We start from the raw sequence: 72,089 nt of genomic DNA, 5'->3' as shown, positions 1-72,089 counted from the left end.
CAACTCTTATAACTGCCATCTGGTTTCTGTATAAATTGTAAATAGCCTTTCACTCCCTGTATTTTACCCCTGCCACCTTCAGAATTTGAAAGAGAGTATTCCAGTCAACATTGTCAAAAGCTTTCTCTAAGTCTACAAATGCTAGAAACGTAGGTTTGCCTTTCCTTAACCTTTCTTCGAAGATAAGTCGTAGGGTCAGTATTGCCTCACGTGTTCCAACATTTCTACGGAATCCAAACTGATCTTCCCCAAGGTCGGCTTCTACCAGTTTTTCCATTTGTCTGTAAAGAATTCGCCTTAGTATTTTGTAGCTGTGACTTATTAAACTGATAGTTCGGTAAGTTTCACATCTGTCAACATTTGCTTTCTTTGGGATTGGAATTATTATATTCTTCTTGAAGTCTCAGGGAATTTCGCCTGTCTCATACATCGTGCTCGCCAGATGGTAGAGTTTTGTCAGGACTGGCTCTCCCAAGGCTGTCAGTAGTTCTAATGGAATGTTGTCTACTCCCAGGGCCTTGTTTCAACTTAGGTCTTTCAGTGCTCTGTCAAACTCTTCACACAGTATCATGTCTCCCATTTCATCTTCATCTCCATCCTCTTCCATTTCCATGATATTGTCCTCAAGAACATCGCCCCTGTATAGACCCTCTATATACTTCTTCCACCTTTCTGCTTTCCCTTCTTTGCTTAGAACTGGGTTTCCATCTGAGCTCTTGATATTCATACAAGTGGTTCTCTTCTCTCCAAAGGTCTCTTTAATTTTCCTGTAGGCAGTATCTATCTTACCCCTCGTGAGATAAGCCTCTACATCCTTACATTTGTCCTCTAGCCATGCCTGCTTAGCCATTTTGCACTTGCTGTCAATCTCATTTTTGAGACGTTTGTATTCCTCTTTGCTTGCTTCACTTACTGCTATTTTGTATTTTCTCCTTTCATCAGTTAAATTCAGTATCTCTTCTGTTACCCAAGGATTTCTACTAGCCCTTGTCTTTTTACCTACTTGATCCTCAGCTGCCTTCACTATTTCATTCCTCAAAGCTACCCATTCTTCTTCTACTGTATTTCTTTCCCCATTCCTGTCAATTGTTCCCTTATGCTCTCCCTGAAACTCTGTACAACCTCTGATTCTTTCAGTTTATCCAGGTCCCATCTCCTTAAATTCCCACCTTTTTGCAGTTTCTTCAGTTTTAGTCTACAGTTCATAACCAATAGATTGTGGTCAGAGTCCACATCTGCTCCTGGATAAGTCTTACAATTTAAAACCTGCTTCCTAAATCTCTGTCTTACCATTATATAATCTATCTGAAACCTTTTAGTATCTCCAGGGTTCTTCCATGTATACAACCTTCTTTCATGATTCTTGAACCAAGTGTTAGCTATGATTGAGTTATGCTCTGTGCAAAATTCTACCAGGAGGCTTCCTCTTTCATTTCTTAGCCCCAATCCATATTCACCTACTATGTTTCCTTCTCTCCCGTGTCCTACTCTCAAATTACAGTCACCCATGACTGTTAAATTTTCGTCTCCCTTCACTACCTGAATAATCTCTTTTATCTCATCATACATTTCATCAATTTCTTCATCATCTGCAGAGCTAGTTGGCATATAAACTTGTACTACTGTAGTAGGCGTGGGCTTCGTGTCTATCTTGGCCACAATTATGCGTTCACTATGCTGTTTGTAGTAGCTTATCCGCACTCCTACTTTTTTATTCATTATTAAACCTACTCCTGCATTACCCCTATTTGATTTTGTATTTATAACCCTGTATTCACCTGACCAAAAGTCTTGTTCCTCCTGCCACCGAACTTCGCTAATTTCCACTATATCTAACTTTAACCTATCCATTTCCCTTTTTAAATTTTCTAACCTACCTGTCCTATTAAAGGATCTGACATTCCATGCTCCGATCCGTAGAACGCCATTTTTCTTTCTCCTGATAACAACGTCCTCCTGAGTAGTCCCCGCCTGGAGATCCGAATGGGGGACTATTTTACCTCCAGAATATTTCACCCGAGAGGATGCCATCATCATTTAACCATACAGTAAAGCTGCATGCCCTCAGGAAAAATTATGGCTGTAGTTTCCCCTTGCTTTCAGCCGTTCACAGTACCAGCACAGGAAGGCCGTTTTGGTTAGTGTTACAAGGCCAGATCAGTCAGTCATCCAGACTGTTGCCCCTGCAACTACTGAAAAGGCTGCTGCCCCTCTTCAGGAACCACACGTTTGTCTGGCCTCTCAACAGATACCCCTCCATTGTGGTTGCACCTACGGTACGGCTATCTGTGTCATTGAGGCACGCAAGCCTCCCCACCAACGGCAGGGTCCATGTTTCTTGGGGGGGGGGGGGGGGTCTCAGGATCTATGCACCCAAATTGCGTGAAAATGTAATCACATGTCAGTTCTAGTATAATATATTTGTCTAATAAATACCCATTTATCATCTGCATTTCTTCTTGGGGTTGGCCAGTAGTGTATAAACAATGGCAATAGTAGAACTGGACTGAAAAGTGTTAACAGCATTATGTGACACCGTAATGTATACAGCAGAGAGATCAATATCAATTATGACAATTTTTAGCATCTACTGTAATAGGTAGGTCTGTTAAAACTAAAGTAATATATTTCATTTTAAACTTAATAACCATTTGCCAAGTAAGTTTTATTTTGGCCACACTTTAGTGTACTTTTTCTACATTCTTCACTTAATGTTCCAACTGAAGTGTATTAAAGGTTAATGGCTATGGCTATGTTCTACAAGTCACTATGAATTGAAAACAGGTGGGGTGAATATACACTGCCTGGCAAAACAGTGAAATGCTGGGAAGGAAAGGAGGAAACAAAAAGTTGGGGGGGGAGGGGGGGTATGTGATGTATTTCAGTTACTATAAAATCTAGTTAGCTTTATAAAGAACTTGGTAGTACAACCCCACTTACAAATACAACAAACCCTCCCCCCCCCCCCACCCTCCCACCCCCTCTGGCTTGGATGCATGCACTGTTTTCGTTGGGAAGGATGTCATAAAACAGTTATATTCTTCCCTGAGGCAAGGTAAGCCACAGCTGGTGCAGATGGTTCTCGATATCCTGGATACTGGATTGGAGTTGACGTCTGAGATTATCTTGTACTTGTTCTATCAGGGACATATCTGGGAATCTTGCAGGCCACAGGAATACGTGCACATCATACACAGGTGCCATGTGTGGACAAGCATTGTCTTGTTGGAAAAATGGCACCACGATAGTGTCGCACAAGAGACAACTCATGAGGATGCAGGATATCCATGACGACCACTGTGACATTGGAGTTCCCTCAATCACTACCAGTCGTGACCCAGTCATACCACATGGCTGCCAACATGCTGGTTTTTTATTTTTTATTTATTTATTTATTGTTCCGTGGGACCAAATTAAGGAGAAGTCTCCATGGTCATGGAACAAGTCAATACATGAAATTATAACACGATATTAGAAACAGATAAAATGAGATATAAAAAAAACATATTCAGGTGACAAGTCGTAAGTTTAAATAAAGAAAATCAACAATGTAACACTGGAATTTGCTTAATTTTTTAGCTCTTCCAGGAGCTCCTCGACAGAATAGAAGGAGTGAGCCATGAGGAAACTCTTCGGTTTAGACTTAAAAGAGTTTGGGCCACTGCTAAGATTTTTGAGTTCTTGTGGTAGCTTATTGAAAATGGATGCAGCAGAATACTGCACTCCTTTCTGCACAAGAGTCAAGGAAGCGCATTCCACATGCAGATTGGATTTCTGCCTAGTATTAACTGAGTGAAAGCTGCTAACTCTTGGGAATAGGCTAATATTGCTAACAACAAACGACATAAAAGAAAATATATACTGTGAGGGCAATGTCAGAATTCCCAGATTATTGAATAGGGGTCGACATGAGGTTCTTGAACTTACACCACATATAGCTCGAACAGCCCGTTTTTGAGCCAAAAATATCCTTTTTGAATCAGAAGAATTACCCCAAAAAATAATACCATACGACATAAGCGCATGAAAATATGCGAAGTAGACTACTTTTCATGTTGAAGTGTCACTTATTTCAGATACTGTTCTAATGGTAAATAAAGCAGCATTTAGTTTCTGAACAAGATCCTGGACATGGGCTTTCCACAACAGCTTACTATCTATCCGAATGCCTAGGAACTTGAACTGTTCTGTCTCGCTTATAATATGCCCATTCTGTCTGATCAAAATATCGGTTCTTGTTGAATTGTGAGTTAGAAACTGTAAAAACTGAGTCTTACTGTGATTTAGCATCAAATTATTTTCCACAAGCCACGAACTTATTTCATGAAGTACATTATTTGATACTGTTTCAATATTACACACAAGATCCTTCACTATCAAGCTGGTGTCATCAGCAAACAGAAATATTTTTGAATCACCTGTAATACTAGAAGGCATATCATTTATATAGATAAGAAACAGCAGTGGCCCCAGCACCGACCCTTGGGGAACGCCCCACTTAACAGTGCCCCATTGGGACTGAATGTCACTACCACTCTCAATATTGCGGAGAATTACCTTCTGCTTTCTGTTCTTAAAGTAAGAGGCGAACCAATTGTAAGCTACTCCCCTTACTCCATAATGGTCCAACTTCTGCAGTAATATTTTGTGGTCAACACAGTCAAAAGCCTTCGTTAAATCAAAGAAAACACCTAGCGTTCGCAACCTTTTATTTAATCCATCCAAAACCTCACAGAGAATATAGCATTTTCAGTTGTTAAACCATTTCTAAAACCAAACTGAACATTTGACAGCAAATTATGTGAATTTAAATGCTCCAGTAACCTTGTATATACAACCTTCTCGATAACTTTAGCAAACAGGGCTATCACTGGTGGGGCTCTCCAGAACATAGGAAGAATGGGACATCTCACCAGGGCACTGCAGTACTCACTGAAGATATCATCCATGGTAGTGCAGAACTGCAATTCATTGTTGAATGCAGTACAACACTTTTCGTCAGCAGTCCATGCTTTCCAGTCATAACACCACGCCAAGCAGCTGTTTTGGGTTGCGGTGTTAATGGCCGCATAGTCATGGGACAGTAATTCCCTAGTCCAGGTGTTGCTAGTCTCCAGCCAGTGTTGTAGAGTTTCCATTACTTGTTACCAAATGGCAGGTGCAGATACGAAAGGCTTATGATGTACTTGATTAACAGTAAGGCAATCCTCCTTTGTGATGGTTAGATACGGTCAACTGGAACCTTGGTGGCACGTATGCCTGCCCTCACATTCAAATGCCCACAAATCTAGATCTGGCACAATTTGTCCAGCCGGCCAAATGGAGACCCACAATGAGACCCCTTTCAAACTCTGTCAGGTACTGATTACGCTGTCTGATGTGAGTACGTGGCATCTCCTGTTCCTTCACAATCCAACATCTGATGCTGTTCATGTCCCTGATACAGGTTGTAACAAACAGTTATGGCCAAACTTTCAGGAAACATTCCTCACACATACAGGAAGGGAATATTTTATCTGGACATGGGTCCAGAAAAGCTTTATTTCCATGTTAGAGCTTGTTTCCTCCTTTTCTTAATAATCACTTAATTGTGGGAAACACACAGGAAAACAATGTTGCCGTACAGTATGAAGCACTTCCCTAAATGAAATGTTCAAGATGCACCCCGTAAGCAAGGACATATGCATCAGCATATGGTCGCATTGAATTCCCAATGCACTAATGTATCCCTGGAGAACTGCGTATTGTTTCACTGTCTTCCACAATACGGATGTGAAGACTCTGTGTACCTTGTACCAGAATTCTGTCCCCAAGAGCTTTCAAATGGCCCCACTTGTAAAAACCATAAATCTGGTGAGGACTAAACAGTCAATGCTAGGTGCTTGATGCTAGTAAAGCAGGCACACAACACATGCAGTGAAGTGAGTTACATGTCAACATTACTTTCATTCCATTGGAATACCAAAGACCGGTGGTGATTCTAAGAATTACAACTAACTGTACATCCTACCCAAATGTAACCAAGAGAGTAATTTCATATAAGAAAACATTTCATATAATGACAGTATGTTCTATTTCTTTGTGTTCCCCATGATCAATGTGATTATGAAAAGAGTGGAAAATGAGCTTTTACATGGAAATAAGGTATTTCCACACCCTTATCCAAAACACACTTTATTCCTCTATGTGTAAAGAAACCCTACCAGACTTGGTAACAGTACTAAACCACTCCAATGGCCTTTCTACGAGTCATATAAAATTGCAACTCTTAACTGTCAGAGACAGCAAAGGACCTAGAAAAGCACTTGAATGGAATGGACAGTGTCTTGAAAGGAGGATATAAGGTGAACATCAACAAAAGCAAAACAAGGATAATGGAATGTAGTGTAATTAAATCATGTGATGCTGAGGGAATAAGATTAGGAAATGAGACACTTAAAGCAGTAGTTGAGTTTTACTATTTAGGGAGCAAAATAACTGATGATGGTCGAAGTAGAGAGGATATAAAATGTAGACTGGCTATGGCAAGAAAAGTGTTTCTGAAGTACAGAAATTTGTTAACACTGAGTATTGATTTAATTGTATTTTCTGAAAGTATTTGTATGGAGTGTAGCCATGTATGGATGTGAAGCATGGAAGATAAATAGTTTAGACAAGACGAGAATAGAAGCTTTCGAAATGTGGTGCTACAGAAGAATGCTGAAGATTAGTGTAACTAATGAGGAGGTACTGAATAGAATTGGGGATAAGAGGAATTTGTGGCACTACTTGACTAGAAGAAATGATCGGTTGGTAGGACATGTTCTGAGGCTTCAAGGGATCTCCAAGTTAGTACTGGCGGGTAAAAATCACAGAGGAAGACCAAGAGATGTGTACACTAAACAGATCCAGAAGGATGTAGGTTGCAGTAGTTACTCGGAGATTAAGCTTGCACAGTATAGAGTAGCATGGAGAGCTGCATCAAACAAGTCTCTGGACTGAAGACCACAACAACAACAACAACAACAACAACAACAACAACAACAATTATTTGCATACTTACTGATGGTGTGCATGTGAACGAAGTCACATTGACATTTGAACATGTCTGACCAGACCAGGGTTTACTGACTCACTCTAATTTTGTTCATTCTTTTTTTTGTTCTACGAAATTATAGTGCATTGGCCGCGCGGGATTAGGCAAGCAGACTAAGGCGCTGCAGTCATGGACTGTGTAGCTGGTCCCGGCGGAGGTTCGAGTCCTCCCTCGGGCATGGGGATGTGTGTTTGTCCTTAGGATAATTTAGGTTAAGTAGTGTGTAAGCTTAGCAGTTAAGTCTCATAAGATTTCACACACATATAGTGCATTGGCTTTGTGTGAGGCCACTTCTTCAGGTAGTGTAGACTAGAGGTTGCATAGCAGCAGAACTTACACTGCACCCATCAACTTTTCTGGTTAATGTTGTATTACCTGGGATATAGACAAATTGGTTAACAATAGACTGGGCTGCGTCTGTTCTGTACTGATGCAGGGGAAACTGGCCACTATCCATAAACTCCTGGAAGCTGTATTGGTCATGCTTTACAGGCTTCAGGCTGCTGCCCTGGGACGTGGACAACCTGAGATAAATGCTTTAATGTCTCTGGAGCCTACAGTGCCACCTGGGATTCCTAAAGATGCAGCATCTTCTGATTTCCACATTCAGTTGACAGTTGCCTGATGGTGGTTGGCAAACAGTGGCGGGGTCACAAAAGTGGGGACTGGGTGCACGGCTGTCCCCTTACATCTCAAAAACAGGTTTGAGGCACTGACTACTGCTGAAGGTACATCTGAGCAAGCAAGCGATGCCTTACCTGTTGACGATCTTCCTGAGAGGTTCGGACAAGTGCAGATGGTGGGATTGCTTGTCAAGCTCCAATGTTAGGCTGGCAATGGAGCCCCTCAGGAAAATACTGGACAGGTTGAGAAAGAAGGCCAGTGTCCAGTCTCTTTCTTTGCCGGGGGGGGGGGGGGGGGCAGAGCTATTCTCTTTGTAGCATATTGTTCGATTGTTCGCAGAACCAATCGCGGTCCTCTGATTGAGAGCTGGATGGAAGACTTAAACCAGAAGATCAAATAATTCTTTAGTGGCCTTGGATGTGGATTTCTCGATCTCCGCTGTGGGAGGAGAAATGTAGTACCCTCCCCTTAAGATGTCAGAAGTGCAATGCACACAGGGAGTGACCACCATGGTAACAGAATACATTTGTCATGCACATGTGAAATCTCTTCATAGGCCCAAAAAGATGCATTCTGGATAACATTTGTCATAGCAGATCGAGGAAAGAAAGTGTTAATATATCATTAGTTAACTGCAGGAGTGTCCATGGAAAGGCCCCAGAACTGTAGTCTGATTAAAATTGCTTGATAGTCAACAATTCGTTTGTTAGGGGTGTCTTCCTCCAATCAGAGTGCTGAACATCGTGCCCAGATTGTTTGTTACTGCCAAAAATGAACGGTCAGTTCACTTCCAATTCCCTGTTAAATTTTTTTTGTTGTTTTTGGATCCCGATCTTGACTCTGGCCCTTAGTTTGATGTTGTGAGTTCAAATCCCATCAGATGAAATTATATTCTTCAATCTTCATCAAAAAGACTCTTATTATTATTTTCAGTTAATTGATTTCAATGTAATTTTTTATTTTTAATCTTTTCTCATATCACTTTCATCATCATACTGACTTTCTTTATTTGCTATTATTTTCCTTCCTATTGTCACAGAAGAAGCTGAGGAGCACCATGGTGTACTGGTTATAACACTAAACTGTTGCATGGAGGGTCGTGAGTTCCAAACTCACCTGGACTGTACAATTTTAATTTCTATATTCGGTTCGAGTACATTCTAGAAGTATCCACAAATGTCAAGAATCATTGTATTGGAATGTTCTGTACCTGTATATATACTATGTATGTTCTGGCCGGAGGCAGTTCACTCCACGCTCTTGTATGTGCAAGTACTGAATAAGCCTTCATTATGTGAAGTTAGTGTTCGTCATTCATCTAATTACACCTGCTTCTACGTGACAGACATTATTCTGGTGGAGACTCTGAGTAGGAGCTTGTGATAGCGCACATTATCGACGACACAGTGGCTCCCATCAGGCCACAACAGAGCCGCCGTTCATGTGGCGAGAAACCCGAGTTCAAGCCATATTCAACAGATTACAATCTATCCGAGACAGAAGAAGAAGAGAACATTACGATGGCAGAACTGTGTGCCACCACATGAGACATCCTTCTGGGTTCTCTGGTGACAAAGGCCAAGATCCAAACAAGTGGCTGAAGGTATATGAACATATAGCCAAATTTAACAAATGGGATGACACTGAGTGTTTTGGCTAACATATTTTTCTACTTGGAGGGCACTGCCAAGCAAAGGTAAGAGAACAACGAGAAGTTCACAAGCTGGGAAGTATTCCAGGTGCAACTGTGCAAGTATTTTGGCGACACACAACAACAGAAGTGCAAGGCTGAAGTTAAATTAAAGTGCAGGGCACAGCGTTCAGGAGAAACTACAGCATCCTACATTCAAGACGTCTAGGAGCTGTGTAAAATAGTGGATCCTAGAATGAAGGTGGAAGATAAGGTTTCACATCTCATGAAGGCTGTTGCTGAGGACATGTATCAAGCCCTACTCCTGAAGGTAGTTCCGACAGCAGACGACTTCATAAAATGGTGCCAGTATATCGAGACAATTCATCAAAACAGAATTACACGCAAGAAGTTTGAGCAGCTTCCAAATGTCGTATTGATGTCTGCGATGGAAGAAGGAACTGATTTCACAAGTGTTCTTCGTCACATAGTGAGAGAGGAAGTTCAGAAGGCACTTGGATTGCACGGCGAGCAGAAAACCGAGATGCTTCAAGAGGCCATAAGGGAGGAAGTGGAACAGACATTGAACCCAAACTCTTGTCCAACATTTCCCTTTAAAACAGTAAAAAAGTTGAGACCCAGGTGGAGTTATGTTCCTACAATGCTGTATGAGGAACCTGTTTGGGCACCAAGGAAAACTGATGTCTGGAGGACCCAGGATAACCAACCAGTACGTTTCCACTGTGGACGACTGGGACATGTGGTGCGCTGTTGTTGAGAAAGGTGGTGGATATTTGATGATGCCCGCACCAGAAGACAGCAGACCGATCTTAGCTGACGCCAACTCCGGGATGACGAAGATGAATAAGAAGATGTGGGTGCAGGACGACGTAGGTCACCATCGCCACAAGCTAGCCACTGGAGAGGATGCTCCCCAGTACGCCGATCAAGGTCTCCATCACTGTTTAGAAGCTCCAGCCGATTACCTAGCCACTACAACCTGGAAAACTACAGGGTGCGACCTTCCTTGGAGGTGAGGTTACCAAAGAGAAAAGTCCTCCACTGTTGATCACCACAAAAATGATAGGAAACTACATCAATATCCCCAGGGATAGCCGACCAGCCCAAGCTCTTGTGGACTGTGGAGCATCACACTCAGTCATTTCAGAGAAGTATTGTCGCCAGTTGCATAAATATGTAAAACCTACAGGAAGATGTGTCATTCATGTGGGTATAAGTGGCCATACACAGCCCTTAGAATTCATCATCTTACAAGAGTATAGTCATGACATCATTGTTGGATGGGATTTTTTGAAAGCTTCTCAGGCAATTATAGATTGTGGTCTTGTGGTCGCTCGAAGATTATGCTAGACAAGATGAGATACTGTGGACAGGAAGATGTGCATCAGAGTGTGTGGAGACTGTGTGCTGGATGAAGTGATCATTCCTGCAGTCAGCACTAGAAAGGTAACTGTCATGTGTCATGCAATGTATCAACCCATGGATCTTGTCGTGAAATGTAAGAGAAGCATACAACTGAAGAATGACTTGGTCATCCCAGCCTCTGTCGTGTCGTTTAAGAACGGACTTGGTGAATTGTGGATAGTTAGCTGTCCCTGAGAACCACAGATCCTTCCAAGATGCATGTGCATAGCAAAAGCTGAGCCATTAATTACAGAACAGCTGGCCATCATAAAAACCTCCAATGCCGAGTCTATGTGTGAAATTCACTACGAGACAAGATCTTCTAGCTCGACTATCACCAGATCTCACTAACGAACAACAGAAGAAGCTTTTTTTGCCATTCTTCAGGGTTCTCTGAATTCTTCAATCCACAGGTGAAGATCAAATTAGACAAATTGACAGTGAAGCACCTGATTAGCACTGGAGACCATCAACCAATAAGCTAGAGAGCATATCGTGTCAGCAATGGAATGTCAAATAATTTGTGATTAGGTAGAGAAAATGATGAAGAATGCCATCATTCAGCCTTCGCAGGGCCCATGGTCATCAGCAGTGGTTCTCATCAGGAAGAAGGATGGCAGTTCGTGCTTTTGTGTTGAGTACGGGAAGCTTAATAAGATAACTGAAAAGGACGTTTACCCTGTTCCACGAATTGACAATACACTAGATTGTCTGAAGGGGGCTAAGTTTTTCTCAACCATGGACATGTACTTGGGATACTGTCAAATTGAAGTAGATGTGGCTGATCATGACAAAACTACATTCATAACCCCTGAGGGCCAGTATGAGTTTAAGGTAATGCCGTTTGGTTTGTGTAATGCACCAGCAACTTTTGAACAGATGATGGATAATCTTCTAAGTCACCTGAAGTGGATGATGTGTCTTTGTTATTTATATGACATTATAGTGTTCTCAGAGATATTTGATGAATACACAAAAAGAGTGAGGGCCGTTGTTAAGTGTCTCCAACAAGGCGGACTGAAACTTAATCCCAGAAAGTGTCCCTTTGGAGCAAAAGAAATCAAAATACTTGGACACCTTGTGTCAAACGAAGGTGTGTGGCCAGACCCAGAAAAGGTGAGATCTGTAACGGAATTTCCTATACCTAAAAGTATTAGAGATGTGAGAAGCTCCCTCAGATTATGTTCTTATTACCATCGTCATATCAAAGCCAGGCCACTCCAAGAGTTGTTAAAAGCCGATGCTAAATTTATCTGGGATTCTTCCGTTGTGCTGCAAAAAGCTCTGACAACTGACCCTGCACTTGGTCTGCATGATGAGAGAGCACCTACAGAACTACACACAGATGCCAGTGGGTATGGGATCAGTGCTGCTCTGGTGCAAATTTCGGATGGAAAAGAGAAGGTTATAGCCTATGCTTCTAGTACACTTACAGAAGCTGAGAGAAACTATTCAGCCACAGAAAGAGAATGTATTGCTGTGATCTGGGCCATGTGCAAATTCTCTATGGAAGGCCATTCACAGTTGTTACAGACCATCATTCACTTTGTTGGTTGACAGGTCTTAAGGATCCAACAGGATGACTCACCAGGAGGGCACTATGTCTTCACAAGTATGACATTACCATAGTGTACAAAAGTGGAAGAAAACACCAAGATGCTGACTGTCTCTCAAGAGACCCTGTGCAAGACCGTTAAGACTTTGGTAAATATAGTGATTGTCTCGCTGCACTCCAGGATCTCTCTGCTGAGCAGAAGAAGGACGTCAAGATATCTCAAATTATGCTTGCCTTAAATTGGTCAGAGAATGTCAAAGGACAATTTAAAGAAGTTAATGGATTACTTTGTAAGAAAATCTTTGATCTGTTTGGAAAGAGATGGCTACCAGTGACTCCTAAACACATGCGCTTAGATGTTCTACAGAAATTCCAAAACACGCCTGAGGCCATACATTTAGGATTTATTAAGACATACAATAGGATCCACAAGAGATTTTTCTGGCCAGGTTTATTTAGGAGTGTCCATCACTATGTGTCACGATAGTTCCTCAGAAACCATCTGGCCGACTCATTCCAATTCCACCAGACGAAACGCCTTTCCAACATGTTGGGATTGAGCTCCTCAGATGATTTCCAATGTCTGCTAGTGTCAATAGATGGATTATTGTTTGCACTGATTATCCGACACGCTATCCCATTATGAAAGCTGTGATAACAGCTGAAGCATCCGAGGTAGCAAAATCCATCGTTGAAGACATTGTATTAAAACATGGTGCCCCAAGGTGATTAATTACGGATTGAAGGAAAGTTTTTCAACGAATCTTGTGACAGAGATAAACCATCGGTGCAGCATTACTCATCACATGATGACTGCCTACCATCCACAAACTAACGGGCTTACTGGACGCCTTAATAAGACCTTGGCCAACAAGCTATCAAAGTTCGTCAATTTTGAGCAGAGCAACTGGGATGAGGTGCTACCTTTCGTGACGTCTTGTACAACACCGCCAAACAAGACACCACAGGATTTACGCCATTTCTCCTGGTGCATGGGCATGAGGGACTACGATGATGGACACTGTGTTTCTGTTACATCCTGATGACGTGGACGGTGACTGCATCGGCCTGGAGTTAACCAGAGCTGAGGAAGCTCGTCAGTTAGCTCGACTCCGCACGCTGCAGGCTCAAGAAAATGATCGCTGAAGGTATTACGCGAGCCACTGCCCTGTTGTCTACCAGCCTGGTGACCTCATCTGGATCTTCACTCCTGTTCAGAAGGTTGGTCTCTCTCTGAGAAGCTCCTCAGGCGCTACTTTGGACCTTATAGGGTTGTAAGACAGTTGTCTGACGTTACTTATGAAGTTGAAGATTTCGACCCCGACACAAGATGACAAAAGATCAGAGATACGGTCCACGTCCTTCAAATGAAGCCCTATAAGGATCCTGCAACCCAGGGTAAATTTTAAGCTCCAGTGACAGGCAAGAAGCGGAAAGGTGATGAAGAGTGTAGCAGCAAAGGAAGTTCTAACAAGATCACAGCCTGGGAGAACATCAGTCATTGGGAGTTGGAGTATGCAGGACCAATGACTCGTTCCTGGACTAGAAGGATGAAATATCAAGACGCTGTTCTCTTAAGGAGGGAGCAATGTCACAGAAGAAGCTGAGAAGCACCGTGGTGTAGTGGTTATAATACTAAACTGTTGCATGGAGGGTTGTGGGTTCCAAACTCACCTGGACTGTACAATTTTAATTTCTATATTTCGATATTCGGTTCGAGTACATTCTAGAAGTACCCACAAATGTCAAGAATCATTGTACTGGAATGTTCTGTAGCTGTATACATTCTGTATGTGTTCTGGCCAGAGGCAGTTAGCTCCGCACTCTTGTGCAAGTGCTGAATAAACCTTGGTTAAGTGAAGTTAGTGTTCGTTATTCATCAAGTATACCTTCTTCTATCATTCTTATTTCGTCTGGAATGTGCCTGTGTCTCTTATACTGTAACCTGTAAATGAGTTCCAACCACGACTGTTCCTCAATGTCACGTTAGCTCGCGTAGCAAAAGCAGGATGTTACAGTTCACTTTCCACACTGAAACTAAATTTTTTATGTCATGTTTGCTCATACAGGTCAGCTTTAGTCACCAATAGCAAAGCAAGCATCAGTAGTAGTTCTGCTACAGGTTGCTGACTGCCATTTCTTGTATACATTGCACATCAAGAGGTTGCGGTTAGGTTAGTACACAAGTGTAAATTCAGGGCTACAAAACACATTATCTGCAGCTCAGTCATTGGACATTTAGAATCTGCTGTGGACAGAGCATCTCACATTCCCACCAAACCTAACAGCAGCAGCTTCCAACATCACTCCGCATTACATGAACAGCATTTCAACACTAGTGAAATGACCCACCGTGTTTGCATGTTGCTTTTAATGGAGTAGTAGCCGATGTGGTAACACTGCAGTGCCAAATGACACACATAAACTATCAAGTAATTTTAAATGGACTATAGTCTCACTTTACAGGTAACAATGCCTTCATAGTACTAGGGACGGAAAGCTGTCTAAAACCAGATGTCAATAGCAATGAAATTCTATAGTCTTACTGGAATGTATATCACACAGACAGGTGAACACTGATGGTGGAAGTGTGTTTATAGCATAAAGAATACAGTGTTATCATGTGAGAATAGTACGGATTGAGAATGCGAAATAATTTGAGTGAAGATAAATATTTAGCACATTTATCAAACATGGCCTTCAGATGCTTTTATAGAACCCCTGCCTCAGCAGCAATAGTTGCATAACGCCTGAGGGAAAACTTGGAGAATATTTTGCGTAAATTCCCTGGTTGTGTGACAATTTTAGGTGGAGATTTTAACTTAGCAGCTATAGACTGGAAGATTCAAGTAATCGGTATGGGTAGTAGGGATAGAGAGTTGAATGAAATTGTTTTAAGAGCTTTACCTGAAAATTACCTTGAGCAGTTTATCAAAGAACTGGCTCATGAAGGTAACACCTCAGACCTGCTGATGACAAACAGACCCGAACTTTTTGAGTCAACTTAGAACAGGGAATCAGTGCTCATAAGGCTATTACAGCTTCACTGAATATGACTGTAAATATAAATAGGAATACAAAGAAAGGTAGGAATATCTTTCTGTGTAGCGAGAGTAAAAGAAACAGTTTTCGGATTACACGACAATTCAACATGAAAATTTCATCTCCAGCACTGACAATATTGAGCATCAGTGGACGAAGTTCAAGAGCATTGTATGATATGCTTTGAGCAGGTGTGTGCTAAGAAAACAGTGAGGGATGAAAGACATCATAGTCAGACAATTGTGTTAGAAAGCTGCTATGAAAGCAGAGTGTGCTTCACTGCAAATTTAAACATAGCCAAAATTAGCATTAGGAGGACTATGTATGCAGTGGTTAATGAATTCAGAAGTAAAATTCTATCTACTGACTTGACAAAATCTTAAGAAGTTTCGGTCTTGCATAAATCAGTAAATGGAACAAAGCCATCTGTCCAGACACTTTGGGCCATTATGTAATTGAAACAGAGGAAAATCCAAAATACTAAATGTATTTTTGCAAAACAGTTTCACAGATGATGATTGCACTGTAATTCCTTCTTTAAGTCATTGCAAAAATGACAAAATGGTTGATATTGAAATAAGTGATCAAGGAATGGAAAAGCTACTGAAATAACTCAGCAGAGGAAAGGCCTTTAGGTCTGACAGAATACCAGTTTGGTTCTACACAGAGTATATGAAAGAACTTTTCTTTCTGTGAGGGGCAATGTACATTAGGTCTCAAGAGGAGCAATGCATTTCTAATGATTGGAAGAAAGTACAGGGTATTTCCATTTTCATGAAGGTCATCAAACATATGTGCAGAACTACAGGTATATATTTCTGACATTAGTCTGTTGTAGAATTTGGAACACATTTTATGCTAATGTATTTTGACATTTCTGGAGACCAAAAATCTCTTCTGTAAGAGTCAACATAGTTTTTGAACATAACAATCGTGTGAAACCCAGCATGCTCTCTTCATCCACAAACCCCAGAAAACAGTAGATACAGGTGCTCCAATACATGTCATGTTCCTTAACGTCCAGAAAGTGTTCAGTGCAGTTCTGCACTGCTACCTAACCAACAAAGTATGAGTGTATAGAATATCAGACAAACATTGTGACTGGATTGAAGAGTTCCTAGCAAACAGAACACAGCATACTGAATGGAGAGGAGTCTTCAGATGTAAAAGTAGCTTCAGGCATACCCCAAGGGAGTGTTTGAGGACAGTTACTTACTACAATATATACAAACAACCTAAAAGATGCTGTCAGAAGTTTGAGGGGCTTTTTGCAGATGGTGCTGTTATATATAGAGAAGTCACAGTGCTAGAAAATTGTAGTGAAATGCAGGAAGAGCTGCAAAGGATTGATGTTTGGTTCAGGGATTGGCAATTTAAACTGAATATAAATAAATAAAATGTACTGTGAATACTTAGATAAAAACCCTTTATTGCATGATTACATGATTGGAGAACACCCACTGGAAGCAATTACTTTCAAAAATATCCAGGCATGTGTGCACAAGAGTGATCTGAATTGGAATGTCCACATAAAATTAATTTTGGGTAACACAGATGCCAGACGAATTCATAGGAAGAATCTGCAGGAAATGTACAGGCCATTGACAAAGGAAGTTCACCCAATATTTGATGTGGCATCCATACCACATGGGACTGATATATAGGAAATAGAGAAGATCCAAATATGAGCAGCACATTTTGTTACAGGTTCATGACGGAAAAGTGTCATGGAGATGCTCAATCAAGTTAAGTGGCAGATGCTTCAAGAGAGGCACTCTGTATCACAGTTCAATCTACTATTGCTATTGAGTAAAATGCCACTGTTAATTGTGAGAGGAGGGAAGCACTTTAATTACCACTGATGCTGAGTGAGGAAAATATCTCAATTTCTGACTATTGTTGGGCAGTGGTAATATTGAATTCTCAATCATTCTTAACAGTTTGGGCCTCCACCATTCACAAGTACGAAGACGAGTGGAACTAGAACATTTGAATCACAGTTAGTGAAAGTTCACATAATAACTTAGCTGCTCCATATGATGAGATACTCAACTTTGATATCCTCTGGGGTTGTTGCTTCAGGAAATCCTCAATCCTTGTGTCACTGTATTACTAATTTTGAAATAAAGCACACAGTATAACACTTTTCTTGCCATATTTTGTGACTGATTACCAAGTACATATGTGGAATATACATTGGCCATCTGACAGCTTCCAAAAGACAATAGTGCAGACTGACATAGTGGCTCTTGTGCCACTTCCTTTTATATAAAACAAAACAATTGAATACGTTATTGAATGTAAGATTTACAAAAATAACAAAAGTCACGAGATAATTTTAGTTACTTGGATCAAAAAATTGGTCACTATTGCGCTACATGTTCCGGTATTACATTTGGAAAAGGTTACTAAAATTCATATATAATTTCAGTGAATTTACAGTACAACAATTTAAGTTACATTTTAGTTAATTATAAACAAATTACTTTGAATAAAATATTACTAACAGTATTTCGATTTGCTGTCAAGTAGAGTTATCAGTTTAAGTGATCATAATAACTAAACATCATAGCTTTTCAGAAATAAGGGAGAGGTAAATTTTCAAGAATGGCTGGTGCAGCATGACTGCATAATTGATATCACAAAATTTCAAACTTGGATTATTAACAAATGGGTTATTCCCCTTAGTTGCTAATATAAATTGTGTAGTATATGTGGTGTCACCGCCAGACACCACACTTGCTAGGTGGTAGCTTAAATCGGCCGTGGTCCATTAGTACATGTCGGACCCGCGTGTCGCCACTGTCAGGATCGCAGACCGAGCGCCACCACAAGGCAGGTCTCGAGAGACGTACTAGCACTCGCCCCAGTTGTACGACGACGTTGCTAGCGACTACACTGACGAAGCCTTTCTCTCATTTGCCGAGAGACAGTTAGAATAGCCTTCAGCTAAGTCCATGGCTACGACCTAGCCAGGCGCCATTTGTACCATTGCATGTATCTCAAGATAGTCTCACTTGTATCATCAAGAATGCTGTATACCAAAGGACGATATAAAAGTTAAGTGTTCTAGTAGCTATGTTCTTTTCTTTATCACATTCATTACGAATCCTGTTCCAGACTTAACGCCAGACGGCGTGAGTTGACGCGTGCCCTTTCGGCTACTTCACTGTGGACTGGCTGCCTTAACAGTCCACTACATTGGCGACGAGGATGGGATAGCACAGAACGTTTCTGATGTTCGCATAAGGGAACAGATTTTGAAACTAGTTAATCCCTCCCTTCAACAAGTGATAGACATATTGGATAGGCAAGACACACTTGACTTTGCTCAGGAATCATTTGAAACTTCGCCAGCCGTGTGTCACATTAACCGGCCCGCCGGGCCCGCTGCACGGAACGCTAACCTGCCCTCGTGCACGTCCGCGCAGCCACGTGCCCCGCGCAAGCCAGCAACTGCAGTGAAATCATGCCCGCGGTGTGCTACTAGACACTCGCGTGAGAATTGCCCGTAACGCCACGCTATTTGCTTTTACTGTCATAAGAAAGGACATGTTCAAAGTGTTTGCCAGAACAAGCTCAGATCAGACAATCACAACCATTCCAGGCCCTTTGCTTCGCGCCGGAATCGAACCAAGGACAATTGGGCTCAGGAACCTTCACCCATGGACATTCATGTCGTTACTGCCACTCCGCCCAGTGTTCCTCTCGCTAACAGTGACTGTGTTCGTCCCACAAAAAGTGTGCGTCGACGTCGACGGAAGTCCCGTCACGTCGCGCGTGAGTCTGTTCCAGTGTCTGTTCAAGTTGCACAAAACAGTCGCTCTTGTCGTCAGCAGGACGATAAACTTTTTGTAGATTTGGACTTTGCCAGACAAGTGATACCATTCCAGCTCGATACCGGAGCTGCAGTTTCATTGCTCAATCACGCCACGTGCAAACAACTGGGCGCACCTCCGTTGCATGCCGCAAATGTTCAGCTCAATAGTTATTCCGGACAAGCTATCCCTGTGTTAGGACAGTGCACTCTTCTTGCCCATACAAGGGACAAACAAAACTTGTGTTTTTATGTCCTTCGTTCTTCTTCTGCAGTGAACTTGTTTGGGTTAGATTTATTTCAGTTGTTTAACATGTCTCTAGTCAATCAGGTCCTATCAGTGAACGAGACTGTGCCTTCAGACAGTGTTTCTAGTCTATGTGAAGAATTTGCAGACATTTTTGCACCGGGCCTTGGTTGTGCTAAGAACTATGAAGCACATTTGGAACTGCAAGTAAACGCGCAACCGAAATTTTTCCGAGCGCGCAATGTTCCCCACGCATTGCGTTATGAGGTCGCCAATCGCTACGATATCTTGTATCGGTCCACTGCTAAGCACGGCAATGCTGATGCGTTGTCCCGTTTGCCTGTTGCTGAGGATAAAGCATTCGATTCTTCCGAACTTGCTTGCATGTTCATTGATTCGGAAACCGATGCTGTGGTCGACTCGTTTCCGGTTGATTTTCGTCGTGTAGCTACTGCCACAGCTGCTGATCCTGTCCTTGCTACTGTTTTGCGTTTTGTTGCTACGCAATGGCCTTTGTCAAAGTCACGGATCGAGGATCCGTTGATTCGCCGATTTTTTGCTCACAAGGAGAGACTTTTTGTACGACGTGGTGTTTTGTTGTTGCGTTCTGATAATGACCAGTCCAGAGTCGTGGTCCCACGTTCGTTACAGTCCTCTGTCTTATGGCTTCTTCACCAAGGACATTAGGGTATCGTGCATACGAAACAATTTGCTCATCAGCACTGTACTTGGTTCGGAATCGATGCTGCGATTACAAATATGTGCTCTTCTTGCATGGCGTGTGCCAACAACAATACGCGCCGCCGCAGAAATTCTTTGCATGGCCGAAAGCCACTTCCCCTTGGCAACGCTTGCACATAGATTTTGCCGGTCCATTCTGGAATGCTCGATGGTTGGTTGTGGTCGATTCTTTCAGTAATTTTCCTTTTGTTGTCCGGATGTCTTCCACGACGTCTTCTGCCACCATCCAAGCGTTATCCGCTATTTTTTGCATTGAAGGTCTTCCGCAGACTATTGTTTCCGACAATGGCCCACAATTCATGTCCGCAGAATTTCAGTCATTCTGCAAGGCCAATGGTATTCAACATCTGACATCCGCGCCGTTTTCGCCTCAGTCCAACGGTGCCGCTGAACGATTGGTCCGGACTTTCAAGTCACAGATGTTGAAGTTGAAAGAGTCGCATTCTCGGGAGGACGCATTGTTGCTCTTTTTGTCCTCGTATCGCTCTCAGCCCCGCGATGGTCGCTCGCCGGCTGAGTTGCTCCATGGTCGTCCTCATCGAACCTTGATGTTTTTGCTGCATCCGCCGCATCAGGTTCCTGTGCAGCGGCAGACTCCTGCTTTTGCTCCTGGCGACATTGTCTTCTATCGCAACTTTCGCGGTTCACGGCGTTGGCTCGCAGGGCGCATCCTTCGCTGCCTCGGCTGCGCGATGTATTTGGTTTTGGGGGCCTCTGGTGAGGTGCGTCGGCAACTCAATCAGTTGCGCCTCTGTCGTCGCCTGGGTTCTGCCGCTCCCCGTCTGCTTTCAGCGACGGTGCCGTCCGGTCAGCGCCCAGGGGACCCATCTACTGGCTCGCCTCATCCCCAGGTGTTGCCGACGATGCCTTCCATTTTGCCTCATGGCGTCGCGCCGCCACCGCAGCCGGCGCTGGCGCCGCCCGCAGTAGACGCTTCACTGCAGCCGCCAAGCGCCTCCCTGGGTCACGCGCCGCCGCTCGCTTCCCGTGACCAGCTGTCCTCCGCCATGGAACTCTTGCCCGCTCCGGACCCGGTGTCGTCATCGCACGTCGGATCCCCCGACGCAATGGAGGTCGACCCTTCGGCCCCTCCTGTCTCATTACGGGCGCATACGCCGCATGTTGACGTGCACCCTGGACTAGGTTTTCAGGCGTTTCCTAGCTCCCCTCGGACTGAATGGCAGGGTGCGGGTGGCACAGCCTCACCTGTTGTTAGGCTCCCCACCTCATCACATACGTCAACATGGGGTCCTCCCCACGGCGGGCGGAAGCCTTATGACACGACTGTTCGCCGATTTGCGGGGGAGGAATGTGGTGTCACCGCCAGACACCACACTTGCTAGGTGGTAGCTTAAATCGGCCGCGGTCCATTAGTACATGTCGGACCCGCGTGTCGCCACTGTCAGGATCGCAGACCGAGCGCCACCACAAGGCAGGTCTCGAGAGACGTACTAGCACTCGCCCCAGTTGTGCGACGACGTTGCTAGCGACTACACTGACGAAGCCTTTCTCTCATTTGCCGAGAGACAGTTAGAATAGCCTTCAGCTAAGTCCATGGCTACGACCTAGCCAGGCGCCATTTGTACCATTGCATGTATCTCAAGATAGTCTCACTTGTATCATCAAGAATGCTGTATACCAAAGGACGATATAAAAGTTAAGTGTTCTAGTAGCTACGTTCTTTTCTTTATCACATTCATTACGAATCCTTCCAGACTTAACGCCAGATGGCGTGAGTTGATGTGTGCCCTTTCGGCTACTTCACTGTCGACTGGCTGCCTTAACAGTCCACTACAGTATATTAATGTGAAATTTAATCTGAGATAATAAACTCATTTTAAAGGGCAGTTTGCTTCTGGAACTGGGTATAGATATAACAGTATAAAATCCAGAGAGTTAACAATTCAAGCCAAAAATGACCTCTTCAGAGAATGTTGACATGAGGAAGGAATTTCAGATAGGGATGGGAAGGTAGTCCCATTTCATGAATTCCTTGAAAAGACCATGAAGATAAAATTGGAGAGTTTTGAGCCTATGTGGAAACTTTATCAGTAGTTGGTCTTTCTGCAAACAATATGCAACTGGAACAGGGAAAGGGCAAAGTGACAGTGTTACACAAAGTACCCTCCACCAGGCACCTTAAGGTGACTTGCAGAGTAGAGATGTAGATGTAGATGTGTGTTCTGGGTGCTTCACTTTTTTGTGAGCAGTGTATTTTTAAAGATGTGCCAAAACAATGTGGGAAAATTAATTTAAATACATCACAAGAGAAAGACAGTAACAGTTTGTGCTTGTATAATACATTAAAAATGTATTGTGCTTCTCCTTCCAAGTATCCAGTTACTAAGATTACCATAACATTGTCTTGACAAGTGCAAATATGTGTTTTGACAGTTTTTGAGTTCAAAAGACTTTTTAACCATCCCATAATAATTATGCATTTGGTAATCCACGAATCACTAGTTTGCAACAATGTATAATGATTATCCTATTCTTCACATTTGAACTGATTTTGGCAATGTGTAACGGGATCATAAAAAAGTTTGATACTTATTCTAGACAATTAACATCTCTGTGTCAAGAGAATAAGTTTTTGCTCAATGCAGCCACATTATTGGTATGAGGGCAGTATTTTTTGGAGTGACAATGACTTTGTATAACATACAATATTACCAATGAGGCACTGGATGTGTCTTTGATTATCTTCTATGTGGGTGTTTTGCCTGAATTCCACATTCCATTAATACCAAGTCAAGAAGAACACTGAGTGAGATACCAAATAATCTTATCCTGTGTTTGGTCAATTATACAGGATGTTTCACAATTCATATTACAGGCTTTTAGGGGTTGCAGAGGGGTATGTAGATGAAGTTTGATGAAGAGACTGTGTCTGGAAGTGTACTGCTTGGACGTATAATTATTCTGAATATTAGATCACTTTCAAATCTCCTGCTTCCAAGCACGCACGCGCGCACACACACACACACACACACACACACACACACACACACACACACAGCAGAGACAAGCTCTGACCCGTTGCTCTTCTATTTGGGGGGGGGGGGGGGGGGGGGAATTCTAATCAGTCTGTAGGTGTGCTGTGAAATGGGAGAGTTGAAAGTGATCCAGTCTTCAAACTTATTTTATGTCCAAACAGTTCATTTAGGGACACGGACTCCTTATCAAAACTTTATCTACTGTGTCCCCTCTACGGCCCCCAGAAGCCTGTAATAGGAATTGTGAAACATCCTGTATATTTACCATATGCATAGGACAATGCAGCAATTAATTTTAAGGTGCTTTAAGATAGAGCTGAAATTAGGTCGTCTGTAGTGCAAAATCAATAAGAACTGTAGACTGGGGATACTTTCCTGTATCATATATTCAGATATCTTTCAGTTCTGTTCATGGAACATATACAGGAAAAATAATTACTTACGTGAATCTTATTTTTGCTGTTATTAGTACAGCTTTGTCACTTTGTGTTCTCAACAGAATCAACTGGTTGAGGGATGAAGAATATGCATAAACTCTACCCTCAAAATGGGTTCAGGGATTTTCTAAATAGTATTTGTGAGATATTTCACAGCTGCAATTTTTTCAGGCTTTCCTTTACTCTTTCCTGTAAAGAATCTTGTCATCATCTGCATTACAGTTTTTGATGTCCTTTTTTGTTTGACCTCGTACTGATATCACATTTGTGTGTTTCCTTCGTACACAAACTGCAGTATATCAGTATTTTACCAATAAATTCTGCCACTTGCATTATGCAGAACTGAGTTTATTTGAGATCCATGCCACATGTTGTAATATCCACACCTATATTTTATTCAGAATAATATTCGAGACAGCATTATGTGTGGAATGTGAATGAACATTAATCGCATTCTCGTTATATTAATAAAAAAGGACTTCATCATTAATAAAATAATAAATAATTATTGTCAGTGACATAATTTAACATTTTGTAAAAAATTATGTCCCAGACAATACCCATGGAAAAAGATAATGAAAATCTCAATCTGTTGTTATCTAGGATTCTTCTAGAAAAGTCCTTCTTCTTGTTCTAAGTGTTGTACTGATAGGCTGTGAATGATGTCTCGTAACACAGAGGTCTGTAAAAAAACAGTATTATGTTGCCAATTGAATATTCAAAAAATGGAGTTTATGTGCTATTGAAATGAATCTTCTTCGTTTGGAGTTTTATTTCATTGTAATTCTCATCCTATATAACTGTTGTTTTCTGCTCAGCAACAAAAGAGCACAGCCGTTAGAGCTATTGGTCTATGGCGAGGTTTATTGGCAAATGCTGAAAAAGAAGGATTAACATTAAGAAATAATTTCAAATGTTAATGTATATCGTGAAGGTACAAAAAGATTTAATATATATTATTTGTTAGTAGTAAAAACAGGACCTGAAGCAGAGTCGATAAGTGATTGTCTTATGTTAGCTGCCATCTTAGTATAATATTGCAGCAGCAGTTTTAAATTGCTTTTCTATTCAAACATAAATGTTGTTGGTCATAACTGCGATAATAATTGTGTATTGATGGCCCAGAACCCACTCTGAGGTAATAAAATTCCAGTTAGATTGTGAGTACAGTGAACATCTATGAATGCAAACAGTATCTTCCATGACATAAATTCTTATCCGCTGATGTATGAAGCCTGGTTATTTTGCAACAACTTTTATGAAATGTTTTGACAGGAAAAAATACATTAGTGTTGTGTGTGTGTGGTACTGTGTGACAAAACTGTGTGGTACTGTGTGACAAAACTGTTCATTTTGCTTAAAGAAAAGTGTTGCCACCTCAAATAACTGTAGCATTAAATTCGATAAACAATCTGCAACTAGTAAAGAGACTATTATACAACAGCACTGAAAATTACTAAAAATTATTACTCTTGTTTAGGTCAGATTACTTATCATACATCTAGCTTGTTTGGCTATGTATGATTGCTTTTGTGCATGACCTTAGTGTTGATATACAACATTGCTACACGTTCCCAGGTGGAGATTTCTTTAACAAAATAGCGATCATTAGCCAGGAAAAGCAGTGATTAAATAACAATAAATAACTAGGTTTATTGAAATCTTGCTGAAATTGTACAACACGCAATCGAACTATACATGTCACAATTGTACTAATTAATCCTGTAATCAAAGGCCACTAGTTTTTTGCTGTTTATGAGGTACACGACATTACATTTCTCTGCATTAAGGGCTTATTGCCAGTCGTTGCACCAGACTCAAATTTTGTCATATCTCACCAGGTGTTAATGATTTAAATATAAAATTCTGAACCAGTAAAAATAAAAGCACAACTGGTGTAGTATTTCATTATTTAAATTATTAACAACACAGATGCAGTCTTTCAAAAAACATCAATAATCTCTATAAATAAAAATGTTAATGTTTTTTCATTCAAAATCTTAAATCTACGAAAGTTCTGAATTGAGTGCTTTCAAATTTTGACACAACATTGCATTTGAATATTCATGTGTTTTTTTGTATACCTGTTGGAGGGGACAGACTTCAAATTTTAATTTGTTACTCTAGTAAATGTTCAGGTTGATGTGGATTATATATTTTAATACACAAATAATGTATGAATATGTAATGTATAAATGGAAAATCTTGTTACCAAAAATCTCGGAAAGTTACTGACTGATTTATTTCAAATTTTTACATGTTACTCTAATGAACATTCAGACACACAATGGCTATATAATTTCAATATATATATATATATATATATATATATATATATATATATATATATATATAGTCGACCTGCCAGCAGTTTCATTTGGTAAGTCACATCATCCTTTATATATATATATATATATATATATATATATATATATATATATATATATATATATATATATGGTTATAATAAAGGGAAACATTCCACATAGGAAAAATATATCTAAAAACATAGATGATGTGACTTACCAAATGAAAGTGCTGGCAGGTCGACAGACACACAAACAAACACAAACATACACACAAAATTCAAGCTTTCGCAACAAACTGTTGCCTCATCAGGAAAGAGGGAAGGAGAGGGAAAGACGAAAGGATGTGGGTTTTAAGGGAGAGGGTAAGGAGTCATTCCAATCCCGGGAGCGGAAAGACTTACCTTAGGGGGAAAAAAGGACGGGTATACACTCGCACACACACACATATCCATCCACACATATACAGACACAAGCAGACATATTTAAAGACCAAATATATGTCTGATTGTGTCTGTATATGTGTGGATGGATATGTGTGTGTGTGCGAGTGTATACCCATCCTTTTTTCCCCCTAAGGTAAGTCTTTCCGCTCCCGGGATTGGAATGACTCCTTGCCCTCTCCCTTAAAACCCACATCCTTTCGTCTTTCCCTCTCCTTCCCTCTTTCCTGATGAGGCAACAGTTTGTTGCGAAAGCTTGAATTTTGTGTGTATGTTTGTGTTTGTTTGTGTGTCTGTCGACCTGCCAGCACTTTCATTTGGTAAGTCACATCATCATATATATATATAACAGAGGGAAACATTCCACGTGGAAAAAATATATCTAAAAAGAAAGAAAGTGATGAGACTTACCAAACAAAAGCGCTGGCAGGTCGATAGACACACAAACAAACACAAACATACACACAAAATTCTAGCTTTCGCAACAAACGGTTGCTTCGTCAGGAAAGAGGGAAGGAGAGGGAAAGATGAAAGGAAGTCCTAACCTTCCAGGGATTTCTGACTTCCAGCCTTGCCTCTCAATCCTTCTTAAAAAACCTTAATCCTACTCCCAACATCACCACTGCTGAAGCCCAGGCTATCCGTAATCTGAAGGCTGACCAATCCATCGTCATTCTTCCGGCTGACAAGGGTTCCACGACTGTGGTACTTGATCGTCGGGAGTATGTGGCTGAGGGACTGCGTCAGCTTTCAGACAACACTACTTACAAAGTTTGCCAAGGTAATCCCATTCCTGATGTCCAGGCGGAGCTTCAAGGAATCATCAGAACCTTAGGCCCCCTACAAAACCTTTCACCTGACTCCATCAACCTCCTGACCCCACCAACACCCCGCACCCCTACCTTCCACCTTCTTCCTAAAATTCACAAACCCAATCATCCCGGCCGTCCCATTGTAGCTGGTTACCAAGCCCCCACAGAACGCATCTCTGCCTACGTAGATCAATACCTTCAACCCATCACATGCAGTCTCCCATCCTTCATCAAAGACACCAACCACTTTCTCGAATGCCTGGAATCCCTACCCAGTCTGTTACCCCCGGAAACTATCCTTGTAACCATTGATGCCACTTCTTTATACACAAATATTCCGCATGTCCAGGGCCTCGCTGCGATGGAGCACTTCCTTTCACGCCGATCACCTGCCACCCTACCTAAAACCTCTTTCCTCATCACCTTAGCAAGCTTCATCCTGACCCACAACTTCTTCACTTTTGAAGGCCAGACATACCAACAATTAAAGGGAACAGCCATGGGTACCAGGATGGCCCCCTCGTACGCCAACCTATTCATGGGTCGCTTAGAGGAAGCCTTCTTGGTTACCCGGGCCTGCCAACCCAAAGTTTGGTACAGATTTATTGATGACATTTTCATGATCTGGACTCACAGTGAAGAAGAACTCCAGAATTTCCTCTCCAACCTCAACTCCTTTGGTTCCATCAGATTCACCTGGTCCTACTCTAAATCCCATGCCACTTTCCTTGACGTTGATCTCCACCTGTCCAATGGCCAGCTTCACACGTCCGTCCACATCAAACCCACCAACAAGCAACAGTACCTCCATTATGACAGCTGCCACCCATTCCACATCAAACGGTCCCTTCCCTACAGCCTAGGTCTTCGTGGCAAACAAATCTGCTCCAGTCCGGAATCCTTGAACCATTACACCAACAACCTGAAAACAGCTTTCGCATCCCGTAACTACCCTCCCGACCTGGTACAGAAGCAAATAACCAGAGCCACTTCCTCATCTCCTCAAACCCGGAACCTTCCACAGAAGAACCCCAAAAGTGCCCCACTTGTGACAGGATACTTTCCGGGACTGGATCAGATTCTGAATGTGGCTCTCCAGCAGGGATACGACTTCCTCAAATCCTGCCCTGAAATGAGATCCATCCTTCATGAAATCCTCCCCACTCCACCTAGAGTGTCTTTCCGCCGTCCACCTAACCTTCGTAACCTCTTAGTTCATCCCTATGAAATCCCCAAACCACCTTCCCTACCCTCTGGCTCCTACCCTTGTAACCGCCCCCGGTGTAAAACCTGTCCCATGCACCCTCCCACCACCACCTACTCCAGTCCTGTAACCCGGAAGGTGTACACGATCAAAGGCAGAGCCACGTGTGAAAGCACCCATGTGATTTACCAACTGACCTGCCTACACTGTAAAGCCTTCTATGTGGGAATGACCAGCAACAAACTGTCCATTCGCATGAATGGACACAGGCAGACAGTGTTTGTTGGTAATGAGGATCACCCTGTGGCTAAACATGCCTTGGTGCACAGCCAGCACATCTTGGCACAGTGTTACACCGTCCGGGTTATCTGGATACTTCCCACTAACACCAACCTGTCAGAACTCCGGAGGCGGGATCTTGCCCTTCAGCATATCCTCTCTTCTCGCTATCCGCCAGGCCTCAATCTCCACTAATCTCCAATTTCTATTTGCCGCCGCTCGTACTTCACCTGTCTTTCAACATCACCTTTGCCTCTGTACTTCCGCCTCGACTGACATCTCTGCCCAAACTCTTTGCCTTTACAAATGTCTGCTTGTGTCTGTGTATATGCGGATGGATATGTGTGTGTGTGTGCGAGTGTATACCCGTCCTTTTTTCCCCCTAAGGTAAGTCTTTCCGCTCCCGGGATTGGAATGACAAAAACCCACTTCCTTTCATCTTTCCCTCTCCTTCCCTCTTTCCTGACGAAGCAACCGTTTGTTGCGAAAGCTAGAATTTTGTGTGTATGTTTGTGTTTGTTTGTGTGTCTATCGACCTGCCAGCGCTTTTGTTTGGTAAGTCTCATCACTTTCTTTCTATATATATATATATATAGTCTACAATAAGGAAAATTTCTTGACTGATTTACCTCAAATTTTTACACAGTACTCCAATGAATACTCAGATAAACATAGCCTACTTTTTGTAACAAAAGTTGACATGTTTTCTGCTAAAAGCGACTGTGAGAAATAAAACATTGTGCTGTACTTGCTGTGAAAATGTGTGGTTTGTTTTCTTTCTCACACTCCGTTTTAACTACGACAGTAGGGCATTTAAAACATTACTGTATTTAATGCATTACAAGACACTTTTTTCTTTGAAAAACTGTCTCAAAAATTGAGGTGCTTCTTATACTCAAAATTAACATATAAATGTCTAGTGTTTGATTTAAAAATCCCACCAGTCATATTCGATGTTGGGGGAAACCTATATCTGTCTGGCAACAGTGGATTCAACTACCAGCAGCAGTACATCAATGTCACGAAAATGAGTTGTGGCAATTCTCAAGCCTGCTAACACTTTCTCCCTCCCACCCTGCCATCACAAACCAAGAACACTGTCTAGCGAATGATGCATCATTGCAGTTAACGGTGCCAGTGAACTTCATGTGAAAGTGATTTGTGTTATTGGTAACAGTACAATATTTTTATTAGTAGCTAGTTTCATAATGGAAAAAAATAAAAAAAGTATTCATATGATGCATGCTATAAATCGAAATTAACAGCATATGCAGAAGAACATGGAAACAGAGCAGCTGAGTGGCATTTTGACCCTCCACCAACAGATAAAACCATTTGCAAATGGCGAGCTGGTAAAGAAGAACTGAAAAAATGAGGAAGACTAAATGTGCAAATAAAGATCTGAATGCAAAATGGCCAAAACTAGAATACGTCATATTGAAATGGACTTGAGGACGCCATCAAAATGGCATTGGAATTAATAAAAAAATGATTTAAATACATGCTCATAAGCTAGTGCCACAGTGGAACTTAAATGACTTCAAGGGTGGAGCTGGTTGGTGCTACAGGTTTATGAACAACATGGACTTAGTATGCAAACCAAAACCAAAATATCTTGGAAAATACCACAAGAGTATGAATTGGAAATGTTATCTCTCCATCACTTTATTATTCAACTTCAAAAGAAAACCAGTGTGAAACTAAGTCAAATAGCAAATATGGATGAAACTCCTCTGAATATCTGATGTGCCAGGTAACAGAACTGTTGCCATGAAAGGTGTTAAAACTGTAACTATAAAAACCGTTGGACACCAAAAAATGCACCACAGTGTTGTCCTTTCATGTTGTGGTGGCCCAATGATCATTTCCAAGTGCAAAACAATACCAAAACCTTCTGAAATACTGCCAGGTGTTGTTGTTCATGTACGAGGGCCGTTCAGAAAGTAACCTCCGGTTGATTTAAAAAAATACACCAAGTTAAATAAAAATATTTTAATATATACATCTTACAACTACATCTTTGCACTATTTTTCTACATAGTCTCCATAGCGATTGAGGCACTTATCATATCTCTTCACAAGCTTTGAAATTCCTTCTGCATAAAAATCACCCGCTTGTGCCTGGAGCCAGCCTGTGACCGCATCTTTGAGCTCTTCGTCGTCATCAAACCGCTGGTACGACCATTAATCAAGACGTGTACTGTGAAACAATAAAAAAGTTACGACGGGCTATACAGAACAAACGCCGTGGTATGCTGACTTCCTGTATCGTTTTTTTGCACGATAACGCCCGTCCTCACTCTGCTCGCAGAACAACGGCCCTTCTTGAGTCCTTCAAGTGGGACGTTATCAACCATCCACCTTACAGCCCAGACCTGGCGCCAAGTGATTATCACCTCTTCATGCATTTGAAGAAATGGCTCGGGTCACAGCGGTTTGATGACGACGAAGAGTTCAAAGATGCGGTCACAGGCTGGCTCCAGGCACAAGCGGGTGATTTTTATGCAGAAGGAATTTCAAAGCTTGTGAAGAGATACGATAAGTGCCTCAATCGCTATGGAGACTATGTAGAAAAATAGTGCAAAGATGTAGTTGTAAGATGTATATATTAAAATATTTTTATTTAACTTGGTGTATTTTTTTAAATCAACCGGAGGTTACTTTCTGAACGGCCCTCGTACATGACAAGGGTTGGGTGGACGATGCTGGTATTGAAATGTCGTGTGACTAGGACCTCCTGTTGAGCAGACTGTTCACTGGGTGCAAATCTTTCGATTTGACGCCACTTTGGCGACTTGTGCATCAATGGGGATCAAATGAGGATGATTAGGACAACACAACACCCAGTCCCTGAGTGGAGAAAATCTCCAACCCAGCTGGGAATCAAACCTGGGCCCTTAGGATTGACATTCTGTTGCGCTGACCACGCATCTACCGGGGGCGGACGATGCTGGTATGAAATTCTGGATTAACAGAGCTTGGGAGAGAAGGATAGATGCTTTATTGAAAGAGAAATTGAGACACAGAAATAAAGAGCTCACTGTTATTCTGGTAGAACATACTTCACCATTGCAACCTCTTTATGTCTCGATAAATAAACCATTTAAAGTGTGTATTAGAGAGCAACGGAACATATGGATGATGGATGAAACCCAACATGAGTTCATGCTGAAGGGAGCTTTAAAATTACATACAATCAAACAAGTGTGCCAGTGGATAAAACAGTCATGGTCTAGACTGAGAGAAGACATTATTGTTAATATTTCAAGAAGTGAGGCATAAGTAATACTGTCGATGGCAGTGAAGACCACCTTATACATGAAGAAGACAACGATGATGAATAAGGAGAAGAAGAAAATGAAGGAGAAAGTTTGGATGATGATTTTGAGGGATTTTAAAGCTCAGTTCAATTTTATAAACTAAGAATTTTTTCTTCTTCTGGCTTTGCAATCTAATAATAGAAATGGTAAAAATGTCATTTATTAAAAATTGCTTAAAATTAAAGTGTGTCTTAGATTCTGTAGTATCTTATACTCCATAAAATATGGTGAACAGATTGTTTCTTCCATATATATTCTTTCTCGTTATATATAATTTTAAACAAAAGTTGTATACACAGACAACATGCTGTTTTTCTTTCTTCCTTGCAGTCGGCTGTCACAGAAAACAGGAAAGTTGTATTTATCACTTGTTGGCTTATGATTATAATGCAATTGTGGAATTTTAATTTGCAATAACAATAAACAAGGCTCAAGGTCTGAGACAGGGGAGAAGGAGGAGATGTCAGAGAAGGGGAGAAGGAGTAGATGGAGAAAGGGAGGTTTTGGGCAGAGGGAGGGGACAAGACAAAGAGAGGGAGAGGAGGAGATGGACAGAGAGATGGGGAGGAGGACATGTATCCAATTCCCACACATATTTAGCAACTGTGAAATATTGCCAGGTTCTCTAGTGAGTAATTAAATTAAGTCACCAGATATTACTGCAATTTTCATAGAATAATGCTTTCTCTTCGATAATTATGTTCTAAGTGATAATTATCAGAGTGCAACTAATATTAAGCAGATGTACCAAACAAATATATATTCTCTTCTGTCTTAAAATATGGAATGCATTCATTCAGCAAAAGTGAGCAATACTGAGTAAACTAAGTAAATGATCATCCTGCAGAGTCTGTGGAATTATTAAATATCCCCATACATTAAATTCTTAATGGTCCTCATCACAATAATCTACTTGATATCAACTAATGCCTTTTGTTCAGTGCTGTTGTTACAGATTTTGTTGAAACTGTGTAAAAAGCATTGCAAGAATCTATGACTTGCAGAGAGAGTGGTAATTCATACATGTTGCTCCATTCTGTAAATATGATCAATTTGCAGATATTCTAGTGTGCTATATCCCCTTCTAAGGCCAGCACATTGCACGCCTGATTAAAATCTAATGATTCTTCTCTGTTGTCGGAGATAATTTTAGACTGACTTTTTATTTTAAAACACCAAACAATTGAAAATCCAGGATGGAATGTAACAATATTACGAAAAGGATAGTTACTACTCACCATATAGCAGAGATGCTGAGTCGCATATAGGCACAAAAAAAGACTGTCACAAAATGAGCTTTTGGCCAACAATGCCTTTGTCAAAAATTGGAAAACTCACACTCTAGTCTTAATGAAACGACTTAGTTCAGCTACATTTGCAGTATGCCTGATAGCAGAAAAATTTGATTTAAAAATGAAGAAGTTAATTTATTCAGACTATTTCCATTCACTAATGAGGTATTAATTTAAGTGTCAGGAAGTCGTTTCTGAAAGTATTTGTATGGAGCGTAGTCATGTATGGAAGTGAAACATGGACGATAACTAGTTTGGACAAGAAGAGAATAGAAGCTTTCGAAATGTGGTGCTACAGAAGAATGCTGAAGATTAGATGGGTAGATCATATAACTAATGAGGAGGTATTGAATAGAATTGGTGAGAAGAGAAGTTTGTGGCACAACTTAACTAGAAGAAGGGATAGGTTGGTTGGACATGTTCTGAGGCATTAAGGGATCACCAATTTAGTATTGGCAGGCAGCGTGGAGGGTAAAAATCGTAGAGGGAGACCAAGAGATGAATACACTAAACAGATTCAGAAAGATGTAGGTTGCAGTAAGTACTGGGAGATGAAGAAGCTTGCACAGGATAGAGTAGCATGGAGAGCTGCATCAAACCAGTCTCAGGACTGAAGACCACAACAACAACAACAACAATGAGTTATGGAATCATCTTTTGGGGAAACTCCTCTCACAAAGAGAACATTTTCAAAATTGAGAAATGAGTCATTAGGATTATATCTGGTGTCAGTCCTAGAGCTTCATGCAGAGACCTCTTTAAGAAATTTGGTATTCTAACTACTACTTCTTGGTACATATACTCATTGATGCCCTTTGTCATTTCCAACATGTGTCTTTCTACACAACATAGTGCAAAGCATGATTATAATATCAGAACCAAAAATAATCTGTATAAGGACTATAAAAGCTTAACATTAGTACAAAAAGGAGTCAAATCCATGGGTACTCATATATTCAATAACTAACCAGAGCATATCAAAGGTGTTGTAAGTGATAAAGATTGGTTTCAGAGTGAATTAAAGAACTTCCTGTTGGCCAACACCTTCTACTCCATCGATGAATATCTTCACAAGGATTAAGCTCATAACTCTGTCTGCATTAGAATTGTACAATATCCATGTATCTCACTATTAAAAAAATAAAAATAAAGACTTTCACTCTTACCACATACCCGACGCTCCTCTCCAAGGGATCCATGGAAAATGATAAATGTAATGTAATGTAAAAGACAAAACACACACACACACAAACACAATTCACACAAACCTGACCACATTCTGTGGGAGCCAGTCTGGCTTCAGCTGCAAGAGACAGTGGTCATGTGTGTGTGAATTGCTTTTGTGGGTGTATGTGTGTGTGTTTTGTATATCTTTGATAAAGGCCTTGTTGACCGAAAGCTCATTTTGTGATAGCCTTCTTGTTGCACCTATCTGCAACTCAGCATTTCTGCTATATGGTGAGTTGCAAATATCCTTTTCATAATGTAGTTATTTTAAAAATCTGTTATTTTCTGGACCCTTTTCCATTCTTCAAACATTTAATAGTTTTGCATAGTTTATCTAGCATTAGTTCTGAAATGTAATTATTTTTATTAGTGGCCTCCTGTATTTCTGATTCATCTCTTGAACTATACAAACATTTAAAGAAATCTTGGAAAGCTTGTAATACAATTTTTCTCTATGTTGTCAATTACTGTCCCACCTGCCATCTTAACTGATGAAATGTGGCATTTACTCAACAAATTACTATTTTATATTTTCATACTTTTATTATTTTCAGTTGTTTTTTAACAAAATTTTCATTGTATCTTCTGAACAGTTTTGTTTAATTCAGCACATTCTAGCATTTTTGTGTTAGTGTTTGCTTGAAATTCTCACCTTTTCATAAATAGCTGTCACATTTCATGTGAGATTTTTGTTTTCTTTGCTCTCTTTGTACCTGCAATGTCTTCCGCAGTTTTAGTAAATACACTTTTCCTCTGCCCTTCCTCTCCACCCAGTCCAATCCTCCATGTCATTGTGCAGTGCATGCAACCCCCTGCCTGTAGTCAGAACAAGCTCACCAGAGGAATATCACTAATCCATGTGCCAGCTGCCTCTCGCTCCCAACTGCCAGCCACCTTTGGCCAACCCTCCCTCTAGGACCCAGCCTTCTCCTCCCCCCCCCCCCCCCCCACTCCACACAACACAATGCCTTAAGCAAGCGGAGCTACAGTGGTTTCACAATGTAGTCAGCTAAGCTACCAATGTTCTCTGTCTTGTTTATGTGTCAATCAAGGACTCATTGCTTCAGCTGTTCAGTGAGTTGTTGCCTTTACTGCTTAAATCATTAGATTTTGCACAGTCACCCTTAATTCTATAGGCAGTGAAAGGGAATATAAGGTGCAGTCTCAAATAAGTATTAAATGAAAACTTTTGTTATTGCTTCAGCTGAATATATTTTCTGTTTGTGTATCTTGAATAGCTGACTGGGTGATGGCACCTCTGGAATGAAGCACATATTCTTATAAAAAATGCTATACATGTTGAAGTAACATTATAATAAGACACTAATTATTTTTCATGTGGCTTTACAATAAACCTCTGCCTATAATGTTTTAACATTTTAAATTGTACGTTGTTATGCACAGCACTCAACAAAGGAAAGGCTGTTCAATTTAAAGATAAATATAAATCCATGTACCAAGCCTTTCCAAAAATCTGCATTTGTTGTTCACTATCACAGCTTTGTGAGTGAAGGATGTGGTACACCTCCATACTTCTCTGTTATGTTTCTAACCATCGAACGAACTTTGTCATAATGTGGTAGTGTGTCACAATGAACTCGCTCTAACCAAGCTGAGAGTTTTGGAAATCCATCACAGGGATTGTAGCCTGCCATTCCTGGAAACATAATTATTAAAAAGCTAATACAACCTCTCCACACTGAATTAGAAAAGGTAATCTTAAGCCTGCTATTAAGCTTACACAGTGGTGAGTCACATCCCAAGTAACACGCAACGAATGAATTAATGGTAAAAGGCAGTTCAAACTTTCCCATTTAGTTGTTTAACCTATTTCTTCCCAGTGGTGCAACACAAAGTTTTCAGTTATGAACTATAAGAACATTGCCAGAGAACTTGTGACTGACTTAACACATGCATGATGAGTTTTGTATGAGTTCATTTTGACTGCATTTTGTGAAGTTAAACTTTGTATTGCATGTCATATGCAACACTAGGAAGAAATGTGTTAAAAAGTCTATACACCTTTCTCTCTTTATCTCTTCCTTTCTTTTTCCAAATGAAGCACTTATTTGTAAGCTCTCATTTTACACACTAATGGACAAAAGTCTTTGTATCTATTTTATTTCCTCGAAGTTGTATTCCTCATAATTTCTTTTGGGATTTTAAGAAACACTTGTTTGTTAAGAAGAGAAATGGAAACAAAGGAGTAAAAATATTTGCAGTCTGTGATAGAAAAACCTTTTATATTTGCTGTATGGTTCACAGATTTTTTTTCAGCAAGAGCAGGAAGAGGATGAAGCAAGTTTCTTAATGGTGTTTCACAATGATGTAATACTCACTAGTTTGTTCAATCTCACATGCCCCAAGGAGATCAGCAATACTAATTTCGTCTCCAGCCAGATATGGTTTGTTGTTCAACCAGATATTTTCCACTTCATTCAATGTTGCTGCCATTATTTGTCCTCATCTAGCAACTGTTTTAAGATTAGGCTGTTTTCCTTTCATTGCTGGAAACAGAAACTGTTGAAAAAACAGGCATAATTTGCTGATCAATAAGACATGCTAAAAGAGTTAGTGTATTTCAGCCACGATATGCTAATTTTTAAATGTGTTGCTGACAACTAAAAGAGGGCCATGAATGTCTCAAAATATAAAAAAAACATTTCTGTTTATATAAATTTTCTAATACATTTCTTGTCATGATTTACGAATGAGTTTTTTCACCATAAATTGGCCTATAATGCGATAACAGGCAAGTATATCACCTGACATAATGTACTGATATTGCCATATCCAAAATGTGTCCTCTGTAATAAATATAACCTCTTTTAACTACATTCAGGAGACACAACAAAGAAGGTGATTTATTTAATTCACATTAGTGTCAATTTCTTTTTTGCTGCATGTTCACTGACAGTGACACTGTGGTCTAACACAGAGTTATTTCATTACACACTTTAATCACAACAGGGTGATTCTTATTGCTCAGTGTGGGCTACGATTCTCTGCCAAGGAAGGATGTTGTGCAGCTGAAGAATAACTGATGATGGTTACAACACCTTCTGTATTGGGGATTTTTTTTAACAGCCATTAGTGGGCAGTTCAGTGAATACTGCCCACCACCACTCCTGTGATCACTGTTGCTTTGCCATGGTCATGGTGACAGTGTGGTGTCACCTGTTGCTGTGAGGACATCAGGATGCATCCCACTCCAGGGTTCAGAACATAGTTTTGGTACTCTGGCAAGGCCAGTGATGGCTAGATACTCTTGTTGTTCTCTTGGGATAGCAGCCAAGTGCAAGGCTGCCACTGGTGCCCAGATGCTTAGGCGTCAAGCAGGAGCTCGTGTCCTGGCAGAGGCAAGAGTGTCTGCATCATCGGTGCAGCATGGAGTAGCACAGGCACAATGTTGCATTGCTGCCCGTGTGTTCGACAATGATGAGCCGGTTCATGCATGCTTAAGTAGGGCCTCTTGCAGCTCCATACTGATATTACTGTAACTTCAGAGTCGATGGGTTGCACAGAAAGTTCTGGGATCGGACCAATGACGTAGTTGTTATAATCAGGCTGTAATACCTCCCTGAGGGTTGCACAGCGTCAGCACATGTACTCTGTTGACAAAGAGGCAGATGCAAAGCTACTGACTATGTAGCCTGCTGGCCAACACTGACTAATTTTGTTGGTGGCTGGCTTCCGCCCTGTAACTGCACTGCTGATTCTAAATCATGTTTATAGCTTTACCCCCTTAAAGTATTGTCCTTGTGTGTCTGGGTTATACTACTAAATCTCATGGAAAATATGCCAAGAAATTAATGAGTGCACAAAAGATCAGCAACTTCACAGATCCAGTAGTACATTACTGTAGGGATAACATGAAGAGAGGGGGAGTAGTTCTTACAAATGGAATAAAGTTCCAGATCATAGACGTGAATGAGTAATACATCGTATAGCACTTTGAATACTGTACTTCAGTAACAGACAGGAGTTCTTACAGTGTACAAAGCCTCAGAAGCAAATGTTTTAGATGCCATTCCTTAGTAGCCCCAGTTACATATATGTAACGTAAGTTTTATATGGGTTTTACTGGACTTTAGTCAATGCTAGTTCACCAATGCCTATTGTTTACACATTTGTACAAGCCTTGCAGTGCATTCTGTCAGGAATAATTGGAACTACTGTAGAAATATTATCTTTGACCATCTTTGTAATTTCTTACGTGCTCCAGAGCAGAAGTTGGTCACAATCATGTCATGGAAGGTATGTGGGATCCTCTGTTTGTGTAGATAATATGTTTTAATTAGTATATATTAAATATTGTCTATTTAAATAAGTACTAGTGGACCAATTATTTGTATCCTTTTGGCTCTGCATTTTGAAATACCATAGGATTGTTGAAATTAACTCATGTTATGTATGTGTAACAGCATGTGGGCATTTAGGGTTGTGTTTATGAATGTTCGTATTGTGATGTTTAGGCATTTTCTTTTACTTCCAGTTAATTATTGATGACATTCTTGAGAGTCTAAATAATCCTGATGAAAGTGATTTTTTTTTTAACTTGATGACGAGGATGATGATAAAATTCCAACTAATGGTAGCACGTAACATGACAGTGAAGAAACTTCAACTCCAAAGGTGTTGCAAGAGTTGTCTGTTTTTGATTCAGTAAATCCTGAGGATGTTCCAGAAGATACAGAGTTGTTGTGTATCGATGGTGACCTTACTCCAGAAATTCATCCATTTGTGCAGCTTCCAGAAGACAAACCTGAAGAAGTGCTTACCCCTTTGCAGTACTTCAATCTCTTGTGACACGTGAAATGCTGGAACTCTGTGTTCAACAAACTAATATTTATAGTATTCAGAAATTTGGTACAACTATTGACATTGCCCTAGCTGAGCTGGAGCAGCTTTTAGATATTTATTTGTGAATGGGCTTGGCTCAGATGCCTAGTGTGCAATGTTATTGGGAAAAATGTGGTGTATAATCTGGTTTCTGCTTGAAGCCGCTTTCAGAAACTTATTGTTACTAGACTAACACAGAGAGAAGATAAGTTATGGAAAATTTGACCTTGGCTTACTTTGTTCCCACAAGCTTGCCTGAGAAAACTGCCAGAGCAGGATCAGTGTGTTGACAAAATAATGATTCTTTTCAGAGGATTCAGTAGTCTTCAACAATATATACAACACAAGACAACAAGGTGGGGATTCAAAATGTGGGCTAGAGCTTGTTCCTCAGGATATTTGTGTGATTTTGACGTTTACCAAGGTGTGGCTTCTAAGGCAACAAAGTATGTGCCTGTAAAAGATCTTGGTTATAAAGTTGTGATGAAGCTAACTGCAGCATTGGAAGACAATTGCTTTTTTATGGTTTATCCAGACAATTTCTTCAAATTGTATCATGTTGCTGAGAGTCTCCTGAAGAGGGGTATTTATTATACAGGCGCCATAAGAGCTGGAAGATTCAAGCAATGTACTCTTCCTGAAGAAAAGCAGATGAAAGTGCAAGGATGCGGTACTATAGCTTCATAAGTTGACACAACGGGCAATTGGTAACCTATGCAGACGATACCTCACTGTTTTTTCTTGGTAAACAAAATGATGAGTTAACGTTGGTAGCAACTGAGGGACTACATCAAATAACTACTTATTTCCAAGATCAAGGTTTGAAAGTTAATATCAGTAAATCTCAGTTATTGCCATTTAAACTTACAAACTCACACCAAACCTCTATCAGTAACATAGGTGGAATTGAAGTAGTGGACACAAAAGGTTGCAAATTTCTAGGTATTCACCTAGATGAAAATCTAAGATGGGTAAACCATATCAAATTTTTATGCAATAAAATCAGCAGATCATTACATCTAATCAGCCAGTTGTCAAAAGTAATTCCACATCAGACATTAAAAACAATTTATTATGGAACCGTTTTTGCACAGATTAATTACGGGATAGAGATATGGGGTTGTGCTGCCGACATACATATGAACAGAATATTAACCCTACAGGAAAGAGCAATCAGAATTATCCATGGATTAGGGTATAGAGATTCATGCAGGGAAATCTTTGTTCATCATAAATACCTCACAGTCTACTCACTGTATCTTTACAAATTAATTATATTTTTTGTGACACATCAAAACAAAGCAACAAAGTGCTCTGATATGCATGCCTATAATACAAGAAATATAGACTGCTACTACAGACAAAGAACAAAATTGAAAACAACAGACAATAGTCCATGCATTAGTGGTCAAATATGGTACAACAGATTACTGAGCTCTATAAGGAGCCGCAAAGGGAACTTATTCAAAGTGAAACTGAAATACTTCTTGATTGACAAGTGTTTATATTCTTTAAGTGAATATATATATATATATATATATATATATATATATATATATATATATATATATATATATATCATTCCACGTAGGAAAAATATATCTAAAAACAAAGATGATGTGACTTACCAAATGAAAGTGCTGGCAGGTCGACAGACACACAAACGAACACAAACATACACACAAAATTCAAGCTTTCGCAACAAACTGTTGCCTCATCAGGAAAGAGGGAAGGAGAGGGCTTACCTTAGGGGGAAAAAAGGACGGGTATACACTCGCACACACACACATATCCATCCACACATATACAGACACAAGCAGACACACACACGTGTATATATATATATATATATATATATATATATATATATATATATATATATATATATATATATATATATATATATATATATATATATATAAAAAGAAAGATGATGAGACTTACCAAACAAAAGCGCTGGCAGGTCGATAGACACACAAACAAACACAAATATACACACAAAATTCAAGCTTTCGCAACAAACTGTTGCCTCATCAGGAAAGAGGGAAGGAGAGGGAAAGACGAAAGGATGTGGGTTTTAAGGGAGAGGGTAAGGAGTCATTCCAATCCCGGGAGCGGAAAGACTTACCTTAGGGGGAAAAAAGGACAGGTATACACTCGCACACACACACATATCCATCCACACATACAGACACAAGCAGACATATTTAAATATGTCTGCTTGTGTCTGTATGTGTGGATGGATATGTGTGTGTGTGCGAGTGTATACCTGTCCTTTTTTCCCCCTAAGGTAAGTCTTTCCGCTCCCGGGATTGGAATGACTCCTTACCCTCTCCCTTAAAACCCACATCCTTTCGTCTTTCCCTCTCCTTCCCTCTTTCCTGATGAGGCAACAGTTTGTTGCGAAAGCTTGAATTTTGTGTGTATATTTGTGTTTGTTTGTGTGTCTATCGACCTGCCAGCGCTTTTGTTTGGTAAGTCTCATCATCTTTCTTTTTAGATATATTTTTTCCACGTGGAATGTTTCCCTCTGTTATATATATATATATATATATATATATATATATATATATATATATATATATATATATATATATATATATATATATAGTTATAATAGAGGGAAACATTCCACGTAGGAAAAATATATCTAAAAACAAAGATGATGTGACTTACCAAATGAAAGTGCTGGCAGGTCGACAAACACACAAACGAACACAAACATACACACAAAATTCAAGCTTTCGCAACAAACTGTTGCCTCATCAGGAAAGAGGGAAGGAGAGGGAAAGACGAAAGGATGTGGGTTTTAAGGGAGAGGGTAAGGAGTCATTCCAATCCCGGGAGCGGAAAGACTTACCTTAGGGGGAAAAAAGGACAGGTATACACTCGCACACACACACATGTCCATCCACACATATACAGACACAAGCAGACATATTTAAAACTTTAAATATGTCTGCTTGTGTCTGTATATGTGTGGATGGACATGTGTGTGTGTGCGAGTGTATTTAAAACTTTAAATATGTCTGCTTGTGTCTGTATATGTGTGGATGGACATGTGTGTGTGTGCGAGTGTATACCTGTCCTTTTTTCCCCCTAAGGTAAGTCTTTCCGCTCCCGGGATTGGAATGACTCCTTACCCTCTCCCTTAAAACCCACATCCTTTCGTCTTTCCCTCTCCTTCCCTCTTTCCTGATGGCAACAGTTTGTTGCGAAAGCTTGAATTTTGTGTGTATGTTTGTGTTCGTTTGTGTGTCTGTCGACCTGCCAGCACTTTCATTTGGTAAGTCACATCATCTCTCTCTCTCTCTCTCTCTCTCTCTCTCTCTCTCTATATATATATATATATATATATATATATATATATATATATATATATATATATGTAAAATCTGAATATTTGTAATAGGTATGATGTAACACCCAACATTGTGCCTTATTAGGTACAATGGTACATTTGTATGATGTATATGTAATCACATATGTATATATGACTGTACTAAACTTGTAAAAAAATGCTATGACGTTTGCAAAAGACACCAGTTGGTGTCTCCATGCAAAAAAAAAAAAAAAAAAAAAATACAATAAATAAAAAAAAAAAAATAAAGTTCATTGTTGCGAAATGGTATGATAACAAATGCGTTACATTCTTATCTTTGCTAACAGGTGTAGAGCCAAAGGACATGGGAAAAAGATGGGATAGGACTAATAAAGAACATATTCTTGTCTCAAGACCAAACATTGTTCTAATGTACAATTGTAATATGGGAGGAGTAGATCTTTATGATATGTTGACATCGCTATACAAATATCCCATAAAATCCAGAAGATGGTATTTGTATACCTCGTGGCACACAGTAACAATAGCTATTGTCAATAGCTGGCAGAAATACAGAGAAGACTGCAAGGTCCTGCCTGAAAAACATGTTTCTCTCAGACTGTTTCAAGCTAATGTTGCAAGTGCATTGATATCTGCTGGACAATTAAAATTCAAGCACTGAAGATATCTCCAAAAAATTCAAGAAACCAGCTACTACAGTAACTCCAGTGCTAGAATGCCAGAAGGGCGAAATTGACCACTTTTCTCAGTGGAATAACACAAGAGGAAGGTGCAAAATTTGCAGGAAACAGAACACTTTTGTTCAATGCCAAAATTCAAAGTTTTTCTGTGCTTGAACAAAGACAGAAACTGCTTCAGAAGATTCCACTACTAAAAGAAATGTATGTAAATACATTTCTTGTTACATTATTATATGAGTTTTTGTAATAATCTGATTCAGAATGCAAAACTATGATTATACATTTACCTTACCTATCCCGATACCATTACCATGAATCTCAATGTTACATATGTGTAATGCATTGTAGAAAAGGACTCAAAAATGAAAAAAGCTAAAATTTGGACATTTGTCACACTACAAACAGCATGCAAAATTCTTCACTGTCCTCAAAAAAGCAAAAACTTTGTATTAGTACAAAAAATTTAAAATTCTTAAAATAAAACAAAGGCCATTTGGTGCACTATTAGGCATGAAATGAACAACGTATGTAATGCAGGTGGTACTAAATTCCCAGATGACAGTAACAGTGAGACATATGATGTTAAAGTCAAGTTGGTGGGCACTAAATTCAAATAATTCTGCCTAACTGTAACTGAAAGCAGGTAACTAAAAATTACTTACATAGGCATCACTTACTCCACCACAAGATATCAGACAGTTGACAAGTAAAGTTGTATTTCATGAAAGATGAAGTATGCAGCAGTGAGCCCAATTTGTAAAAATTGAGAAAACAGATGACCTCTAACTATATACCAATCTCCCTCCTTCCCATGTTACGAAAAATATTTCAGAAGGTAGCTTACAGGAGATGGTTTCACCTTTAACAGCTGAGTCTGGCTTCCATAAGAGCTTCTCTACTAAGAAAGCAACGTATTCAGCTTTGGTAGAGATAAAAAAGAAAAATTGCCCTGTTGGTGTTTTCTGTGATCTTGTCTAGTTCTTTCACACTGAACATCATAAAATTCTACTATAGAAACTTGGAAAATGGTCCATGGATGGAATCATTACAATAGAAAAAGAGCCGTGTCAAATCATAGAACACGAATGATACTAAATTCAGTGTGAGAAACATAAAAAATGGTGTCCCACAACATTCAGGTGCTAAGTCCACTCCCATTCTTGTTTTATTTAAATGACTAGGACATTGTAGGAGTCTTCAAAAACTGTGTTGCTTGATGATACAGTATCTGTGCCAGACACAGCTGAGAGAAATGGCTCAGTCTTACAATTGGTTGACAGCAAATAGCTTAACTCTTAATCATACAATGGCTCATATTTTTCAGTTACATACAAATAAAAATGACATGCATCAGAAGTAAACATCCAACTAGCACACACTGGATGAAACTCCATATATGAAGTTCCAACCCATATGAATGCATGATAAATTGAGCTGATGCCAGCACACAGAACATAAACCAAAAACCTCAATTCTGCCTGCTATGCATATAGAAATCACTCTTACTGAGTTGAGCTGCACAATGGTTGCTTAAGCAGTTTCAGTCAGTACTGTCTTTGTAATATACTGTCATATCATACAATATTTTTTTGGGGTAAACAACCTTTAGCCAAAATAATCTCTTTTGTGAAAAAGAGAGCACTTAGAATCATGAGTGTCATTCACCCAAGATGTTCTTGCAGAAACCAGTTCCATAAGCTCTAAATATTAATGACCACTTCTCAATACTTATTTTCTCTGATGGAATTTGGCTGTAATAATCACTCTCTCTTAACATTTAATAGTGCCTACCATGATCACAATACATGGTCTAAAAATGATTTACATAGGGCTATAAAACATCTATGTCTTGCACAAAAAGGTGTTCACTATTCTGCTAAAAAATTTTAAATTATCTTCTGTCAGATATTAAAGTCCACATTAATGACCCACCTACATTTAAATCTAAATTAAGAAAATATCCATGGCTAAGTCATTTTACTCTCTTGATGAGAATATGAAGATTAACCAATGGTTGTTTTTGTAAACTAGTATTGCAATTTCTATTTATGTTTTGAGACTTTCTATCTCTAATGTGCTAGCCATTATTTGTCTTTCTGATATATGATGGTCAATTTATAAATATATGTACTTTTCTTTTTGTACCTTAAAATATTCTCAATAGTGTACATTATTTTATTGTAGATGATTTCTTGTACCTATGTAATAATGTAAACCTGACTCATTCCACATCCTTGTGATTCATCACAATATAGATCTATGGAATTCAATTAAAAAATAAATAGTATAATCTTCTGGGGTAATGTAGCTAAGGTCAAGATTTATTAATTCTACAGCAGCATGCAGTAAGAATATTGTACAAAGTTCATAGCCGTATTCTTGCAGGGAAAAAAAAAAAATACCTTGAGGTTCTTTCAAGTTGCAGTTACCTGATGGTAATTGTAATTAACAACAAGAGTGGGTTTAGGATGAATTGTGAAATTTGTAACCACAAAACTAATTTCCGTGTGGACTTTATATCGCTATCTATGATTTAGAATGGTGTTTTATATTGTAGCACAAAAGCCTGTATCAAATTGTGGTTAGATATTGGGCAGGACAAGCTAAAAGAATACCTTACTAGCCACTCCTTCCACAATTTATCTGGAAGTTTCAACTTTGGGATGTAAATTCCACTATCTGTGATGTTCCTAATAAGTAAGTCTTTACTTTGCCAGGTTATAGATAGCTGATAATGCTCTACCTAAAGTCACTTAAATGTTTTGTTTCACATATCAGGCAACATGGCTGCTGAGTAGTGTAAGTGGAAGAACAGTGAAGTACAGGTTACATAAATAGCCTGCAGTGATTGTCTCCATCTGCTAACGTAAAACTTGACTTATTTCACTTCATGATGAGAGAACATGAAGTGTAAGTGGCTGAATGGTGGGAGTACTTCTTTGCATCTGGCTGTTGGAGCATGTGTAGATATGAAATGGAAGATGTGTTTGCAGGTTAGGTTTCTTTGGTATTGCCTACTTGTGAAAACTGTAGTAATATTTTCAACATACTGGGCAAGGGATTGCTTGTCACAGCAGGTGAGCTTCCCATAGGTGGCTTGACTCTATGCGAGACTTTTTGGTGTGGGATAGATGACAGGCATCAAAATGTGGGTACTGTTGCACATTGGTTGACTTGATATGGACAGAGATTTCTATGGATCCACTGGAGAGAAAGAACTCAACATCCAGGAAGAAGTAGTGCTGTGCTAAAGATGTGAAGAAAATGAAAGAGAAAGTAGTGAGACAGTGATATTAACATCACACTATTGTAGAAAATGTTTCTTGGGGTCAGATTTTGTACTGAGGCAGTCAGATAATTCATAACAATGCACAGATTTTTTTTTCCCAAGCCTTCTCCATTACTGTTTTCACATCATGCATTTCATCTCTGGTGCCTTTATGTAGGGAAAAATGAAATTGATTTCCAGTTTTTTATTTATTTATTTTGATCCAGCATCAACTTATTAAAAAAAAGTTTTTTTTGTTCCAGTCTTCTGTATAAGTCAGAGCCTTACTTACTAGAGTTACATATTATTGCCTGGCATTATTATCTACACAATTTTTTCTAAATTTAGTTGAGAGAACAATGTTACATATATGGACTGTATATAAAAATAATTTGCTATTGCAACACACAGATTAAGGAATTTAGAGTTTGTGACACAGTCGTCAGATCTGGTTTTCAAATGTATACAGTTTGTGACACAGTCTAAGATCTGAAAACAAAGATGATGTGACTTGCCAAACGAAAGTGCTGGCAGGTCGATAGACACACAAACAAACACAAACACACACACAAAATTCAAGCTTTCGCAACAACTGCCCTCACCCACCTAATCCTTCACCTACACATCAACTCAGCCAATGAACACACCCGTCAACTCCTATCCTTAATAAAAGTCCTTAATCTTTCCTCTCCCACATCCACACCGGCTGTTCAGAGCATCCTTCTACAGGCCAACCGTAAATTAGAACAGCATGCCACCCTCCACCTCAAAAAACTATCCAATCTCCTGGTTTCCCACCTCCGGAAAGGCAACTCACTTACCCTTCACAACCTTTCCAGCAAACCTCTACCTCCTCTCATTGCACACCAACCCAGTCTCTCCCATCTACTCAATCTCCCACTTCCAGCTCCACTCCCTCCAAAACCTCAAAATTCCAATCAACACAACCTGGAACCACAACACCCTAATTCAGTAGTTAACCTTTCCTCCAAACCTCTCTCCCAATCCGAAACCTCTGTCCTATCCAAAGGCCTCACCTTCAGCCCCACTTCCAGATTCAACCAAACAGCCCTCGTCAAAGATTTACTGTCCTACACTCGTACTCTCTGCTGGAAATATCACTTTGCCACGAAGAAAAATGATCCTAATCCTACTCCTAATATTCCAACTCCCCAAGACACCATCCAAATTGAACCCTGCCTGGAACAGTTCCGTCCTCCGTCGCAGCGGGACCCACCTCCTCTTCCTCAAAATCACCCTCTCCAAACCTTCCAGGAATTTCTGACTTCCAGCCTTGCATCTCAATCCTTCTTAAAAAACCTTAATCCTACTCCCAACATCACCACTGCTGAAGCCCAGGCTATCCGTGATCTGAGGGCTGACTGATCCATCGTCATTCTTCCGGCGGACAAGGGTTCCACGACCGTGGTACTTGATCGTCGGGAGTATGTGGCTGAGGGACTGCGTCAGCTTTCAGACAACACCACATACAAAGTTTGCCAAGGTAACCCCATTCCCGATGTCCAGGCGGAGCTTCAAGGAATCCTCAGAACCTTAGGTCCCCTGCAAAACCTTTCACCTGACTCCATCAACCTCCTGACCCCACCGACACCCCGCACCACTACCTTCTACCTTCTTCCTAAAATCCACAAACCCAATCATCCCGGCCGCCCCATTGTAGCTGGTTACCAAGCCCCCACAGAACGGATCTCTGCCTACGTAGATCAACACCTTCAACCCATTACATGCAGTCTCCCATCCTTCATCAAAGACACCAACCACTTTCTCGAACGCCTGGAATCTTTACCCAAACTGTTACCCCCGGAAACCATCCTTGTAACCATTTATGCCACTTCCTCAAATCCTGCCCTGAAATGAGATCCATCCTTCATGAAATCCTCCCCACTCCACCAAGATTGTCTTTCCTCCATCCACCTAACCTTAGTAACCTGTTAGTTCATCCCTATGAAATCCCCAAACCACCTTCCCTACCCTCTGGCTCCTATCCTTGTAACTGCCCCCGGTGTAAAACCTGTCCCATGCACCCTCCCACCACCACATACTCCAGTCCTGTAACCCGGAAGGTGTACACGATCAAAGGCAGAGCCACATGTGAAAGCACCCACGTGATTTACCAACTGATCTGCCTACACTGTGATGCATTCTATGTGGGAATGACCAGCAACAAACTGTCCATTCGCATGAATGGACACAGGCAGACAGTGTTTGTTGGTAATGAGGATCACCCTGTGGCTAAACATGCCTTGGTGCATGGCCAGCACATCTTGGCAGAGTGTTACACCGTCTGGGTTATCTGGATACTTCCCACCAACACCAACCCATCCAAACTCCGGAGATGGGAACTTGCTCTTCAATATATCCTCTCTTCCCGTTACCCACCAGGCCTCAATCTCCGCTAATTTCAAGTTGCCGCCACTCATACCTCACCTGTCATTCAACATCATCTTTGCCTCTTCACTTCCGCCTCGACTGACATCTCTGCCCAAACTCTTTGACTTTAAATATGTCTGCTTGTGTCTGTATATGTGTGGATGGATATGTGTGTGTGTGCGAGTGTATACCTGTCCTTTTTTACCCCTAAGGTAAGTCTTTCCGCTCCCGGGATTGGAATGACTCCTTACCCTCTCCCTTAAAACCCACATCCTTTCGTCTTTCCCTCTCCTTCCCCTCTTTCCTGATGAGGCAACAGTTTGTTGCGAAAGCTTGAATTTTGTGTGTGTGTTTGTGTTTGTTTGTGTGTCTATCGACCTGCCAGCACATTCGTTCGGTAAGTCACATCATCTTTGTTTCTAGATATATTTTTCCCACGTGGAATGTTTCCCTCTATGATATTGATATCAGTCTAAGATCTGAGGTTCATATATTTTTAGGTAGATGGTCTTCCATCATATGAGTGTACTAAATCTAGAAACTTATCTATTGAGTACACAGGATTGTTTAGGAACAATAATTTTAATTTCTTTTTTAGTTCTGTAATCAGCAATTTGGAGCTATTAGGGTGGAAACAATTCAATAGTTTTATGCCTGCATATTAAGGGCTTTCCTCATAAAGTGTTGTTCTATGAGAGATGTTGTGCTGTCTCTCTCTACCTCTAGTGCTGTGATCATATATTTCTTTATTAAGTGTTTTGTTACTGTTTACTGCCATAATGATTATCTTAAGTACATACAGGTTGTGAACAGTTAGTATTTTAAATTCTTTAAACATATTTCTGCAGGACTCCCTGGCACATTTCTTTCCAATAATTCTTTTGTAGGGTAAGTACACTTTTCATATATAACAGAGGGAAACCTTCCACATGGGAAAAATATATCTAAAAACAAAGATGATGTGACTTACCAAACGAAAGCGCTGGCATGTCGATAGACACACAAACAAACACAAACATACACACAAAATTCAAGCTTTCGCAACCAATGGTTGCTTCGTCAGGAAAGAGGGAAGGAGAGGGAAAGACGAAAGGATGTGGGTTTTAAGGGAGAGGGTAAGGAGTCATTCCAATTCCGGGAGCAGAAAGACTTACCTTAGGGGGAAAAAAGGACAGGTATACACTCGCGCACACACACACATATCCATCCACACATACACAGACACAAGCAGACATTTGTAAAGGCAAAGAGTTTGGGCAGAGATGTCAGTCGAGGCGGAAGTACAGAGGCAAAGATGTTGTTGAATGACAGGTGAGGTATGACCGGCGGCAACTTGAAATTAGCGGAGGCTGAGGCCTGGTGGGTAACGAGAAGAGAGGATATACTGAAGGGCAAGTTCCCATCTCCGGAGTTCTGACAGGTTGGTGTTAAGGGGAGTATCTAGATAACCCTGACGGTGTAACACTGTGCCAAGATGTGCTGGCCGTGCACCAAGGCATGTTTTGCCACAGGGTGATCCTCATTACCAACAAACACTGTCTGCCTGTGTCCATTCATGCGAATGGACAGTTTGTTGCTGGTCATTCCCACATAGAAAGCTTCACAGTGTAGGCAGGTCAGTTGGTAAATCATGTGGGTGCTTTCACACGTGGCTCTGCCTTTGATCGTGTACACCTTCCAGGTTACAGGACTGGAGTATGTGGTGGTGGGAGGGTGCACGGGACAGGTTTCACACCGGGGGCGGTTACAAGGGTAGGAGCCAGAGGGTAGGGAAGGTGGTTTGGGGATTTCATAGGGATGAACTAAGAGGTTACGAAGGTTAGGTGGACGGCAGAAAGACACTCTTGGTGCAGTGGGGAGGATTTCATGAAGGATGGATCTCATTTCGGGGCAGGATTTGAGGAAGTCGTATCCCTGCTGGAGAGCCACATTCAGAGTCTGATCCAGTCCCGGAAAGTATCCTGTCACAAGTGGGGCACTTTTGGGGTTCTTCTGTGAGAGGTTCTGGGTTTGATGGGATGAGGAAGTGGCTCTGGTAATTTGCTTCTGTACCAGGTTGGGAGTGTAGTTGCGGGATGCGAAAGCTGTTTTCAGGTTCTTGGTGTAAGGGTTCAGGGATTCCGGACTGGAGCAGATTCGTTTGCCAAAAAAGACCTAGGCTGTAGGAAAGGGACCGTTTGATGTGGAATGTGTGGCAGCTGTCATAATGGAGGTACTGTTGCTTGTTGGTGGGTTTGATGTGGATGGACGTGTGAAGCTGGCCATTGGACAGGTGGAGGTCAACATCAAGGAAAGTGGCATGGGATTTGGAGTAGGACCAGGTGAATCTGATGGAACCAAAGGAGTTGAGGTTGGAGAGGAAATTCTGGAGTTCTTCTTCACTGTGAGTCCAGATCATGAAGATGTCATCAATAAATCTGTACCAAACTTTGGGTTGGCAGGCCTTGGTAACCAAGAAGGCTTCCTCTAAGTGACCCATAAATAGGTTGGCGTACGAGGGGGCCATCCTGGTACCCATGGCTGTTGTCTTTAATTGTTGGTATGTCTGGCCTTCGAAAGTGATGAAGTTGTGAGTCAGGATGAAGCTGGCTAAGGTAATGAGGAAAGAGGTTTTAGGTAGGGTGGCAGGTGATCGGCGTGAAAGGAAGTGCTCCATTGCAGCGAGGCCCTGGATGTGCGGAATATTTGTGTATAAGGAAGTGGCATCAAAGGTTACAAGGATGGTTTCCGGGGGTAACAGGCTGGGATTTGGAGTAGAACCAGGTGAATCTGATGGAACCAAAGGAGTTGAGGTTGGAGAGGAAATTCTGGACTTCTTCTTCACTGTGAGTGCAGATCATGAAGATGTCATCAATAAATTTGTACCAAACTTTGGTACAACCATTTCAGCTAGTTCTAATAACTTTCGCTTTATTTCCATTTCCAGTTTTCCCATATCACTGATCATTTTTAGCCGCTTCCCACAGGTTTTAACGTCATTATTTCTTTGTCAGACAATTGTTAGCCTCATTTTCATAATCTGCCACCACAAAACCACTCCTTAAATACATTTACACCCAGCTTTTTCGAAATTTTCCCAAATTTCTCCACCCTTTAACATGTTTAGGCGGCAACACAACCACCTAGCCTTTGTGCACATCATTGTTTACCAACTCAAGTTCGCCACAGGATCAACATAGCTCATCTTTAACCAACACTTTTTCGACTTTTTTCACACCAGATCTCCAGTTGCTTTCTAGTTCACCGTTATATATTTTTATTTTCATTTTCATTTCAGCCTCATGTTAAACTTTCCACCTTCTAATACCATGTCACCCTCACAACATCCCCATAATGACCCCATTAAGTTTTATTTACATTCCCTCTGCAAACATGCCTTCGCCCTAGCCAGATTACACTCCCATATTTTATTTACTCAGGCTTGTCTGACATTTGGCATTACCCGCAAAGGCCTCACACTTAGAGTTCCCATCTCTGGCTGTAACCCTTCTTTCCATCAGTCTCTATACCAGTTCCAAACTGAACAATCCATTGCCCTCACCCACCTAATCCTTCACCTACACATCAACTCAGCCAATGAACACACCCGTCAACTCCTATCCTTAATAAAAGTCCTCAATCTTTCCTTTGGTACTTGATCGTCGGGAGTATGTGGCTGAGGGACTGTGTCAGCTTTCAGACAACACTACATACAAAGTTTGCCAAGGTAATCCCATTCCTGATGTCCAGGCAGAGCTTCAAGGAATCCTCAGAACCTTAGGCCCTCTACAAAACCTTTCACCTGACTCCATCAACCTCCTGACCCCACCAACACCCCACACCCCTACCTTCTACCTTCTTCCTAAAATTCACAAACCCAATCATCCTGGCCGCCCCATTGTAGCTGGTTACCAAGCCCCCAAAGAACGTATCTCTGCCTACGTAGATCTACACCTTCAACCCATTACATACAGTCTCCCATCCTTCATCAAAGACACCAACCACTTTCTCGGCCTGGAATCCTTACCCAATCTGGCTTCGTCTAAGCGACCCATGTAGCTGGTTACCAAGCCCCCACCGAACGTATCTCCGCCTACGTAGATCAACACCTTCAACCCATTACATGCAGTCTCCCATCCTTCATCAAAGACACCAACCACTTCCTCGAACGCCTGGAATCCTTACCCAATCCGTTACCCCCGGAAACCATCCTTGTAACCATTGATGCCACTTCCTTATACACAAATATCCCGCACGTCCAGGGCCTCGCTGCGATGGAGCACTTCCTTTCACGCCGATCACCTGCCACCCTACCTAAAACCTCTTTCCTCATTACCTTAGCCAGCTTCATGCTTCATCCTGACCCACAACTTCTTCACTTTTGAAGGCCAGACATACCAACAATTAAAGGGAATAGCCATGGGTACCAGGATGGCCCCCTCATACGCCAACCTATTCATGGGTCGCTTAGAGGAAGCCTCCTTGGTTACCCAAGCCTGCCAACCCAAAGATTGGTACAGATTTATTGATGACATCTTCATGATCTGGACTCACAGTGAAGAAGAACTCCAGAATTTCCTCTCCAACCTCAACTCCTTTGGTTCCATCAGATTCACCTGGTCCTACTCCAAATCCCATGCCACTTTCCTTGATGTTGACCTCCACCTGTCCAATGGCCAGCTTCACACGTCCATCCACATCAAACCCACCAACAAGCAACAGTACCTCCATTACGACAGCTGCCACCCATTCCACATCAAACGGTCCCTTCCCTACAGCCTAGGTCTTCGTGGCAAACGAATCTGCTCCAGTCCGGAATCCCTGAAGCATTACACCAACAACCTGACAACAGCTTTTGCATCCCGCAACTACCCTCCCGACCTGGTACAGAAGCAAATAACCAGAGCCACTTCCTCATCCTCTCAAACCCAGAACCTCACACAGAAGAACCACAAAAGTGCCCCACTTGTGACAGGATACTTTCCGGGACTGGATCAGATTCTGAATGTGGCTCTCCAGCAAGGATACGACTTCCTCAAATCCTGCCCTGAAATGAGATCCATCCTTCATGAAATCCTCCCCACTCCACCAAGAGTGTCTTTCCGCCGTCCACCTAACCTTCGTAACCTCTTAGTTCATCCCTATGAAATCCCCAAACCACCTTCCCTACCCTCTGGCTCCTACCCTTGTAACCGCCCCCGGTGTAAAACCTGTCCCATGCATCCTCCCACCACCACCTACTCCAGTCCTGTAACCCGGAAGGTGTACACGATCAAAGGCAGAGCCACGTGTGAAAGCACCCACGTGATCTACCAACTGACCTGCCTACACTGTGATGCATTCTATGTGGGAATGACCAGCAACAAACTGTCCATTCGCATGAATGGACACAGGCAGACAGTGTTTGTTGGTAATGAGGATCACCCTGTGGCTAAACATGCCTTGATGCACGGCCAGCACATCTTGGCGCAGTGTTACACCGTCCGGGTTATCTGGATACTTCCCACTAACACCAACCTATCCGAACTCCGGAGATGGGACCTTGCTCTTCAATGTATCCTCTCTTCCCGTTATCCACCAGGCCTCAATCTCCGCTAATTTCAAGTTGCCGCCGGTCATACCTCACCTGTCATTCAACAACATCTTTGCCTCTGCACTTCTGCCTCGACTGACATCTCTGCCCAAACTCTTTGTCTTTAAATATGTCTGCTTGTGTCTGTATATGTGTGGATGGATATGTGTGTGCGTGCGAGTGTATACCCGTCCTTTTTTCCCCCTAAGGTAAGTCTTTCCGCTCCCGGGATTGGAATGACTCCTTACCCTCTCCCTTAAAACCCACATCCTTCCGTCTTTCCCTCTCCTTCCCTCTTTCCTGATGAGGCAACAGTTTGTTGCGAAAGCTTGAATTTTGTGTGTATGTTTGTGTTTGTTTGTGTGTCTATCGACGTGCCAGCGCTTTTGTTTGGTAAGTCACATCATCTTTGTTTTTATATATAATTTGAAAATACACCCATTTATGATTCTATCCAGTTTTTTTTAGAGTATGTGAAGTAAGTTTCACTCCTCTATACATCTTCTCTCTGTTTATAGAAAGTTACCAGAATATGTTTCTTCCAAACATTTGGCATTACTCCACATATCAAGATAGTTGATGAGTTATGTCAGTTATGTGACTCGACTGCAACGAGTTTCTACAGTTCAGCAGACACTTTGTCTGAATCTGTTGTGGACTGACAATGCAGCCAGTCCACAGTGACGGGTTGCCGAAAGGGCACACGTACACACACGCCGACTGGCGCGAAATCTGGAACAGGATTCGTTATGAATGTGATAAAGAAAAGAACGTAGCTACTAGAACACTTAACTTTTATATCGTCCTTTGGTATACAGCATTCTTGATGATGCAAGTGAGACTATCTTGAGATACATGCAATGGTACAAATGGCGCCTTGCTAAGTCGTAGCCATTAACTTAGCTGAAGGCTTTTCTAACTGTCTCTCGGCAATTGAGAGAAAGGCTTCGTATGTGTAGTCGCCAGCAACGTCGTCGTACAACCGGGGCGAGAGCTAGTACGTCTCTCGAGACCTGCCTTGTGGTGGCGCTCGGTCTGCGATCCTGACAGTGGCGACACGCGGGTCCGACATGTACTAATGGACCGCGGCCGATTTAAGCTACCACCTAGCAAGTGTGGTGTCTAGCGGTGACACCACAGAATCTGTTGCTTTAAAGTTTTTTTTTCCGTTTTTGATATAGCTATGTTTATTTTGTCTTTGGTAATCTCATGTATAGAGCCTTGGGTCTTAGGTTATTCACTAACTAGTCTAATCCAGAATTATTTTGTGTGTCACTGTTTGTAATAGCCATACCATTGCCTATGTATAGCTTTATCTGATATTAAGATAACATGTCCTCCTCATTCTTTATGTATTAGTTGTTCTGAAATTGCTGCTATTGTTATTTTTAAATCTTGCATGTTCTAGATATTCACAAGAATCCCATCAGCTTTATCTTTCGATATTGCAACTGTTTTCCCATATTCTTAGCATGTTTGTATTTTTCATGATATTCAGTCTAGGCTGTTTCCTGTCATATTTTAAACAGATTTTTTTAAAAGGATAGTATAGTTGTTCCACCTGCTGAGGTCTTTAGTGTTATGTAATGCTACTTTGATGACCTGTAAACCTGTTACAGTAGTATGAACTAGCAGTTTTTCAACTAAGATCAAGCACAGTTGAAAGATTGCTCTTTTGGGTTATTTTCCTTGAATAAATCTAGCATTTTATTGCTTACTATGACCCCTTTTCCTCTTTTGAGTGTGTATTATTTATTTTTTTCCATTATTATGCTGTTTTCTTCAACTAAGTTTTAAAGCTGCAAGCGAACGTTATGTTTTAGGTGAGAGGTTTCCCAGAGATCACCTTGGTGTATTTGATTTGATTTACACTGGACTTGTATTATAGTAGGTACAGCATCTTTGTGTCCTGCAATTAGTGCACCTATAGATGATTAAATGCTCATCATTAGTTTTAAACAAGTGCTGATGACCATGAAATTTAGCACCCAAAACCTCTAATCACCACCACCACCACCACCACTACCACCTTAGCTTTAAAAAATGTAGACTTGTACATCAACCACTATATTCTTCAGAAGTTCCTTCATTAAAAAAAGGACCAACAGGATGTAAGACATTGTAAACACATGAAATACAACATTACTAAAGTGCACATATCACTTATCTTACTAACCTTGCTAGTAAAATACAGTGAACAGTTACTCCTTGTATTTGTATGTTGCCACTATAGATATTCATCAACTCTTGCCTTTCTTTTGCTGTCAGCAGGATACCAATGGTCAGGAACATTTCTCTCTCGACTTAAGTATCTTAAAATTCCTACACTGAAACAAAAATCCGATCACAGTCTAAATGAACTGCTGTTGGCAGCAAAGTTATGGTGCCAAAGCTCAGAATTTACTGTGTGTTACCTTTCAGTCAATGTGAAATCTCCATCTATGATCATAGGAACCTTTTTCATAGGATTCAGTTTTGAAAATTCTTCACCAAATTGCTCACCTATCAGAAAGTTTCAACAGAAAATTTTAATTATGCCTGTAGATATGATAAAACTATGGATGTACCAAAGGATTTTTTTTTCAAATAAATTTAAATCCCCATATTTTAAAGAGTTGTATTATAAACATTTGATTTTAAAATTCTAACAAATATGTGGAATCTGAACAAAAAAATTACAAACAAGAAAATAAGAATGAAAGGTGAGATGTGCAACAACAGTAAAAAGAAAAACAGTTATATTTCCCAACATATGGAAGGATTATCTGTCTTGTAATGAAAAACACTGTGAAACAAAAGCTCCTAACATTAGCCACAACAGCTAAATTTTTAACAACTAAATTTTTTTGTATTTAAACAAGACAATCAAGAAATGGAAAGGCAGTCAGTGTAAAACTGCTGAGAGGGGTCAATCTGGAGTGTTACACAGCCATGCTGTGTTAACATGCCCCAACGGCCTGATGCTTTTCCAGCCCACCGGGTTACATGCTGAGGCTACTCTCTGGGCCAGCCTGTTGCCTTTGCTATATTTCATTTTGTATCTGTCTATAAAGACCTGCATTTATCCAGCTCTATAGTTATTTCAATTAACTGGGCAAAGGTTGCCAGCAGTTTGAATGAATGTTCAAACTCTGTATCTTAAAACCATTTATAAAACCTCAAGGTGATGCTTGCAACATTTACTTACTGATTTAAGTTTTATTGCCAACTCATGACTTAAAACATCAATGACTTCCATTTTCAAATAAAATAATTAGTAATTAATGAATGCAGTGTACTGAAGATTTATTTATATACTTTACAAGATACATAATCAGCATGATGTGAATCAGCAGCACCCCTTACAACAGAATCAACAATCAGTACTGGGAATATTTGAGTCCAGAATGAGAACCACGCTGTTTTGCTGACAATACGAGTGGTTCTCACATGGCATGAGTGCTGGGCACCTCCAGTGGATACTGTCTCCAGTGGACATGCAACACCACCACCCAACAGGACGAAATAGTGCCTGTCCTTTAATGCCCCCATGACAAAAGTATCTCCACCATAGCCAGTCCCAAGGCCGGTTGAGAAAGGAGGAGGGGGAGGAGTAACACCTCGTAAAAAACCTTGGTTCACCTGGCCCGGGTGATAGTACCTTGTGAGGTCCCCTTGCCAGGGATACGGTGAAGACCTCAATGGCAGCAAAGGTGGAGAAGATGAACTTCAGTATGGCGGAGCTGGTGGAAGAGGCACCTATTCTCTTTGGGTACAAAAAGAGTACAAGTAGTGACTGAACCCCAGAGGGGCGGCTACAGACAGCGTCTGACTCATGGTGAGTGGCTGACTTTAGGCTGGACATCCTACTGCCTATGTGGAAAGTAACGGGAAACTACCGCATTACATTCCCAAGCAGTACATGGTATGTCTCTCCATGTGAAAGATTCCAGAGTTAAAACTTCCCTCATTCAGATCTCCGGGAGGGGAACACATTGAGAGTAGACATATTTTGTATGATGACATAAAGGGAAGAGGAAATTATGCAGACCTGAAGAGGAAGGCAGAAGACCGGACAGCCTGGAGAACTACCATGTGAAAACCCGCCTTTATGCAAAACACTGATGATGATGATGATGATGACAAAAGTGAATGCCCTTTGCAGGGAATTGATCCCAGAAGACACCAGAAGATACAAGTCAGGGCATCCCTCTCCCATCGATGAAGAACGGCAAATTTCTTGGTGTAACTTGAAACAGGCACCTTATGTGGAGTTCTCACATAGACCATGTTCAAGCAAAAGCAGCACAATGGCTGGAATCCATCATCCTCACTGCCAGCGCAGCCTGGAGTCCTTCTCTACCACATGCTGGTGTAACCTGTATTCAGTTATGCTATAGTAGCGTCAGTCAACATCTCTCCAGGACACAAGTGACTCCAGTAACTGAACAATCACATGCTGAAGTGAGACCATCCGCCTACCAATTTACTTCCCAACTGTGGAGCTGCATCAGTTGGTGGGGGTGCCATATCTCACAGATCAGATTTGGACCTTGGCTCTCACATCTCAAGAACAGATATGGAGATATTGTAAATTTTAAATATGGGGCTTAAGTTACAGTTGTCACTCCCACCTTCATCTTATGTGTGAATATCACCAGCACCACAGGGTATTCTTACCAAGCAGTTAGTGAAGGAAACATTAATTCAAAAAGAATTTTTTCTTGTTAGCAATATGGAAACATTTTTGGCTGTACACCATACACAATCAACTGACTATGTTGATTTTGTGGAGTGCAACTTATGTTCTTTTGTTTATTGCTTCTTGAAAGTGTCAGCAATTTCATCTTTAATCAGATAAAAATGAGTTAATAGTGAGAAACTCTTGATAAACTGAGGCATCCCATCAAGAAAAAAATGCTTTGTTACTGGTAGTTGCATTTCGCATGCACCCAGGACCTACATTCTTATAAACTGTTTAAGATGATGTGTTAATGAATTTATTTCAAAACTTATAGACATAGATGCATAAAATGCAAAATCTGGCTGCATTAATGTTAATGAAGTCCTTCCTCAACTGCCACATGATTTCTGAGACTTCTGAATAAATCAGAGAAGGTAGGTCCAATAGCAAACCAAAGCTTGTGCAGCAACCAATTTATGTGCTTTTCAGATGGGTTTATGGTCTGATAAATATAGTAAAACTCCGCATTTCACCACCATTGATCACTATATTGCTTCCAAAATGCAGATGAAACTGTACATATTGTGCATCATGAAGTTTCCAGGTGAAGATGCTACACCTGCTTTCAATATTCAGAGAGAAAGTTTGTTTGAATTACAAAGTTACGAAATTTTTGTCACAGATGTAGAAGGTGCAACATTTGTAACAAACCAGTCAAGCAATATCAAGATGACACTTCAACCATTTAAGCAAATTCTACTGCATTATGTTATGATACAAGTTAGATACAGAGAAATTTCTCGGAGAAAATGCACCTTGGATACTTAAATTAATATCAACTTGAAAGATGAATATTAATTACATTTTCAAATAAACTTGTTTAAGAAAGTTTCTCACCAAATCAGTACAGCTCCTGGTAGATGCACCCTGGAATATTATTGTCAATATGATAAGAGTCTGTGGTGAATGCCATTGACAAGATTAGTGTCGTAGTGACAGAACAGAAGCAAGCATATCTTAATACCTTGACAAAACAAAATGGAAGTGTTGAGTGTGTCTTTGCTTGAAGCTCATTAATGAAGTCTTGAAACTTTGATAGGAAGGGACTTAAGGCTTCCTGTTGAAGTTTCAAGATGTTACTAATGAGCTTCAAGCAAAGAAGCACTCGACACTTCATTTTATTTTAACAAGGTACTACAATATGCTTGCTCATTGCACCCTTTCAGGAACTACAATGTATCATTGAAAAAAGTATACTCAGAAGGTATCCAAATGAATTCCTTGTTCATGTGCATTCACTGATGCCAAAGGACATCATTATTAATGTCTTACTGTCCATTTGAGATAGACATCACAGCTCTCAAGTGAAGAGTAGAATCATCCCTGAAAGAGGAAGTAGAGATTTGTGGAGAGCATCTTGTTTCAACATTTGAGTGTTCAAGCATTCAAAATCATACAAATTTGAAGCCAGAAGAAAGAAGGAAGTGCACAGTACTGAGTATAGCTTGTCTGATACATTAGAGGAATTTGCAACTTAAACATGCTGTCAGTGTGGCATTCTAGCATCGGTGCAAGCAAATATCTGCCTCTCTGTGTCCTTTTCTCTTGCTCATTTTCCCACCTTTTCTTCTGTTTCTCAGTGTCTCTCCATTTGTTTAAATTTCTCCCTCCCTCCCGCCCAATCTCCAACTTCTCCCTTGCTCTCTGTCTTTTAATTTACGGTTTGCCTCTGTTTATTTAGTCATTCTCTGTAAATTAATTGTTGCAAACATCTGGAAATACAAAAACAGTATTTTTTACTTTATAAATTACTTTCAGTTTAAGTGAAAACAAAGACAATCAGATTTTGGAATGTGTAGATGAGCTAGAGGACCCTTACAAGAGGACAAGCAGCAGTATAAGATGAAATTTCACTTTACTTAGAACAGGATACTCTGAAAATGGTGATCCAGTGTAGTTGCTGGTATGGTGGAGAGTCCACAACAAAAAGTTTCTGAGGCTCTTCAGATCAGCACTAACTATGCTAATAGTCCACTCAATATATGCATTGGCAAAAAGAAATTTTAGCTCAGCAGGGCTGATTATCAACAAGAAAATATCCCTTATCAGTCCACAAAATGCTAATGAGTCATATTTTCTCCCCATAAGTTTAGGACAATACAGACACATGCAAGACATCCCTCAGCACATTAGAAGGGCTGTAGTGGTTAACACTGTGAGCAAAATGTATAGTGCACCGGAGTGGCAATCGGATAGGCTAGAAGACTGTTCCGCTATCCCATTATCTCTGGCCCAGTGGGCTGCAACCACCTTGCCAGGCCAACAGGTCAAGAGGGCTAGCTCATGGTCCACTGAGGCCACACTGCATGGCTTAGGCTGAAACTTACACAGAGTGTGACTACTTGTATGACTAATAAAAGAAAAAAAAAAAAAAAAAAAACAGAACAAATTATTGATAGATGGTAGAGATGAGTGAGATATCGCTGCATGTTATTTAGAATGAATTCTGTGCAAAGTGAACTTCATTTTAAAATCTTAACACATGGAAACTTCAGCTCTAGGAGAAAACCAGCTGCCAGTTTCCTATAGAAAATTTGCAGCTTCTTGGGTCTGGATAATGTCAATATTAAAATGAAGTTGTCTGGTCTAATTTCAACAGAGAGTGAATTATTGCTTGAGGTTAATGCCAGAGGCCTATGAAATGCCCTTCACAGTTATGGACACATTTTCTAGAATATATTTGTTATATGCCAATCCCATTAAGTCCAAGATTTGATTTGATTTATTGCTCATTTCGAGACCAGCTGCCTTACATTTTATAACAGGTCATTCATTTTACAGCATTTCATGTAGATTACAAACCATGTTCCATACTACAAACAGCAATTATTGTTTTCAGCCATTACAGTGGAAGTAATAATAAATTAAAAATATATTAGAAATTAAAAGAAAAAACACAAAAAATTCAAATATTAAGAAGATATGGTGATAGGAAAGACTTGGATAGCAAGAGAGAGAGAGAGAGAGAGAGAGAGAGAGAGAGAGAGAGAGAGATGTTACTCTTTCTGAGCCAGCCTGGTCTGAAAGCCCCAGAACTACTTTGAGCCTTCCAGTCCCAGTTCACTAGAGTTTAATTTATGGATTAATATTTCTAAACACCATTAAAAAAAACACTATAACTATTATGTATACTGTGGTGAGCACAGTGGTGTGATTGTAAAGTATGTTATTTCTTGGAGTTATTGATTAACCTTCAGTTCCTATATTATGTGTCTTGAATTTTACCTGTTGTGTTGCTTATATACTAAGTGTTCAGTCACAAATGTTACATCCCAACAGTGGTGTAATGACTGCGGGATGGATATGCCTACTGTTTATACTTAAGCTAGAACAGGTTTACAGGGTTGATTGCATTACATTGTTTGGATACAGTTTAATTATTCTAGATGTTGTGTAAGGTTGTCTGTTTTACCCGTTGGTGAAAGTGTTTGCTGTTTGAGTAAGTGTGTGTTTCAGTGCTGCTGTCTGTGTTGGTGCACGAATTGGACCTGCTGTCTTACATGCTCTACGTGTGTTGCACTGTTCTGTTATATGCATCTGTCTGTATTTCTCATGTAATGTCCTTGAGACATCATCAGCAATTTCATTTATTATTTCCCACTCGTCTTTGTCTCTTATTGCCCATATCATCTCATTGTTGTACTGCATTGGTGTCTGGTGTGCTGCTCTGTGTGCATGACAGTGGAAAAGTATATGTTCTGGGGATCCATGTTCCCCACATATACAGTAGCACTCTCGCTGTGGCCTATGCTGTGTAAATGTGCAGGGTAACAGCTGCAACCTGTCAGAAAGTGAACCATACCCTGGCTCGGTTGATTTTGCTAAGTCTCAGATGTTCCCTGAATTCTGGGAAGAATTGATGTACCCTATGGCCTTATCACTTCCATTCTGTTTGCCAGGTATACACATGCCATTTAACGAGTTGGTGCTTCTTGGTAATGTCCTTTTTTTTAAAGAGGTGGAGCCTCTCCACACCCACACCGGCATGATGGCCAACTCAAAAGGTCTACTGCCATCTCTGCATAAGGGTTAGTTCTCACTAAAGTGAGGTGTCGCAGGATGTGGGTACTGTGATGTTTGCATACATCTGGTTAAGGTTAACCATTTATACGTGGCCAGCTGGAGATACATTGAGTCAAAAGTCAAAGGAAGGGTAGTGATTTGAAGGGCAGAGGGAAAAAAATGCCACAGCAAGTGCCAAGGGAAAAAAATCCTCTGTGATAGTTAGGTCGGGTAGTAAGAGCAGTAGCAGATGTCTTGCTGACTGCGATAGGTCATGCAAGGATGGGTTAAGTTAGAAGCGGGTATCATACAAGCGGATACCGTGTCATGCCATATGTTCGTCATAAGAGGTCAATCTGTGCTGTTGCTGCAGTACAGTGTGCTGAAGTTTGAGCTGTGAGAGCCCTCTGCCGCATTGCGTCAGTGGTGACTTGGCACAGGGGAAGGCCCACGTCACCCATTGGTGTCTGGTGGGCGAGCGTTGAAGCCAAGCGCTCAGAGATGTGCAGTCGCATATCGGCACCACTCCTCACTTGTTGGCTGCTCTGACAGGCTCAATGAGGGCCGTGGTTGAGTCTTCCCTGTGTAGCAGATGACGTAGCCCATCCCCTTGAGTGTCCTGATTGCTCACAACAGATGGACTTTTGCATTGTTGCGGTGGCTTCCGTCTTCTTCTTCAGTGTGTCCAGTGTGTCCACCATTTGTCCTTCCGCTGGCTGCTCCATTAGGGAAATGGTGGCAGGCATCTTCTCTTTGCCTGCAGCATCTGCACAGATGTCGTGCGCCATCTGCAAGTGCAATTGCCGCAGTTGGCTGCATGCCTCTTCCGTCTCTGCAATCAGGGTGGCCTTAAAAGCTGCCCTATCAGCGTCCATGGCAGCTTTGAAGGCCGCAATCGCCTCCTCTGCCACGGCCACCAGTATGGCGCACATCTCCCACACTTGTGGCGCCTGCTGTGCTACCGCTGGTGGCTGGTGCCGCTATCATTGGTGCGATATTCCAGCCACCCTTGCACATTGGGAGCTGTCTTCTCTCCTTTCAGTTGTGTCTTCATTCGGTGGCGCTTACAGTGCTGTCGTCGTGTCTCATTTCTGGCAAAAGCCGGGCGGCCATGCCAGTTTGCCACATATGGCCTGCTGCAGCGAGCAAAAGTTGGTGCCTGTTCTCATTGTCTGTCACAAGCACAGGTGTTGTGCATGCACTGTGGTGAGTTGCAGCAGTATTTAGCCACATGCCCTTCAGCTTGGCACTTAAAGCGCTGTGGGGGTCCATGCCTAGAGGGAGAGCTTCGGCTGTCACAGGAAAGACTAAGAGCTTCCTTAACCCAAAGATGTTGCTGCCATCCATCACAGTTCCCACTACGACGATGTACACGCTGCATAACAGACCATAGACTCAAAGAGCACCCAATGGTAAGTTCTCAGTGTGTGTAATAGTGCCTTGAAGTGTTTTATGTTGAGTCTGGCCAGCCTGTGCATGATCTTGGCAGCCCTATCAGTCGTTGTTCTGCTGTGTTCGTCAAAGAACAGTCATTTGTCAAGTTGCACACCAAGATATCATGTTTTCTGTTGTCTGCATATGCTAATGTCATATAGTTTTATCTTTCGATTACTTTGTAGTGTTCCTTTGAGTAGTATAGAAACTGTTTTGTGTAGAGCCATCTGAAGTTTATTGTGTTTGCACCACTGGCTGATGCTTGTGAGTAACTGAGTTGACCATTGTTCGACTTGCACTCTTGAGTCCACAGAGACCACCACCAGGAGGTCATCTGCATATGCTATCGCCTCATTCCAGGGGTTCAAAGGCATATCCCGATGGACAGTGGCACAGATTGATACTTGCGGGCAACCTTTGGTGATTCTTTTAATCACTTTCTGATTTCATGCACGCCATTAAACCACCCTATTTCTACAGTAGTCTGAGAGGCTATCATACAGGGCCTTAGGTACAGGCATCTCTCTGAGTCTTGCCAAAATTGTGGGCCACCAGAGATTGTCAAAGGCACTCGAAATGTCTATAAGAATAGCAACTACGTATTTGCTTTCTGTGTTACTAACAGTGATTGGTACCTTATTTAGTGTGGCATCTATAAATCTTCCCACCCTGAAACTAAATTGGCATGGACTAAGGCCAAGGAACTCCCTGTGAATTTGCAAGTGATAGCACAGAAGTCATTCTTGGATCTTGGCCAAGGTACTAACTAAGCATATAGGTCTATACGTTTTTGGATCTGAAGGATCCTCGCCCTTCGATTATTTAATTATGATGGCATTTGCTCTTTTCCAGACCTCAGATATTTATCTCAGCCATAACACTTCATTGAGTAGATCTATCAGGTATGGAACAATCTGTGGAATGACAATTTTCAGTGTCTCAGAATGAATACCATCTGGCCCAGGGGCTTTTTTGTTCTTTAGGTTGGCAGTTGCCAAAGGGAATAATGATGGCACCATTTTCATAGCAAGAGTCCATTAAGATCCATTGTCCGGTCTGAATCTGTTCCTACAACTGTTGCTCACCATCAGGAAGGAGTTTGTTTAGCAGGAATTCTGCAGAACTTCTCCATCCATCTGTTAAGGTACCATCATCTCGCCTAAGCATTGCTAAAACTAGTGGTGTCTTCTGAAGCTCTGTTTGTATTTTGAAGGGTTCCCCCCAAATGTAGATTTGTAGCTGTTTATGCATGTATGTGTCTTTTGTAACTTTTGTTTGTAGCGTTGTTTTGCTTCTCTGAACTGTTTGAGTCTGACCATGTCCCTTGCCATTGTCATTCTCTGATACCGTTTCTGTTTGTTTCTTGTGTCTTTGCACAACCTTGTTAGTCTTCTAGTCCATAATGTGTTTAGCTTTCATCCAGTGTCAGCAGTCAGAATTACAGCCCTTTGTGCTTTTTGCAGTAATTCAGTCAAAATGTGTGCTTTATAATCCACTGACTCCTCAACTACATGTAGCAGGAAGGCCTCAACCACCTGTCTTAGTTTTTCCCAGGCTGTCTTATGAAATAACAATCATTGATGTCTGTCCTGTGTAAGTGTGTATATTTGTGTGTCTATGTTCATGGTGATAGGGTTGTGGTCGCTGTGAGTAACATCATTCATGACCTCCCACCCCATTATAAGTGGAAGTGCATTTGCATTTGCAATTGTTAGGTCAGTCCTGCTACTGGCTCCTGATGGCACTATGCAGGTGGGTGGCTGATTTGGACTGTTGATGATGTAAAGCTTGTGTCCAGCTAACACTTCATGGACTTGGTGCCCCTGGTCGTCTGTTGTGTCAGAGTGCCATATAGTCAACCTAGCTTTTATGTCTGCAGCTGTTAGTAAGTTTCTATTATTGTCATATTTGACATTGTCTCTGATATAACTGAGATAAGGTTCAATGTCATGCAAGTACTGTACATATAACAATGCAATAATCCATTTCTTGCCTTCATGCACTTTTTTCACTGTTTCAAGGTGCTCAGTACATAGTTGAGCAATCTGTGTAACTGTAAAGTTTTGATTTGAGACAACAATTGCAGCTTTTGGATTAGTTTGTTGTCAGAACTTACTAGTTTGCTGTTCCTGGTGTAGGGTTCCTGCACGCAAACCACATCAGCATGCACTTCATCCACTAGTTTAAGTAGCTCCATATTAACTAGTGTCTGGTTGATTGCATTCGGTCATAAGAGTTTCATGGGTGTTGGGTATATACAAAACATTTAGATCCCTCTTCATTGTAATCAAAGTATACTCGCCCGCAGGCCCTCACAAGGTCTTTTTATACATTTTCTAAAATGAAATTTTTGACCCTTTTAGTGTAGGCTTTTTGTAGTAGTGCATTCAGTTCTTTAATGTCTGTCAGTATATTAGATGATTTCAGCAAAAGTCTGTCTGTCTGCTCAGTCGTCGGATACGAAATTGTGGCACCTTTTGAGTTGTCAATTTTAGTCACAAGCCCAGTGCTGTTTGGAAGGTGCCACTGTTTTATAGCCTCTAAAGGCATATATTTTCTTCCAGAATTAAAATGTTGTCTATTCTCCAAGTTCTGTGTTCTTTGTCTGGGTCTGATCATTCTCTCGCTGTCTGCTCAGGCTGTGAGTGTGTTGCGGGTGCCTGTATTTCCTATTTTTTGTTGTATTCATGTTTACGTTCGAGCTCATATGGTTGAAGTTGTACTGGGTTGTCTGTTTGCATTCTTTTGGAATCCTCAAGTTTCCACTTTTTTTTCCTTCCATGCAGTTCATCATCATGCATTATGATATTTTGTACTGAAATGAGCATCACTGGTTCGATATAGGTTATGCACTTTTTGATGTTGTAGACCCTGTTGTGTTTCTGTGTGTCATGTTTGTGTTCTGTCATAGTGCTTTTTCCTATGTCTGCGTTTTGGATATATCCTTGTGTGTCTGTCAAGTTTCATGAGATGTGTAGTTGTTGGTGCACATTTCATCATTAATTTCGTATTGTTCTTGTTTGTGATGTCTATGCTTTCCACAATCATTACTAATGCTGTTTCTGATACTTCTGTTCTTAACAATAAGCATGTGTGCATGGTAGCCCATAGGTACATTTCAAATTTTAGGTGCCTGGCTATGTGTTCCATTGTGTGTAAGTAATGATGCTGAACCATGTCGCTGGGAACCGATGGCAGGAGAATTTCAGTATCATCGAATGTCTGCAGGAGGAAGCCCATTTGTTGCTGCCATGCAATTGCGTGGCACCCTGACCTCGCCCTAGTAGCTGGGACTTGTGTTCCCAGTGGTGAATGTCTTTGTATGCACTGTTGAGATATGTGGAATGAAGGGTCTCTTGACAGGTAGTGGTCTTATTAGACATAGTTTTGATAAGTGTAGTTTGTGTTAGCGATCAGTGTTTCAAGTAACTGTTTGTATGTGGGGCATTCCGGACTGCCTGCTTTATTGCAAGTACAGTTTCTGTACATACACAGTATGCAACCAACCAACTTTTCAGTACAATCGGTTTGGATGTGTCCCAGTGTGGCGCATTTGTAGCAGACTGCTGCATCTTGCCTACAGCACTTTAACTTGGTGCCCTAAGTCATGGCAAGTGTAGCATTTCTGAACCCTTATGAAGTTTTTTATTCTAAGTGCTTTGAAATTGATGTATACCCATTATCATTGCATAAGGACATACCATTTTGAGGGCTAACCTCAACACTGTTGTTCACCGTACACTTGTTTTTTGGTGCTTTTTTAAACTTAAGCTTCACTTCTTCATCAACCATTTCTCTGGTGACATCCTCACTGAGGTTAACCTCGTATAGTTTCTCTATGAAATCCTTGTCCAAAATGGACATGGGGACGTTGCATACAGTCATTAGTGGTCTGTTTTTTTATCCTCTTTGCATTTGATGTCCTTTAACTGTGATGTTTTCTCTATGATTTTCATGGTGTCTGTCTTCATCTCCACTTTGATAATCATTGTGTTTCTTGTTGATCTGATCCCCTTTATTTTGATTTTATCCTGACATGGATTAATCACTTCACCCTTGTGTCATGATTGTTTGTTGGCTTAAAAAACAGAACACTGTTTTGTTTGCCTTTACTTTCTCAAGTTTACTAGCCATTTCATTTTTCAGTTTTGTGGCACTAGGAGCAGAAGCTACAGTAGCATATGTTGGAACATTCGGCATTTCCTTTCAGAGTTTGTAATTCTCTTCCTTGAGTGCCTTGATTTCTTCTCCTATTTTGGCAATTCTGAATGATACATAATGAGCATTGGCAATTGCAAGTTCCTTTCTTAGTCTTTCATTTTCCACTCTTAATTCTGCATTGTTACCTGTGAGTTTGACCTGACCAAGAGAAAGTGACGAAATTTTTTGTCTAAAAGGTTCTGTGATTGATGAGATTATGCTTTTTTGTTTTAATTCAGCTTGGAAGTCTGCAAGAATTTCATCAACAGTTTCTATTAGTTTTCTCTCCATGTTTCATTGTCACAGTTGGTGAGTTGTTTCCTCCATCTGATGTGTGTGTTACATTCATACCTGGGGATAGGATTGTGCCATCACTATTTGCAGCAATTTCCACCAGCTTAAACCAAGCTATTTGTTCCAGTGTCTGCATATTAATGTGGACGTGAAGCTAAGCTTAATGGAGAGTCTAATGTTTGTGTCCCTAGTACCTCACTGTGTGATGTAAAGACAGGTCACACCATGCAGAAATCGCTAAGCAACAGCCACATTATGACACTTGCTGCTGGGGTGGCCGAGTGGTTCTAGGCACTACAGTCTGGAACCGCGCGACCGCTGCAGTCGCAGGTTTGAATCCTGCCTCGGGCATGGATGTGTGTGATGTCCTTAGGTTAGTTAGGTTTAAGTAGTTCTAAGTTCTAGGGGACTGACGACCTCAGAAGTAGTCCCATAGTGCTCAGAGCCATTTGAATTTGAACACTTGCTGCTGTAGTGCATAAACATAGTCTTCAATCAATCACTTGCTGGATGAGAATACCTGCATGCTGCTTTTCGTAAGATATGCCACCATAAGATATGCCACAACACAGCACTGTAAAAAAGTTCAAATGGGTGTGAATTCCTAAGGGACCAAACTGCTGAGGTCATTAATCCCTAGACTTACACACTACTTAAACTAACTTATGCTAAGAACAACACACACATCTTTGCCCGAGGGAGGACTCGAACCTCCAACGGGAGGGTCCGCGCAATCCATGACACGACGCCTCAACCCATGCGCCCACTCCGCATGGCACATTGTAAATTGTGTCTGCAAGTCCAAGAGGTAATTTACAGTATGCAGTAATAATATTTATCTCATCTGAAGATATTAAATGTATCAAATGGATAAAGTGATGTGTTATGTCAACCCCAGATAACTGTAAAAGAAATGATACACAATAAAGGGAAGGAACTGCCAAAATTTCACTTACTGATGACATTAACATTTGAAGCCAACAGTTTTCTGTGCCATGGACACCATTACTGAGATAAAATCAAATGGAACTCTGAGAGACATTGGCAGATACTGTACATAGGAAATTAAATATTTAGAATGAAATAATGAATGCTCTCTCTGAATGGCTGCTATTTATTTACTGTTTTAATATCTCCAATGTCAACTAAGTGCAAATTTTGCATATTTACTGAAATTTTTTCTATAATTTCATATTTCCAACCATGCTATGTTGTAAATAATACCATAATAGTTTGAATCATAATTTCAACTGTACTAATTATTCAACGTTCCTACTGATACACACATTGTGAAACCCTTGATAGCTTCATTTATACAAGACAGAATGCAGGGGCCTGCCCTGTTGTGGTAGGAATAAAAAACTGTCTTATGTGAGGCGACATATTCACAAGAACTGGTACATGTGGTGAAAATAGAACTGTTAAAACTATAAACATGTAAATCACAGGCTGAACCAGAACTAAACCAAATTACATTTTGGTTTTTGTTTAGGGACTTTTCTGAGTATTTTGGTATAATTATCTACAGTCTCCATCTATCTCTGTATCAGGAATACAATGAAAATATCTATACAACAGAGCAAATTTTAACAATATGTGGCGTGTGTATTGTTTGAAAACAAGATACTTGCTGTTGACAACAGTAATGCCCTCATTACTTTCTGCCCTCAAGCTCAGTATGGCTTGGTTGGTTCTTGTCAGTATTAGTTGTAAGTTAACAGTGATACACAGCTGTATGGATAGGTTTACTGAGGAACAAACAGCTGGATCACAAAGGGAATAAGGGTTTCATGCCAGAAGAAAAGACTACTTCATGAAATATGTAACTCAAAAAATTCCTCACCTGTAGTACGCACATACTATAAAAAATACTCCAAAATATTAAGAAAAGTAATAAAAGCAGCAAAAATAATGCATAATGATGAAATCATTTATAATTCAGCTAATAAATCAAAGGCTATGTGGAGTGTTATAAAAAAAGAAAGTGGAGAATACAGACAACCTTGCAAAAATATAACACTATCACATAAAAATAAAAAAGTAACAAACCCCTTGGCTACTGCCAACACATTTAACAACTTTTTCACAGGTGTTGCTGATAATATGTTACAATCAAACTTTAAGAGAACCCAGGCAAATGAAAATAAAATAAGTGCATGTAGAGGATCAATGTACATCAGTTCTGTTTCACAAGATGAAGTAGCTAAAGCCATAAAAGGACTAAAAAATTCCAAATCGGCAGGTATTGATGGTATACCTGCAACAATATTAAAGAAGAGCGCATCAAACCTAACTGAAGTACTCACACACTTATGCGACTGCTCACTTCAGGCAGGCACTTTCCCCGATGAGTTGAAAACATCAAAAGTTATTCCTATATATAAAAAAGGGGATAAAGACAATGTAAATAATTACAGACCCATCACAATTTCCTCCTGCATCTCTAAAGTACTGGAAAAAGTTATGTATGAGAAACTTATGAAATTTATAAATAAAAACAGCATTGTATGTAATGAACAACATGGATTCAGCAACAAGAGGTCAACCGCAACTGCTGTCTATGAGTGCATCAATTCCATCCTAAACCTGATGGACAAAAAACAGGAAACAATAGGAGTCTTTATTGACTTGTCAAAAGCTTTTGACATGGTGGACCATAAAATTCTGCTATCAAAGCTAGAAAGATATGGTATTCGAGGTCTGTCCAACAAGTGGATCAGTTCCTTCCTGACTAATCATATGCAGGCAGTGTGCATCAAGCACACAAATATTGAACTAAAAACTGTATCTAATCACTTATCTGACTATAAACAAATTAAATGTGTACCTGAAGTGTCAGTATTGGGACCCCTTCTGTTTCTTCTGTACATAAATGATCTAAGCTTAAAT

General features: G+C 40.7%; 1 pseudogene; it reads right to left on the bottom strand.

The window, feature by feature from the left end:
- Window positions 1–35,965: 35,965 nt before the first annotated feature.
- Window positions 35,966–64,060, bottom strand: LOC126251521 (glutathione S-transferase theta-1-like; annotated as a pseudogene).
- Between the last annotated feature and the right edge of the window lie 8,029 nt (window positions 64,061–72,089).

The sequence above is a fragment of the Schistocerca nitens genome, chromosome 1 (assembly GCF_023898315.1).
Source record: "Schistocerca nitens isolate TAMUIC-IGC-003100 chromosome 1, iqSchNite1.1, whole genome shotgun sequence".
Classification (NCBI taxonomy): Eukaryota; Metazoa; Arthropoda; class Insecta; order Orthoptera; family Acrididae; genus Schistocerca; species Schistocerca nitens.
Note: the sequence above shows the minus strand (reverse complement) of the source record. Positions and strands in the feature narration are given on the sequence as shown.